General features: G+C 43.8%; 1 protein-coding gene across 2 annotated transcripts; it reads left to right on the plus strand.

The window, feature by feature from the left end:
- Positions 1-22,682: 22,682 nt before the first annotated feature.
- Positions 22,683-48,244, plus strand: Rgs8 (regulator of G protein signaling 8). Of its 2 annotated transcripts, none has more exons than XM_048357328.1 (5): positions 22,683-22,717; positions 27,721-27,822; positions 28,608-28,672; positions 46,558-46,724; positions 48,062-48,244. In XM_048357328.1, the coding sequence occupies exons 1-5, from the start codon at positions 22,698-22,700 to the stop codon at positions 48,242-48,244; spliced, it is 537 nt and encodes a 178-aa protein (XP_048213285.1). In that variant the 5' UTR covers positions 22,683-22,697. The 2 variants fall into 2 exon arrangements, with proteins under 2 accessions (XP_048213285.1, XP_048213284.1); XM_048357327.1 differs by lacking the exon at positions 22,683-22,717 and adding an exon at positions 24,657-24,682.
- The last annotated feature ends 15,194 nt before the right edge of the window (positions 48,245-63,438 follow it).

Consider the following 63,438-nt stretch of genomic DNA (forward strand, 5'->3'; position numbering starts at 1 on the left):
TGGTTGTGGGACTTGAACTCAGGGTTTGGATAGTGTCCCTGAGCTCTTTTGGTCAAGGCTAGTGATCTAGCACATTGAGCCACAGCTTTACTTCCACTTTTCTGATGGAGATAAGAATTGGAGATAAGAATCTTATAGACTTTCTTGCCTGGGCCTGCTTTAATCTGCAAACTCCAGATCTCATCCTCCTGAGTAGCTAGAATTAGAGGCATGAGCCACCAGAGTCTGGCTAAGAAGATACAGTATTTTAAAGTCTGCCTGTTCATAAGTTTCAAGCTTGTCAGGGAGGTATTTTGTAAAGGCTCTTCTTATGTGGTCTGGCCTCTCTGGGTATCAGAATTTTGATTACAGTTGTCAGCTGGAGTTCAGCCTGGTTCAGATATCTATTTTTAATAATAGCTGAAGGGGTTCTCTTTTCATTTTTTCAAAATGAGTAAAAGATTACTTAGTATGGGAACAGGCTCATGGATGGTGGTCTAAATTCTCTTCTTGAAAGGATCTGCTGCCCTTAGAGGATGATGACCAAGAAAAGATTCTTTGCTGATGGGAAGAATCAGAGAACAGAGCTCTGCTGGACACCAGCAGGGAAATCTGAAGAGATTCAAACTCTAGAATAAATTTAAGTATCAAAATGATGACAAATTCATTCTAAAAATAATCTCAACCCTCCACCTTTCCCCATATCCATGTCATTGTAATGTGACTTTGTGGCCTTTCTTCATCAGATGTGGAGTTGGTTCCCCTACTTTCTGAACTTGGTTTTCTTGGCTTTTATGGCTTGATTTGGACAGAAAAATATAGCAGAGTGAGGTGAGTGCCAGTTCCAAACCTGTTTTTCAAGAGGTACCTGCACTTCTGCTATTTTTATTGAGAATCCATCTCTGCAATGACAAATAATATAGAACTAATAATACAGAAAATAATAAAATAATATAGAAATAATTCCCTATTGCCACAGCCAATAGCCTTCTAAATGACAAGCATGGGAGTGAGACCATTCTAGAGCAGCCAGCCTCAGATAGTCTGCCCACTAACTTCTGGTTTATGAACCAGAGATACTTGATCAGTAGCGAACAAGTCTTATTTTTACTAAACTGGTAAGTTTTTGAGTGGTATATTACATGGCAATAGCTAACTAAAACCAAGAAGGGATTGGAATCAGGGGTACTGGACCAAAAGGTTTAGAATCAGACAGAGACTAGGTTTGGAAAAACAGTAGTTCAGAAACAACAAGCAGCTAAGAAGGCTATTGTTGATAATGGCCTTGGGATGTGGATGAATTGAGTAGTCAGTGGAGTTCTGTTAGGTGGGTTCTGACAAAGGGACAGAGGCAGAGTAGGAAGAGTGAGAATTAGAGAAAACCCATAGCTAGATGTGGTGGTGCATGCCTGTAATCACAGAGCTCAGGATCACAGATGGAGGCCGCCCCTAACATATACATGACAGCCCTTCTCAACCAATAGATGAACATATTGGAATATGTCTGTCATCCCAACTATGTGGAAAGCTGAGATGCCAGCAAGGGCAGGAAAATCAGAGAGACTTTATCTCAACAGAAGAAATGGGAAGTGTTGGCACACACTTGTCATGCTGGCTACTATGGGAAACCTACAAGATGCAGATCTCATTCCAAGTATGGGCCTATGCAAAAAGGGATATCATATCTCAAAATAACCCGCTTAAAAAAGGACTGGAGGTATGGCTTAGCAATGGAGTTCCTGCCTAGCAAGTGCTAGACTTAACCTCAATACTGCCAAAAAAAGAGAGAGAGATGCTAAATAAATATGTCGATTCAATTAATTCGTGAGTTTAATCAATTAGTTAATTCATATTTTAAATACATTTTATATTGAGCACCATATGGAGGTACAGATGCTTGTAAGAGGGTAGATGTAGGTGCAAAATTTTGTGGAAGTTTTGAAATTCCACATCTGCCAGACACAGAATGCATATAACTCAATGCCTGTGTTAAGCATGTTCATGTGTGTGGTCTGGTATTTATTTTTTGTCTCTCATGTGTAGACAAGGTGAACTGGCTGGTGTGGAGTGGGAAAAGCCTTTTCAGTTCTGGAATGAGAGCTCTTATCTATGTTTCTATGTTGTCTACAGGCCAATTTCTTTACCCCAGGCTGTTCACATTAGACATGAGTCTGGGTAGGAGGAAATACTTTCTTAAATGGCTATTTAAAATGATTGCAGGCCCAGGTAATCCTAGTTATTCAGGAGGCTGAGATCTGAGGATCCTAGTTCAAAGTCAGCCTGGGCAGGAAAGTCCATGAAACTCTTATCTCCAATTAATCACTAAAAAGCTGAAAATGGGGCAGTGGTTCTTGAGGTAGAGTGCTAGCCTGGAGCAAAAAAAGCATAGGGACAGTGCCCAAGCCCTGCATGCATGTGTGTGTGCACGCACACATTCTCTCTCTCTCTCTCTCACACACACACACACATACACACACGAGACTGCAGGCAGTTTTGCATGGAATTTAGGCTTGGTATACAAGGTCCTCCCCAACTGAGCTATGGTTTCTGCAGTTCAGGGTGCTAACAGGGAAGAAGGGCTGCTTTCCTTCACAGTTCTCTGCAGAATGCCATTATGGCTGTTTATTACAGTATGTCTATTTGGGGTAGTGCTGAAAAGGTGGCTCTTTTTTTTTTTAACCTATGGAGGTCAAACCTACTCCAATGGAGATTTTTAGCATTAGTATGAAAAAAGGAATAGTTTTTTTTTTTTAAAAGGAAACAGGGCTCATAAATGTTAAGATATTCCTTAGATGTTCTTATTAAGCACCTTTTTTCTGATTGTGGCCTTTAGTACCAGGTAATTGTTTTATGAGGTACATTAATGGTCTCCAAATAAAATCTATGTCTAGGTGTCAGTTGAATATAAAGTTATCACTAGTCAGAAAAAAAAAGAAAAACAAATCAAACCAACCAACCAAAACCCCCCCAAACACCTCAATTCAGTGTGTGTATGTGTATGTGTGTGTGTGCATTTTTGTACATGTTTCTCCATATCAGTATCCCTGTACTTATATGCTAGTGTAAGATTCTCAACTGTGCCTATTGGTGAAGAAGTATTTATTCTGAAATTATGTCTTTTATACATTTTTGGTACTGAAATTATTTTTATTTTATAAAATGATTATGATAGTGATGCCATTTTAAAATATTCTTTGTTTTGTGCCAGTACTAGGGCTTGAACTCAGAGCCTTGATACTGTCATTTCGCTTTTTTTTCTTTTTTGCTCAAGGCTGATTTTCTACCACTTGAGCTACAGGTCCGTTTATGGCTTTTTGGTGGTTAATTGGAGATAAGACTCTCACAGACTTTTTTTGCCTGGGCTGTCTGGGAACCACAGTTCTGGAATCTCAATCTTCTGAGTAGCTAGGATTAGCGATTGATCCCCTGGTGCCTGGCTCCATAAAAATGTTCTTATTTAGAAAAATAAAAGGTTGATCACCCTACGATTGCTGAGTGGGAATGTGAGAAGTGTCACTAGGCTGTGATTCACAGGTGGGCATTGTGAAGCTTCAAGATGAATGAGCAGACATTTTGGAGGAGTCCTCTCCAAAATTAGACATTTGGGCAGGCAATGAAGCTATTTCACGGAGCTGTGTTTGACAAGTGTATTATGTCAATGATAGGTGAGTATGTATTTGTATACATTTTCAAAAAAGAAATGAAGTTAACCACTTTGACGATAAGATTTTTAAACTTTCTAATACAGGCCACATCACATTTAGTTGATTGTGTCAGTTTTGCTTTTAATATTAGAAGTGAAATTGGAATGAGCAAATTAAAAATGGCTGGTCTTTTGAGACTAGAGTGTAAACTGGGGTTAATCAATGATGTATCAGTGTGCTTTTGCTGTGTAACAAAATATCCTAAAATTTTGGTGGCTTTAGACCACAACCACTTACTGGGCTATAATTATGTGAATCAGTTGGGCAACCCTTTTGGTTTGGGCTGGTTTTTGAGCTCACTCGTCTGTCAATAGTTAGCTGGCAGGTAGGGTGGTGGCTAGATTACCTAATATAACCTAACTCACATGTCTGGTAGTTGATTGGCTGTTCGCTAGAGTAAGAGTGTTGACTGGATCACATGTTTCTCTTTATCCAGACAGTCAGTGCAGGCTTCTTCATGTGGAAGAAAGAAAAGACAACAGGCCTAAATCCCTAAGTGCTTTTCAAGTCTCTAATTTATGGAGTCAGTGTGGGAGAGCATATCCAGGAGCAAGGGAGCAGAGAGTTGTGATTAGAGTAGATGGCCACCACATCAACATCATTGAAAATATCTGTCAATGGGCTGGGGATATGGCCTAGTGGCAAGAGTGCTCGCCTCATATACAGGAGGTCCTAGGTTCAATTCCCCAGCACCACATATACAGAAAATGGCCAGAAGTGGCGCTGTGGCTCAAGTGGCAGAATGCTAGCCTTGAGCAAAAACAAGCCAGGGACAGTGCTCAGGCCCTGAGTCCAAAGCCCAGGACTGGCCAAAAAAAAAAAAAAAAAAAAAAAAATCTGTCAATGGTCCACTAGCAGTGGTCTTATTAAATCACAATGTGGCTTTTGTCCAAACAGTTAGACCAGGAGGAGACATGGAGCATTGATTTATAGACTTGGAAACACATTTATAGATAATCTAGCCAAGCCCTTTCATTAAACAGGAGACAAGATGGAGACCCAAAGGAATGAAATGATGTAATCAGACAGAGCTAGGAACGAATAGTTTACACATTTGTGGCTGTACTCCAGGAATTGAGTAATTTAGAAAAGGCATGTAACTCTATTTCATCATTGATATTTTGAACATCCAGGTTAAGATAAGGAAAGCAGAAAGAAATAAGAGATTTGGTCCCTGCCTTATGGAACTGATCTACTAGAGGGATGCAGTGGAGAAAGCAGGGGATGAAAACACGGTGTAATATATTAGGACAAGCATGGGATCTTATAGGATGTCCAGGGAATCATGAAGGACAGAGGCGACATTACATATGCACTCATTAATTCCCACAACCCCTTGAGGCAGGTATAATGAGTATCCTTGTGTTATGTTAAGTGGTATACTCAAGGTCACACATAACTGGTAAGTAGTTGAACCTGGTAAGAGTCAAGGTCCATGTTTCTGGACAGTTCCATCTGCTGCCGGTGCAAACAGGTCAGGGAGAAGTGGGAGTTGAAGGCTGAAAACAGAATTCCTGGATAGATACTTTGAATTCTATTCCTTAGAAATAACCTTGAGATTCCTACAAGACCTAAACTCTGTAAGCAATGTGAACACATCTGTACATGTGTGCTCACACACACGCACACACCTAGATTTGTGTCCGTAGGGGCCCAAGTATAAGTAGAGTTAAAGGTTCATGGGTTTCTGTATAAATTATTCTATATGGTAGAGTTCAGCAACTTTCTTTGTTTGACCATGAAATATATCTATCCATGTATTGAGCGATCCATCCATCCTATTTACTTTCTACCATTTATTTGCTGTCATTCCTCTAGTGGGCAGGCTCTACTTTCTCACTTCCAAAGGTGCTCTTCTCTTGTGATAAGAGGTGGCCTCCTTTTTCTTTTTCTCCTCTTAAACCATAAGCATCAATTATGTTTTCTGTGACAGACAATACTAGTAGGAAAGCAAAGAGAGCCATTGTTAGCAGAAGCTAGTCAATCAGAGGTATAGTTACTTTTTGCTGGAAGGAAGATGTGTTTAGAAAGGGATTCTAGCAAATTAAGACTGAATGCTTGCACAGTCGTGAGTGTGTGTGTGTGTGTGTATTACTTTTAGGGAGATATTTAGACCTTATATTTCACTGAAAGACAGAGATCATGTGAGTTCTGATTTTAGTTCTCTTTTGTACCTCTACATTGTTAATATTCATTATATTTTGGTAATAGAAATGTAAATAGAGAAATGTATAACTATAGAAATGCTCTTACTACGACCAAGAATAGCCCTAGTATATTCATTTCCTATTGCTGCCATAACAAATTACCGTACATATAGTGACTCAACCCAGATTTATGACCTTAGAGTTCTGTAGCTTGGAAGTCTCACAGGACTAAAATTACAGTGTTGACTGGGTTGTGTTCCTTTCTGAAGGCTCTTGGAAAAATGTGTTTCTCTGTTCTTTTAGGTTCTCAAGCTGCATTCAGGTCCTTAGGATTGCTGGATGGATGTTCTTGCTAGGCTATCACTTGAGCCATGCTGCCTGACTGACTATCCATTACTAAGGACATGATATTGGAATGGACCCAACAGGAAGTCTAGAACAATGTTTCTTTTTCAAGATCTTTGATCTTAATTAGATCTTCAGAGCCCCCCCCCTTTTTTTTTTTTGCTGGCTAAAGTACCACATTCACAGGTTACAGGGTTAGGCTGCCATTGGGGGAGGTTGTTCTGCCTACCATACCTTTTACTGCTTGCCTACTCCTCCTTTCTTCTCGCCTTCCTTCCTTCCTTCCATCCATTTCCTTTCTCTTCCATATTTTTATTTCCTCATGAAAAAAAAGATATTTCATTTGTAGGGACAGCATCTATATGACAGGAACTACAATAAGTCCTGGCAAAAAATGGATGCCCTCAAGTAGCTTACAACTGAATGGGAGAGTTTATTCTATTTGAAACAAAAAAACCAAACAAGGTATTAATATACATTTCTCATACCTTAAAACTCTTTAATTTCTTCTCCCTCTTCATAATTGAATCTTTCCCCATAAAACCAATAAATGTTCTGAATGAAAATTTCCCAAGCCCTTCATATATAGACAGTCATATATGTGCAGTTTAGAAATTGCTTAGTGATAGTTTTGTGTAATCACACCACAGATCATAGTGTGGCCTCCTATTTTATCCACTCCTTTTCACGATACAGCTTGAATTTCTTGGTCAGGGATAGGTAGAGATTTAGTTTCTGCCTTATCAAACCTGGTTTCCTTTCTTCCTTGTTTCTGTGGCTCCCCTGCCCCCCAGTTTATTTGGTTCTGTAGTTTCTGTAGGCTGAAATTTCTCCTTTCTCACTCTCCCAAACCAACTTCTCCTTGATAGCACTTTTTTCTAAGCTAAACTTGTTGTTGGTCATGGGGCTTGAACTCAGGACCTTGGTGCTGTTCCCAAGCTCTTTTTATTCAAGGATAGTGTTATACTACTTGAGCCACAGTGCCACTTATGGTTTTCTGATGGTTAGTTACAGATAAGTGTCTTATGCATGGCCTTTTCTGCCTGAGCTGGCTTTGAATCATGATCCTCAGACTTCAGTCTCCTGAGTAGCTAGGATTAGAAGCATAAACCACACTAGCTATGCTTTTTAAGTTTAAGGGTCACTACTTTATGTCAGGTTCTCAGTGGTCTCCAAAGCCTGAATTCTAGTTCCACTATTTTCCCTCCGGCTGTCTCTCTCATTGGCTTGTCTGGAGTATTTGAGTCTTCTCTGAGCTCATCTCTCCTGATTTCTGCGCCACTTTGACCTGCAGAGTCTCTTCCTTTTCCTCTATCTGATGATGTTTATTCTGTGTCCTTGCTTATCTCCTCTTTCTCTACTTCTTTCAGGGCTCTGCTCTTGGTCCTTCTTTCCTTTCCATTTTTGAGTGAGTTCATCTCCTGTTTTGAAATGGAGAACTTCCACCCAGCACTGCCTTCCTACCTGTCTCTTCTTCATCTTCTACCCTGGGATAGCAACAGAGCTCAACCAAATACCAAGCTGCATGCATTACTGTGCCGGTTTTCTTTGGCCAGCCCAAAGTTTCTCTTCTTTCTAGGATTCATAGTCTTTAAAATTAGTCTCAAATGACAGATTAGAGTAGTTCTCAACTCCTCTCATTCTGCACTCACATGGAGCCCTCCTATCACACCAAGTCCAGCTGACTCAGCCTTCCCAAATCACTGTCCTTTGTCCTCTTCTCTCAAATCCATTGTGTTAGTTTGGCTGCCATTCTTTTTCACATTTAAATTTATTGGCTTCACTTTCTTCCAATTCTATCCCCCCAGTATTATGTTCTCAGGACTTAGATCAAAGGATAAAAATGGATTTGCTCAACAATTAATCTTTCACTTATCCAGCTGGGCTTACCAAAATTACATGGAACTATCAGTGTGCAAGTCAGGTGGTGCTTCCTCCTAGAGGGCCTCTTTTTTTTTTTTTAAGGTTGGTTTCAGTCTCTCTTCCTCTTCCCACTAACCCCAACATTTCCATGATAGCTTACTGATGAATGCATTTGAGTTAGTCATGTGAATCTTTTTCCCCTTGACAGAATCCCCTGCCACCATAAGAATGTCTTCATCACCTCCATTCCACTGACTAGGCTCCCCAAAGGGGTTTTCTGCATAGATTTGACTGTGGAGTTGCTTCTGTGTTTCAGGCAGTGGTAGGGTGGTGATGTGAACATCTGTAGAACCCAGGAGTCATCTTTTGGGTCAGCTGCTGTGTAGGACCTTGGTCTGACTCAGGAGAACCAGCTTGTAGCCAAGGAAGGACCATTCCCTAGAAATGTGCAGTCACTGGGATGTTTGCTCTCTATTTCCTCCAGAAAAGGGCCTTGTTGAAGTCTTTTCCCCTTCATTAGCTGCGCTTCTGGGAATTGCCAGCTGCAGCTTCCTTTGCTTTTCTCTGGCTTCAACTGTTTGTTTATTTATTTCCCCGTCAGCCTCTTTCTCTGGCTGTGCTTGTAAATAGAGCTGGTGACTGTCTGCGCGGGGCCTGTGCTGTGAACCTGCTGCCCGTACATTCTGGAACGTACACAGAGGGTGATTCTTGTGTTCAAAAGTGGCTCTGGGCACTGGCCCAAGCAATCCAGAAGGTTTTGCTCCTGATCATCCAAGTGGAACCTTACAGACGGGGACCATCACGTGACATGCTCCCTCTAGCCCCTTTGACCCTCTCTCTCATTCTTGTGCTTACCACTATTCCCCCCGCCCCCCAATGTTGGGCATGGGGAAGAGGGGGCATTAGACTTAGCCCAGGGTGACAAAGAATATCGAACATTTCCTAATATTTACCTGTGTCTATTTTTTCCCCCTCTTCTTTGAAGAAGTTGGAGCTGTACTTGACATAAATTTCTTAGCCAAAATTTAAGCCAAAGTGACTTTATTGCTTATAAGAGGTAAGAGGACAACCTGGTAGCCAAGCCAGGAATACAAATTTCTGTGATTTTTCTTTCTCTATTTTATAAAGCTTCTGCCCTGGCCTGATTTGGAGCAAAAGCAGTTCATCTTTTCTCCCCCATGCCAGTTACCCTGCTCAATCTCCTTGTGCTCAGGTAGTCTCCCTCCTCCACTTCCTGCCACCCCCTTTGTGCTTCTCCATCTCCTGAATTCCAGAGAGCCACTGGCCCCTAGGAGCCAGTTGCTGGTGAACGAGCTGTCAGCAGGAGAGTCAGGCAGGCAGTGCCATCCTGCTGGAGCCTGTGGTCCTCCCCCGACTGCGTGGCAGAGCGCATCATCTGTCAGAGTGCCCCTCTCCCCTCCCTCTGCCTCCCTCCCCTCTTCCCCCTCCCTGCACTTTGCTGTTTGCTCTTTCCCTTTTCATGAGATGCAAAGCCTGGCAAAGAGCAGAGCCGGGCCAGGGCCGAGCAGCATGTCATAGCAGCTATTCTAGGGAGCCGTGGTGAGGGGGCCACTCTCCACCACCCTCTCCATGTACCAGGAGGTAGCTGCCACTCAGGGCCTCACCGAGCCATGCCCAGCTGGGGCCCACACCAGCCACATCTTCCCAGCTGCGCTGTCCACCTCCAGACAGGTAAGAGAGAGCAGCTGCTTCCAGCAGGGCCTGGTGGAATGGCTGGCAGAGCCATGAGTTTTGCTGGAAGGTGTAGGACACTTAGGGGAGGGGCAGAATTCCATTTTATCCTCTCACCGGGCTTCTCAGAGCAGGCAAACCTGCTACCCTTGCCCAGAGCAAGCAGGCAGGAATAGTTTGTTCTTCCTAGTTAGTAGGTGCTGGGTTGCAAAATGCTCTTTTGTTTTGTTTCTCTTTCTCAACTCCGATGGCTCAGGTCCCTTGAAAGCAGCTTTCTGGTTAGAAGGGAATCTAGCTTGGCGCTGGGTTGCATTGTATCTGGGTGAAGGCACAGCCTCCTTATTTTTAGTTCCATTCACATTTTTGTTTGCCTGTTATTTGGAAGGTGTCACCTGCACAGCAGTCTGGCTGAACACGGCATCTGTCAGTGTGCGGATCTCCAGTGTTGCCAGTGACTAACACTGGTGACACATTCCAATGCAGGAGGCCTCACCATTGCAATGGATTGGAGGGAGATTAAAATGTATCAGTAAAATGCTACTCATGTCTAAACAGCAAGGTGAGGGTACAGATACCACCTACAGGAGGTAATAAGGGCTGGCTGGCTTGTCTGGTTAGTGACTTTTATAGGAGCATGGGGGAGGAGGGTGGTTCTTTCTCTGTTAGAGCCACTCACTATCAACACCTTGTTGGTTGGTATACAGAAAATCTGGTTTTATGATCCTTATAGGTTCTGATTTGGGGATGTTTGCATTCTCCTGAAATAACAGAGGAAAGCTTAACCCATTCCACTATCTGGGTGAATGTTGGATCACTTGTTCTTACATATTTGGAAAACTTTAGTGTTTTCTTGGAGGATAGAGGAGTTTCAGTGAAGTGGGAGCTGTGTTGTATTCATGAAATTGTATTAGTGCTGGGGAAAAGTTATATGTTCTAAACAAGCAAGCTGGTGTTAGGCTGATTATTGGTATTACTGAGGGCCCCACAAGCAAGCAATCCAGTAACCTAGCTTTTATTAAGTATTTGCTCTGCTCATCCTTAGTGTAGAGTTCCTAGAAGTGTCTGCTCAGGTGGGGAAGCTGGTAGAACCAGGTTCAGTCAAGCTGGGTATCAGGTCCTTTCTGCTTAAAAACATTTTTTTACAGAGTGCCTCACATACAAAGGAACATGAAAATACTCATATACTGTGTTCAGTTGAATTAACCCTTCTAGTGGGGGGTTAATTTCTTAATTTCAAGGTCTTTCTCCCAGGGGTGAGTGAACTCTGACCTGGAGAACATGGATTTTTCGCCACAATAGTCAAGCTATTAATGCTAGGTACTCTCAGGAGACTGAGCAAGAGTGTGTTTGGATGGTTGAGCAAAACCCATTATACTTTGCCTTAAGAGTCCCTGCCCCCAATTCTCCACCCCATGTGGATCTCAGTGGCAAGGGCAGCAGCATGTCTGAACATGCAGAGATGCTGGTGGGGTGCAAAAAGCACTGCAAGGCTCTAGATTTGTGACTTCCTTGGGCCATTAGCCAAATTACTTCAGGCCCTCTTGCTCAAGGTCTCTGAGCAGCTCTGCTTTGATGATCTGGAAAAAGGGAGCAATAACAAAGTGCCCCCTTTACTTTCAAAGGTTTCTGAGATTCAATGAAAAGGAATAAGATGGCCTCCCATGGTTAAGATGTACTGAGCAATTTTGCTAGGCACATTCCCTATGTTATGCTGTTTCATCCTCTAGCTTTCCAGGCAAACCATAGACTCAAGCAAGTTCAAAGGTCAAGTTCTATGTTGCGATGTGGCCACTTAAATGTAAAAGTTTGTTCTCTAAAATGGCTTTATGGTTTGGAACTTCTTTCCTGTCAGTTTATCCTAGACTCTCTGATTTGCACAGGCTCACTTCCTCTTTGTACAAACATGGACATCTCTAGAGATACTAGAAGTACCCCCCTGCTTTCCTTCTGTTACTTGTGGCTTCTGATATTTTCACTGTTTCAAAATTCACTGTCTAGGTTTTCATCAGGATCGTTGTAACACTCTCTGTAGGTAAAAGCCTTTTGAATTCTTTAGTGAAAGATCCTAGGAAGAGGGTCTCAGAAGGGCTGAGTGGGTTAAGGTAGATTCCTCCCAGGGCCTCATCTGTCAAGATAACATATCAGGGAGAATTTGCTCAGCATCTCTGTGTATCAGAGCACACCCACACAGACCTGTCCCTCCTCCCACCCCCAGTGCACCCGGCACATGCAAAGCAGCTCACTGTGAGCTCTCATTTCCCAGAGGATTCTGAACTGAAGAGCAGATTCCAGTGGGAAAACTGTCCCCCCAGGCCCTGTCTGCAGGGTAGTGTTTCCTCTTGCTGTGGCTGCAACTAAATCTCATTCCTGGCTTTGATGGCTGTGGATTTTTCCCTTCTGCTCCAATGAGGTAGCTGGTCAGATTGGAGCTAAAAGGGAGGACAGTAAAGCCATTGCACAAAGTCATTAAAAATGGAGGATTAGAAAGAGCTTATTTTATATTCAGAGGAGGGGGAGAATGCTGAAGCTGCTTTCTGCCTACAGCTGTGGACCCTGACAACAAATGGTAAAGCTTTTGTTACTGTCTAGGAAGGGAAAGAGATTGATAACCTAGCACTGAGAGATAGGAGGAGACAGCACATTTCAATTGTGGCAGGGCCTCCTGCTTACATTGTAGCCCCAAGGCTTTGCGAGCCAGGTCTTCCTTTCTCCCCATCTCCCACCATACTGACTTTCCTGTGGTAGCCCCCTTTGCCTTGTTTGACTGATGCTCTCAACATGACTTTACATTTTCATAGGATAAATCATTTAGAATCTGTTTGCTTACTTGTTTCAGTAAAGTCTTATGTAGCGACATAGGAAGTTGGTCTTGTTTTACTAATGCTCACTTCAAAGATGAGAAAGCAAGGTCCTAAGTTAAGGTGAACCCAGCTTGAAGGGGAAGAGTTAGAGCTTGAACTCTTCCCATCTTCCTTGGAACCTATGCCATCTCTATGACTCTATGCTGCCCCTGTGGGCCACCATACTGCTCCAAACCCAAACATGATCTCATTTATCCTATTATTGGCTGGTTCAGGTCAATTCAACAAAAATGTATTGAACATCCTCTCAGTGTTGGACACTGAAAAGTTGTGTCAATGTAGATGATAAATATATCCTTTACCTTTGTAATATACATAGGAAATGCAATGCATCCATGCCTGGCACATTGCTTGGCACACAAGGATTCTTTTTTTTTTTTTTTTTGGACATTAGTACTCAAAGTCAATTTATTGAAACTAATCAGATGGCACAAAGTTAACCAGAAAGAGCACTGGTTCTTCTGATGATGGACGCTCTGCAGATTTCAACCATTTAATTTTTTTTTTCAAATTTTTATTATCAAACTGATGTACAGAGAGGTTACAGTTTCATAAGTTAGGCAATGGATACATTTCTTGTACTGTTTGTTACCCTGTCCCTCATACCCCCCTCCCTCCTCCCCCTTTCCCTTCCCCCCCCCCCCCGGAGGTGTTCAGTTCACTTACACCAAACAGTTTTGCAAGTATTGCTTTTGTAGTTGTTTGTCTTTTTTTACCCTGTGTCTCTCAAATTTGGTATTCCCTTTCAATTTCCTACTTCCAATACCAGTATACATGGTTTCCAATATACTCAGATAACATTACAGAGATAGTGTAGGTACAACCACAGGAAGGTGATACAAGAACATCATCAATAATAGAAGCTACAGATACACATAGGACGTTGAAAGTAGTTACAACTGTGATATAACAATCATTTCCATAACATGGAGTTCATTTCACTTAGCATCATCTTATGTGTTCATAAGGGTATAGCTATTGGGCCTTGTGATGCTCTGCTATGAGTTGCCTAAACCTGTACTAACTATTCCCAATAAGGGAGACCATAGAGTCCATGTTTCTTTGGGTCTGGCTCACTTCACTTAGTATAAATTTTTCCAAGTCCTTCCATTTCCTTACAAATGGGACAATGTCATTCTTTCTGATAGAGGCATAAAATTCCATTGTGTATATGTACCACATTTTCCTGATCCATTCGTCTACTGAGGGGCATCTGGGTTGGTTCCAGATTCTCGCTATGACAAATTGTGCTGCGATGAACATTGTTGTGCTGGTGGCATTACTGTGATTTTGTTTGTGGTCTTTTGGATAGATACCCAAAAGTGGGGCTGCTGGGTCATAGGGGAGTTCTATATTTAGCCTTCTGAGGAATCTCCATACTGCTTGCCAGAGTGGCTGAACCAGTTTACATTCCCACCAACAATGAAGTAGGGTTCCCTTTTGGCCACATCCCCTCCAACAATTGTTATTGTTAGTTTTCTTGATATATGACATTCTTACTGGGGTGAGATGGAATCTCAATGTTGTTTTGATTTGCATTTCTTTTATGGCCAGTGATGTAGAGCATTTTTTCATATGTCTCTTGGCCATTCTCATTTCCTCATCAGAGAAGTCTCTTTGTAAGTCTTTAGGGGGCTATTGGTTCTTTGTGGTTTTGTTTTGGAAGAAGGTAATTTTTTTAGTTCTGCATATATTTTAGAGATGAGGCCTTTGTCTGTTGAATGTCCGGTAAAGATCTTCTCCCAGTCCACACAAGGATTCTTAAGACATAGATGAATGAATGAATGTACTTCCTATGACCTTGATAAATGAGTCTGGTAGGCAAACAGAGATGAGAATATCTCCTATGCTAGAAGTTGAGATAGAGAAGTATGCATAGAGCTAAAGAGGTACAGAGAACACTTACACACTTGAATATGCAGAGGAGTCTTCTTGGAGGAAGCAGTCTTGAAATTCAGCTTGAAGGTTGAGTAGAACTTAGATAGGTCAAGGTCACTCTTAGAAGATGGCATAGAATAAAAAAGGCTGATGAGAGCCATGGAACCTTGTGGTATGGGCTCAAGAAGAATATTGAGTTGTTGGAACCTGAATCTCATGCCAGGACAATGGTAGGCAACTCTTAAGGGAGGCAGGACTCATATTGTAGGGGTTTACTGTGCCAGGATCTCTATTAAACTCAAAGTAGGGGAGTTTATAGGGTATGAGAAGGGAGCACAGAAACATTTGCAATTCAAACAGGTGACCATGATTGCAGAATGGAGTTGAAGTCAAGGATATAGGCTAGATCAGAGACCAGATAATGTGATCGTATCAGCCAGAGACCATGCATGAATCAGGACCATGAGGACAGGAACTGGGACAAGCATAGTAGGAATATAAGGAAAGAAATACAGTTGAAATCCGTGGAAGAGGATTTGAGAATTGCTTGAGGGTAGGAGAGGAGAGAAAAAGAATTGCCTTTAGTTTTGTTAGTCCTTCTGGCTCGAGTTATTTATCCAGTGCAGGGGTGGTCTCAGAGATCGATAACCAGCAATTTCAGAAGAATCTAGGGTCTATATGTACGTGTTGAGTAGTGGTAGAGAGGGGGGAAGAGACTAGGTGGGTAGAGTGGGGATGTCAGATAAAATGGTTCAGGAAACAGGAGATGTGATGTGTTTGGTGAGGTGTATATTTCCATTGGTTGTATCAGTGTGTCTAGCAATCCAGAGGCCATAGCGATCTATATAACTGGGAGAGGGGCTGAATTTGGTCCATGTGCCCAGTATATGTAGGAGTACAGGCAAGCATGCCAGGAATCATGCAAAGAAGGAAGGCAGGAAGCTGAGGTTAGAAGGAAGGGAAAAGCCTCTGTTTATGGGGTAGGCAGAGGTGATGGAGCCCACAAAAGAGCTAGGGGGAAGGGCCATCGACAATTATTGCATATCCAATGATTATTAAAGTATCCAATCAGTGCTCAAAATTTCTCAATTATTTATTTATTTATTTATTTATTTATTTTGGAGGCAGAGTTTTGCTATATAGACCAGGCTGTCTTTGACTGGCCATCTCCCTACCTGGTGTTCTGAATTCTGGTATGGTTACAGACATGTACTACCATGCCAAGAATTTTTTTTTATAACTTTTTATTTGAATCAAGAACTAGCATAAGCTCCATATATTTCATTTGGTTGATGGTTATTTCAGTGAGGTTTGTTTTCTAAGCACCAACAACGTTGTCTGAGAGACAGTATTGTACCATCTTGTTTCCTGAGTTGATGTCATTTTCCTCAGTGTTACTATACCAGTTAGTTATATCATTGCTCTCAATGGCAATTGCAGGTCTAGTAACTAAGTCCCTTAAGCTTAACTTTGAGGTGCTTTCTAAAGCCATCTAGAGGGAGAAGATAAAAACATATGAATATAGGAAAAATGACAGGAAGAAAAAATGCTTATAGAGACAGAGTAGTAAGGAGGTTAAGGAAGGCCAAGAGGAAGAAAAGAAACCAGAGTGGTGACAGACTTAAAACATAAGCACCTCCAATGAGACTAGGCACTCTAAAATGCTTACAAATGTGTTATACTTAATTGTGCCATCTCGGGGAGCAGAGGTTATTTGAAAATGGAGAGAGGTGAGCCCATGCAACAGCAATACTTGCAAGACAATATGCTATAAACCAACTGTACAACTTGGAGGGAGGGGAGAAAGCTGGGGAGGAGGGAAGGTAGGAGAAAAATGGGGGAGGGGGTAACAAGTTTGATAAGAAATGTATGTACTGCCTTACATATGAAACTGTAACCACTTTGTACATTATTTTGACAATAAATAAATAAATGAATATGTAAACAATTACATTCTACTTTTATAGCTCCTGCTCCCAAACAGCTTATTTAGTGTCAGAATAGACATTATACAAGAAATCCCTCTGTCAACAGAGAAACCACAGGAATTTTCTTCCCATTTTACAGATGGCAAGACAAGTTGAAAAGGTCAGTAATAAAATAAAGATGGCTCCCTTTATTAAGAATTCTTTGTACTGGGCACTGGTGGCTCATACCTGTAATCCTTCCTACTCAGGAGGCTGACATTTGAGAAGCTTAGTTCAAAGCCAACCCAGGAAGGAAAGTCTGTGATACTCTTCTCTCCACCTAACTACCAAAAAGGTAGAAGTGGAGCTGTGGCTCAAGTGGTAGAGCACTAGAGAGTGCCCATGCGCACGCGCTTATTCACATGAGTCATTTGCCACTTGTCAATTACTGTGGTGAATAACCTATTTTTTTTTTATCCCTCTTAATCTTTTTAACGAGCCTAGGACATTGGTACCATTACTATCTTCACTTGAGTCATGATGGAAACAATCCTCACAGTAAATAACATTCACAGCTGCAGATCGGTACAATTAGAGAGCTAGGATTAAAATTTAAGGTACTCAAATTCACTGGGCTTCCCTTCTAATTCGGTCTACTCTGCATCAAAAATCATCTCTCTCTCTCTTTCTCTCTCTCTCTCTCATTTTTTTTTTTTTTGGCCAGTCCTGGGGCTTGGACTCAGGGCCTGAGCACTGTCCCTGGCTTCTTTTTGCTCAAGGCTAGCACTCTGCCACTTGAGCCATAGTGCCACTTCTGGCCATTTTCTGTATATGTGGTGCTGGGGAATCGAACCCAGGGCCTCATGTATATGAGGCAGGCACTCTTGCCACTAGGCCATATCCCCAGCCCCTCTCTCATTTATTTGTTCACTGGTAAAATTCCATTGAAATTTTAGGAAGTGAAGATCATCTCCAAATATTATTATAATAGGGGACAGTGTACTGGAATTTACAAAACATTCTTACAGAACGTCACATTTCTTTCTTGTATCTACCTTGGAAATTAGACAGGGCAAGTGTATTAATTTGCTCTTGGTCTTGTGAGCTGGTGACCACAGAGCAGGTAAGGGTAGGTAGTGTCACATAGCTAGTGAACGACAAAGTTGGAATGGAAGACCTTTGCTTCGAATTCCAAATCCTGAGCTTCTCTGGTTTTCTTTCAAACCTCATGGGTCTTCTGCTTTAGCTCCTGACCTTTCTTCCTGCCCCTCTCATGTTCCTTAGGAGCATTCCAGGAGGGTTATTATAAATTAAATATCTGAATGCTTGAACTGATGAACAGGAAATGAGGCTGCTAATGCTCAGAGGAATGACAGTGAGATGCATTTTTTTAAAGTAGAATTTTGGGCCAAGTGGCCTCTTTCTGTCCTGCCCTTCCCTGTGTCCTTCCAGTCTCCATGGAAACCCCAAATCAATGCAGCGTATGTTGATTCATGTTTCTACTGTTACTAGGAAGCTACAAAGTGGAAATTGCTTTTAAAAGATTTGTGGAAGAGCTCGAACATGCTGCCCAGAATTCTGAGCTAATATCCAAAATGACTGTTTTATTAAAAGCTTTTTAATGGGGTGCTATCCTAGGTGATATGTTGATGATGTAAATACACAAGAGGTATTTGGCAATAAACCACCTCTTCTACTAGCATGGCTTTTAAAAGTATTATATTACAGATTTTAATTCCCTTTATCTTCAATTTAATTATGTTTTCATGACCTGTGTAGTGATGCCAGGTGCTTCTTTTGCTCCTGATTATTTCCCTTCTATCCTGGTTGGGCTATTGTGATAGTTTCTAGAATCCCTCTGTACCTGTGTGGCTCTCCAGGAAAGCCCTTAGCATTTTGTCCACTTCCATCCTGACTAGGAGACTGTGGATGTCTAATGAGTTTTTCTGCTATATGGAGTTTCGGCTATATGCTTGGCATCTTTGTTTTCATGAACTCAAAATTAAATTCACTCCACATATTAAACACCTGCTCCATATGAGGCAAGGAGAATCGATAGTAAGGGGATACATGATGGGGCCTATCTTTTAGGATGGATAATCAGTTGGGAGAATCAGAAACCCTAAATCAGAAGGATTAACTAAGACTGAGATGTTGGCTGTCAGAACCATACAGCAAAGTGGTGATATTGGGAAGGATCCTTTGGATTGAAATCTAAGGCATTCTGATAAAGCCTGGGAAGGAGAATTTTTAGCTGGGAAGTAGTGGGTTTGGTAACGGAGCTGGTAGACTCAGGATGGGGTCATTCCGAGTAGAGGGAATCAGGTATGTGTATGTGAGAGAAAGGTGGAAGGGAGGCAGAAAGAGGAGAGAGTGAGAGAGGAAGGGAGCAGATGGGAGGGGAAGAATGAATGTTGGACTATGAAATTCTATACATAAATAGGACCAGCTGATAGTCAGACAATGCAAGGAGCTGCAACAGAGCCCATCCAGGATTATTACACAGACGATCCACTTTATGATGTCTATTCCGTGGGTGGCTGACATTGGAGTCGTGTTTTGCAGGCAGGTGGGGGGTGGGGTGGAGGAATGAAGCTAGGGATCCATCACTGAAGGGGGTGGACAAGCACTGTGCTGCATGATGAATAACCATTGACAGGCAATGCCCATGGATGAAGTTAAAGAGTATTGCAGAAATAGAATGCTGAGATTCAAAAGTCAAGAGGAATGAAGAAAAATAAGCCAGAAATATCTGTACTTGTTACCCCGAGTGACTAGGATAAAGTGACATCATGAACTAATGAGGGACCCTGCAGGAATGGGAGAGGAAAGATGTTGATTTAGGATGCCCTGGAGCTGCGAGCCTGCGGCTCATGGAGCTGTCCAGCAGCGCTCTGGACAAGCAGCCTGAAATACTAAGAAGCCTGGCCGAAGCCTGGTTTTCAGCAGGCAGTGGTTGGCACCTGGTAAAGGCAGGTGTTTGAGCATGGCTTGTCATCAGAATTTTCCTGAGAAAGACCAGGAACCATGGCCAGTCAGTGGAAATAGCCTGAACCTAGTTTTTCAGCCAGCAAGTCAAGAGCTTGGCCAGAAAAGAACACAGAGCTGGTGTTTTCTGGCTAGTGCTCAGCCTGGAGATACAGAGTCCAGGCAGGTGAATTCTGCTATCCCTTCCCACCCTTCAGGGCTCCAAACCCACTTATTTTCCTTTTTCTAACTCTTTCCTTCAGCAGAAGAGACCAAGCTAGAATGCTTTACTTGAGTTCAGCTTCATCTCCCTCCTGGAGGTTTTCTCCCTTTGAAAGATTACATTAGAATCCTTCAGTAGATGGGACTGGTATTGGGTCCCTGCTTCTCACACAGGGGGCTTTGGAGGCACTTCTTGTTGAGAAGTGTTTGGGAAAACATGTTTGGAGTCGTTTGAATTTTCCCTTTATCCTCATGTGAGATCTACACATGGCACACACTAGCATCCTTGCGTTCTTTCTTGTCTCATTCCTTCCTTTAACATTTTATTAATTATTGTGCCTTTTCTTAAGCATTTGATGTATTGACTTCCTGTGACTCTATTATTTCTCTGAAGGCTAATTGGGGATTCTGATGCCTGGTTAGTATCGATCAGCTCCCACTTGAGACTTGGGCTCATCTGTAGCCCTGTTGTCTCCTCTGGCCTCTAAGCCTTTCTACCCTGGATGGCAGACTTGGCAGCATGAGACTTGGGGGGAGGAGGTACCCCACCACTTTAGCCCTGGTTGAAGAGTGCCATGAAGTCACTACTTCTGTGTTAGAGGGAGGGCCACAGTAGCTCTGAGTCTGGTATCAGATATCAGCTCTGTCACTTTGAGACAATGGCTTGTTTTGTCTTTGCTTTTGTTTTCTCACCTCTAAAAGGGCCCGATAAAGGCGTTGATCTTGTCAGTTTGTAGTGAGAATTAAATAAGATAACTCAAGTGCAATGTTGAACATGTTGTCTAGCACATACTAAATGCTCATTAAACATTAGCCATATGTATATAGTTATTGTATAACATAAATCCATCATGGAAAAGGGAGATGTTTGTCAATGAACTTTCCTCTCTCACCTCCATTAAGGTATAGTGTATCAGGAAAAGATCCAGAAGTAAAAGATTCTCTTTTGGCTTAGGCTCTAAATTAATTTGGATTAGCAGTAGGGTTTAAGACATGAGTTACAATGAGTGGAAAACTTTCCTTTTGTATCCAATTTTGTGTGCATTGCCTGATGTAAGGGCGCTGTGGACATTATCGGGTGAGACAATGAGTCACTGTGGAGGGATCACCAGCATTTTTATTTTGTCCAAGCATCAGGCAATGGATAGTTGCAGCAAAATGGTTTCATGGTGAGAATATAGGTTATGCTCTATTATCTACTCAGAAAGATCTGAATGATATGCTAGAGAAAGCTCTTTTGTTAGACAGAAATTCTGGTCCTTGTGCTGCCCCTTGTGTTCTGTGCTACTTTGAAAAAAAAATCCTTTATCATGTCTAGCCTCACTTTTCTTGTCTGTAATTTGGGAATCTCTGACTGTGGCATAGGATAGCTGAATGAAAATATGTACAAATGCTTTATACAAGATTATTTGCTCTTGAGACAGAGTTTTTCTATACAGCCCAGGCTGGCCTGGAAATTGTGATCCTCTAGCCTCAGCCTTCTGAGTGCTGGACATGGGCCATCACATCTGGCTTTGCTTTATACATTTTAAAAGGCTAACAAAGGGAATCTCTTACTTTAATCATAAAGCCACTGCTTTCTGTGGAAATGTCTGCTAGGTTGCAGACATGGGTTTTAGAAACACTTTGCAACCAAGGTGAAGTGTTTTTAGAGCTAATTGCTGAGTAGAAATGGAGATTCAGCCTTAGAGACTCTGGTGTCTAGTGACAGTGAACAGAAGACAAGCTTTATCCCAGAGCAGGTTGCAAACTTCAGTAGGCATTAGAATATCCCAGAAACTGGGTTCCATCCTGAGTTTCTGATGCTGCTGGTCTGGGTGGGGCCTGAGGATTGATTGGCATGTCCAATACATTCTAGGGTGGTACTGAGGATGTATTATCACTCTTGAAGACTCACTGTATTAGGGAAACCATGAGGAGAGTCTTCTTTCTGGCCCAGAAAAAAAGACAGCATGGAAACCCACGTGGGTAAAGAGATTTGGGAGCAAAACTGGAATAGAGACAGAAAATAGGGATGATCGGGAGAACAAAGGGAAAAGTCTCACTCCATCACAGATACAAGTAGGGGGAAGTTGCTAGGTGATGGATGAGAAAGAGAGGTGAGTTTCTGCTGGAGGAAAAACCAGGTGAGAGGCAGGAACACAGGGTTAGAAATCTGCACATTTGGGGAGTCGGAGGAGGTGGAAATTTCTCATTAAGAAGTGGGGAGCAGTGTGGTTGGCACTGGTGGGGGATTGAGTTGGAAATAGGCTGTCCCCCTCTGTAGAGTAAGGGACAACTGAGAAGTAGCAGAGTGGGGGGGGGTGTAATTTCAGGGCTCTGTGGTTTGGTTTGGTAGTGCAGCACAATAGAAATTGGGAGAAAGGGGGTGGAATTTAGATGTGTGACCTGCCCCATAGCTTTCTCGCACTCTGCATTTATCACATCACATCACACCCAGCAAGTCAGCCCCCCTCCTCCTGGCTCATTAGGAGATTTGATTCGCCTTGGATCCTGCTGTCAGCAGCTGTCTGGGGCAAGATCTTTATGCTCCCTGCTCCCTGTGCGGCCATCAGCCTACAGCCGGCACAGATCTCATTAGAAGAGGGCACCCTGGACACTTGGTTTTCAGCTCATTGGTGGTCTGAAAGAGTTAATACCTACTCTGTGCTGGGTGTGGAGAGGCAGCTGTGGGCTGTGGGGACTTCTCTCTGAGCTGGAGCCAAAGGAGCTTCAGGTTAGCGAGGCTGAGGAGGAAGGTGCAGGAAGCATGCCAGGTCAGCTTTGCTCAGGGGCACCTCCTGTGTCCTGCCAATGAGGATGGGCGGGCAGACGGTGCCCGGGAGCTGAGGTACCGCCCGCTGGGTGTAGGCTGCTTTAGTATTTACTGGATGTGACAAGCAGAGAGAAGAGCTTTCGGCGGGGCTGCTCGCTGCCTGGTGCAAGTGGTGGGAGGTGTGTTGTGCATGCATGTTTATGTGTATATGCATGTGTGTGTGTGTGTGTGTGTGTGTGTGTGTGTGCCAGTGTGCCCATGCAAACATGCTCTTCACACACCAAGGATTTCACTGCTAAAAGAAAGATCTACTCTTTCCTCAGAGCTCCTTAACCCGCAGCCTTTCTGACCATCCACTTGGCAAAGACCTGCAGGCCATGAGGACTGGCCAACGACAGTGAGTATAGCTTTTGCTTTTCTCCTTTCTCTCTGGGGCGTCTGTGTGCACCGATTTGCATTATCCATATTTAATTAACCTGCCTCTTCATGCATATTGATTGCTTTCTCCCCACTGAGGTGCTTAGCTTTTCTCCTTCTCTTTATAAATCTTTGCCTTTTGCTGTTTTAACCTTTGTTTTTTTTTATTCTTCTTGAAATATCATTTTTCCCTCTATGATGTCCCTGTGTCATCTGTGAGTTGATGCTCACTTACAAGGGTACGTGCCCCATACTTTTGAACTTTCTGGGATGAGGGAAACCCCATGCTCCATTCCCCCATAAGTCTAGGGTCAAATGGGATAAGAGTAATGAGAAGCTGGCATGAACTAGTGGTCAGGGCACAGTGTCCCACTGGTTTTCCTTTAGTGGAGTCCAAGCCTGAACACATTAAATGGAGTGCCAGTGGTGGGATCTGAGGGACAGTTTGATCAGCGCTACATGGAAGGAGAGGGAGTGGGGGCAGGCAGGCACCTGGTGGCACAGGCAAGCCAAAGAGGGATGGCAGCAGAACTGGAAAGAATGAGAGGGTGGGGATCGAGTGGAGTGGTCCCCTGCCCTGAATGACCTTGCCTGTTCTATATGTGGCATACTTGCTTCTGGTTCTCTAGGATAAGGAATACCCCTGGCAGGGGCTTCCCCCTCTCTTGGCAGGGGATTTTCCCTCCCCCAGGGCTATATCCCACAGAGAAGGGAAATAAGGCTTAGTTATGGCTGTAAAGAGCTTTGATTTCCCAACTCCTGGGCAAGCAGGTATGAACCCAGCTAAGACAAGGAGTGAGGAAACGACCTTTTGATCAAGAAACATAATTTATGGGAGCAAATCTTTCCATAAAATTATTTTTCCTCTCTAGTTTTAATAAAAGCATATCTTTTTCTTTTATTTGATTTATTAGAATATTTTTAAGGAAGCATTTTTAATGTTTCTGAAATATTCAGGGTAATACCAAAATAATTCCAATGGCATGCCTCACATAGGAGCCCTCGCTATCTAAATTAGGTTTCTCTCCAAATGGATTCTATGTTTGGCGTCAGATTTCCCCCAGGGAAACCCTTTATGGTTAGGCTGCTCTCTTCAACTGTTTCTTCTTCTCAGTTCTCTACTGTGAGAACAATGGGACATTCAAGAGAGAGACACCATTTAAGTCAATCAGCCTTCAACCTCAGTATCCCTTCCTCCCCACCCCCATGTCCTCCTGGCTTCAGGTCAAGAATAGGCCATTCCCCCAGGCTCAGGAAGGTCACACAAGCTCCATATGTTCAAGAAAGTGACTTGCATATTCATTTTGCCAGCCTGTGCCTGTGATCCCTAAAATGGAGAAAGCCCGAGGGGTGAGAGTGTCTCACAGCCAACCTTCCTCCCACTCCCAACCCCCTAATTCTACATGCAGTACCACTTGGGACAAGTGCCCTTGGAGGGAGACAAGAACCAGACCAGCATCCAATCAAGTGATTTGGAGCAAGCCCTCCTCCCTCAGCCCTCCCTGACTGGTCACTTGGGTCCCACTCTAGTAAGAGAAAGGGAACAGTAATTTGTGGATTGTCAGGCCCATGCTTCCCCAGGGACCCATGTCCTAATTTTTCTAGATGGCCAGTGGTTGGGCATCAGCCACCCAACAGTTCCTTCTTGTCCATTCTTGGTTGGTTGTCCTTGTGAAGGACAAGTGAATGTTTGTGGGGGCTGGGGTGTCCATGTGTGGGGAGGTGCCCCATGGGTGCAGAGCCATTTGCAGGATAGCCGGATCAGGCATCAGATGAGAGAGGGTGGCCCCTCTTACAGCAGATTCTTTGATTTTAGGTGAGAGGACGTGAAAGGGTAAATCCCTGATCCCCGCAGTATTATTTCCTGCCCTGACGTCCCTGCAAACCAGCCCAAGGGGTAACTGTAAGCGGATGCCTGTATGGCTGCCTTACTGATGCCACGCAGGTAATGGACTGATGACCTATCTCCTTGTCCCGGCCCCTCTCTCCCCTTCTCCCTTTCCCACCACCCTTGCTGTTTGAGCCTGGCCCAAGCCTTTTTGCCCCTAGGTGGTCCCCTTGCATCTACCCGCCTAGGCCTTCTATGGACTGCGCTGTTCTTGCCTGTGTGCTTCTTGCAAAGCTGTGGCCTTGCAAGCAGGACCTGCCTTAGCCCCATGATCTCCCTGAAACTTGGTAGACCTCTTGATGGTGACTTCTGGGTTGGATGAAGGATCATGCATGAACTTGTACGAGCCATTTAGGACCTCTATGTGTTACTGGGAAGGTTTTGTGGAGAAAGGGCTAGTGAGGAAAAGCCTGCTTTCCTCCCTCCCTCCCTCCTTCCTTCCTTCCTTCCTTCCTTCCTTCCTTCCTTCCTTCCTTCCTTCCTTCCTTCCTATTTTCTTCTCTTCCTTTCTCCCTCCTTCTTTTCCTCTCTTCTTTCCTTCCTTGTGTAAACTTAATCTTTGACTTATTATTTTAGACCTCAGACAATTATATTCTAGCCTCAGCTGGAAAGATGAAAAATATAAACCATTTTGTCCCACAACAGGATTTCATTGAAGATAAAAACAGTTTTGCAACTCGTTAGGGAGAATCACAGTTGTCTTGGTAGCAAGTGGACCGCTGTGCACTGCCCCCTGCTCAGCTGTGTTAAATGGCTTATATAGATTTGCTACTTTTGGAGAGTCCTCTTAATTGTTCTTTCTGGGCAGTGGCCTGGTTGTTTTTATGATTGATGATGCTAAGGCACAGGGGAATAAACCAGCTCTCTGGAAGTTGGATTTTGGCCTGGGGGGGCTGCCTGAGCAGGACCTTTGCTTGAATCCAGGGATGTGAAGACTCAAGTGCCGTTTAATCAGTTGCTCAATTGGCTTTGTGTTGGGAACCCTGTGATTTGTAAGAGTGAGTAGATACAGAGGGGGCTTGCTGCTTCGGGAGAGAGAATAGCTGTAGCAAATGTTTTGAAACACAATAAAATAGCTGGCTTCACAGTGCAGTCTGGCTGAGAGGAGCTGTGGGAGCAGGACCTGTGGGCCAATTTTCTGCAGAAACAGGATTATTTCTGGTAGCTTGGATATTCCAATCTTGAGAGGCTCTTTAAAGATGTGCTGTGGGAATATAAGTTTTGTCCATTTCTGTCAGATATATCCCCCTACTAGTTGTTTGTTGGATAATATTTCTGTGAACAAAGACAATTTGTAGGGTTACTGGTGGGAAGTCATTTGAAGTACAGGAAGTGATTGCATTGAATGACCTCTCAGGTCTCTGCCTAGCCCCGGGATTTATGAGAAAGAAGAAGTAAAAAACAAGGTGGTAAGGACTTGCTTTCAACAAGGAGAATGACATCTTCAAGAACCATTTCCATGGGAGGTTGTTACCACCAGGCATGTGGCAGCTCTTTTCATAAGTCAGTCTGATTAACTAAGCCTTTCCTACTTACCTTTGCCTTCAACTTGAGGCGTTTCCATGATTAAAGATCAGAGGTCAGCAAATGTATTCTGTCAAGAGCTGGAGGGTAAATGTTTTCAGCTTTTCAGGCCGTACAGTCTGTGTTGCAACAACCTAACTTTGCCTTTGTAGTGGAAAGCAACTTTAGATAATGTACGAACAAATGGTGCTGTGATGTTCCAACAAAAGTTTCTGTATACAAACAGTTGCCTTGTAGGGCTGTAGTTTGCCACCCGTTGGTAAACTGAGAGGCTGAGGTTGGGAGTCAGAAAGGGATAGTAGTATGATTTTTTAAAAAATTGGGTCCTGTCATTATGTATGCCTTTGGGAAAATTAAAAAAATAGGAGAAATTTAAACAGATATGATTAAAATTTAAATATACTGAAATAACCTCAAATGTGATGGGGTATACAAGAGCATAGTGAAGAAAGCCTAAGAACTGACAAGGGGTTATTGGTTTGTGTTTTGTTTTTGTTTTGTGCTGGTACTGGGGCTTAAACTCAGGGCCTCTCACTTTCCCTCAGGTTTTTTTTTTTTTTTCTTTCCTCAAGGCTGGCATACTATCACTTGAGCCAGGCCTCCAGCCTAACTTTTTGCTAATTATTTTGGTGTTAGAGTCTCACAGGTTTTTCTGCCCAGGCTGACTTTGAACCATGATCCTCAGTGCCTTTGGAGCACTAGCATTACAGGAGTGAGCCATGGGCACCTTTGGTTCTTAATTGTGAGTTCTGTCCACGGCTCTTCTCCTCACTTGTAGGCATTAACACCTGCTAGTCTGTAGTCATCTGTGTGTGTAACTTGATTGGAAGGATGAATGGGACTTGACTGCCCTGAGGGCCTGCACTTGTCTGCGGTCTGCTTCTCCTGAATTCATCTCTGCAAGCATCCCTCACTGTGGGTACCACTTCCGGGCCTTTGCAATTAGGAGCTGCTGCTGCTGCTACTTTGCCCTCTTGATAGGAAAGCAAAATATGGATTGTTATTTTTTGTCACCACTGTATTTCATTCCCCCATAGAGAATCCTAATTTAGAAATTCTTCATAGATAATAATCTTAATTGACTTACCACAAGCTTCTTACAAGAGCAGGGTAGGGTACTTACTTTTCCAGTACTCATCAGAAGGAGTGAGCCTATCCCTTGCCTAGGTATTTTCGTGTTTTGGTGGTACCACAGTTTGAACTCAAGGCTTCTTGATTGCTCGGCTTGCTTGCTTGACTAGTGCTCTACCACTTGAGCCATGCCTGCAGCCTAGCCTTTTGCTGGTTATGTTGGAGTTAGAGCCTCATAGACTTTTCTGTCTGGCCTGGCTTTGAACCTCAATCCTCTGGATCACAGCTTTCGGAGTAGCTAGGATTACAGGTGGGAATCACTGCACCTGACTTTAGATAATTCTCTACTTGCTTTTTATATTTATTTATTTTTATTTTTAGGGGCCATGCGGGGGAGGGGAGCAGTACTGACTCTCACAGCAGCAGTTCTGGGGACCCTTCATCAGCCAGGCAGTTGTGATGGTGACAGTCTTGTCTTTCTGCCCCCATGCTTGTTACAGGAACAAAGGGATGAGGACTCGACTGGGATGCCTGTCTCACAAGTCAGATTCGTGTAGTGATTTCACGGCGATTCTTCCTGACAAACCCAACCGTGCTCTCAAGTGAGTAGTCTGGCCATGCAGTATTCCTGGGGTGCCCACTCTGGGGTGCTTATGGGACATGCTTCTCTAGTGGTCGCTGGCCAGATAAGCCTCAGGATAACAAATTCCCACTTCTGGGCAGATGAATGTGGGTGCAGGGCAGGTATACATAGCTCAGTGGTGATGTCAGAGTGGGAACCCTCTTTCTCCTAAGAAAGCCTATCTATCACCCATCACTCACTGAGCTGTGGGTGGGGAAGGGCACTTCTTGGTTCTACTCACTTGTCAATCGGAGCTCTCAATTTGGCAATAAACACTCAAGCTTACTCTAAAAATATGCTCAGAATCAGAGAATCTGGGTTCTGCACCTATTCTGTGCAGGCACTGAATTCAATGATGTCACAGATGTGACCTGGTGTCACCCTCACATAGCTTGGTAAGGGATACAGTTAGCTCTGCTTTAGAGATGGAAAAAAAAATCAAGTGGCAGTAAGGGATGGAGTCATGAGCTGAGCCTCACTTTTTGGACTCCTGAACCACTTCGTTTCTGCTGTTATTTTGACATCTTGAAATCATGCAATTCCTTAGCTTTGCTGTTAGACTGAAAGCCAATAGACTGAATTCCCACCTGGAAGTTTTCCCAACCGTAACTTGAGAATGTACTGAATTACAGTGACAGAATGGCAGGAATCTGGGTATGGTCTGTATATGTCCCTCCTTGCCATTGTTCTCCTGGGAGAATCTCTGTAGCAGTTGAGAGAAGATCATTTCAGAAATTCTCAAGGGAGATGTTTCATCTTTCCTAGGAGATTATCCACAGAAGAAGCTACGAGGTGGGCCGATTCCTTTGATGTGCTTCTCTCTCATAAGTGTAAGTAGAATTCAGGTCACATCTTGTTATAGCAGATTGTTCATTTAGTAAAAAAAAAAAACCAAAACACAACAACAAAAAAACCTGCCTCTGAGGCTCTGGGTTGGGTGTCCCAGACCTCTGAGGAGTCCTAACAGCACACAGAGCCCTGCCTGGAGGAAAAGATAGAGAAGAAAATGGATTATTTAAATTCAGTAAGCCATCTTTTCTGTTTTCTAGGTTCAAAGTAATATAGTCTCAAGTAGCTTTCAGGTTCATAGTAATTTCAGCTACAGAGATTTTAGCTTTGGAATTGGGAGTGATGGGGTAGACAGGAATAATAGTTTAGCTTCCAGACCAAAGCCTGTTTATAAAACTATATCATCTTCCCTCAGGTTTGGGAGAGTCTTGGGCTGGATATTAGGTCAAATGTATATTCTGCACACTTTATTATTATTATTTTTAAAACTTTATTTTTTTATTTTTATGTTTTTTTGGCCAGTCCTGGGCCTTGGACTCAGGGCCTGAGCACCATCCCTGGCTTCTTCCCGCTCAAGGCTAGCACTCTGCCACCTGAGCCACAGCGCCTCTTCTGGCCGTTTTCCATATATGTGGTGCTGGGGAATTGAACTGAGAGCTTCATGTGTAGGAGGCAAGCACTCTTGCCACTAGGCCACATTCCCAGCCCTATTATTTTCTTGAGTGGATAGCATTTTGGATTATCTTGTGATGTTTTATATTTATTTATTTATTTATTTTTAATTTTTTTATTTTTGTGCCAGTCCTGGGCCTTGGACGCCTGAGCACTGTCCCTAGCTTCTTTTTGCTCAAGGTTAGAACTCTACCAATTGAGCCACAGTGCCACTTCTGGCCATTTTCTATATATGTGGTGCTGGGGAATTGAACCCAGGGCTTCATGTATATGAGGCAAGCACTTTTGCCACTGGGCCTGATGTTTTATTTTGAGAAGTGACTATCTTAGCTGCTTGTATCCCCCAGTTCCTGCCTAGAACACCACTTCTGTACCCCCCCTCCATTTCCTCCCTTGTCAGCTGTTGTGTCTTTTGTTTCCTACAAAGGCAGAAGGAATTGGACGTATTGCAAACTGGGGAGGGTAATTTGTCATCAAACTTTGCAGGAGTTTGCTTTCTGTTTTTATTTTTTTCGGTACATGACATGTCCAAATTTATTGGGCATTGACATTCCAGTGGCATCAAGATAATGGGAGTAGCAGAGGAGGGGACTAAAGAGGGTGAAGGAAGAAGGGCAAAGCTATTCTGAAGAAACAGGAAGGTTCGGCCATTTGCTCTCCCTCTTAACTGTGTCCCTCCATTATTAAAGTGTTATGTACCTGGGAAGGAGAGGGCTGCTGGGGGTTCAAAGTGTTAGTCCCACTTGATTGGGGGAGGGGGTTTGGTAAATTAAGTTAAAGGCCTTGGATGCACGCCAGACTTGTGGTCTCAATGAATAACAATGCAAAAAATTAAGAACACGTGTGTACTAGAATGTGTAATTTCGTGAGGCAAATAGGCATGTTAGTATTTCATGCAGGAAAATGAAGCAGAGCTGAGATTCAGCTACATAACATATGGCTATACCATAAGCAGCAAGCTTACATGAGGAATTTGCCAAAGCAATGGTGTATGTAGAGTAATATTTAAGATTTGACAGTATTTTTTTTTTGTGAGGCCATTCAGACTATTTTTCTGGAGCTATGTTGGGTTAACTAAGTGTCACTGGCAATTTATGCTTTATTTTCTGGCTAGATTTGAGTCAAGGTCATCTTGGAGTTTGATTTCTATTTCCGTTTCACAACTGATTTACTTAGTTCAAGTCTCTGAGGGTCTTTTCTCATTCTAGAATGGGGTTAGAAATGCCTGCTTGCTCCCTGGCATCTGTCTATGGGAAATTTAGTAAGCAGACACCAATAGAGAAGTCTGGGCATTGTACTCGAAGGTATATTGTAAAGGTATGGTCGTACATTTAAAAATGATCATTTTATTTATTCAATGCAAAATAAATATACTCTGCAAATGAGGCTTCAGGTTTCAAAGCCAGTGATATATGGCAGACCACTATAGACATTTATGGAGGTGACATAGACACTTGAATGAGGGGACCGGACTCCAGAAGAGAATACAGAGGTTTTATCTTATTCTCTTGATGATCTGAAGACATTGGATCCTGCCTCTGTCAGGGAATCTTCTTGATTCCAGGAACGTGGTAACACTTTTCTGAGTTGGGAATTCTGCTACAGGGTGATGAGCTGGCAAGCCAGTTTCCTTCTTTGTAGACCACAGAAACAAGCTTTATAAACCTTGGAGTTCTATAATCAATCCTGCTTGATATTTGAGGCTCTGTTTTTATTTCTGCCCAGTAGAGAAATAAAAAGCCAATGGAGTAAATGTTCTTAAGAAGAAAAGGGTCTTTTCTTTATTCTGGCATTGCTGGTGGAATTTCAGGCTTTTAGAACATGCATGCTTACTCCCCTGCAAAAGCTACAGAGGAGCTGGAACCCAAGTCACCTTAAAGAGGTGTTGACAACTTTCTAAAAGTCTAGTTAATTGGGGTTGGTATTGTAACTCAATTAGGGCTGATTAAGCTTTTCCAAAGGGATTGCACCTGTGCCAGTATCACCAATGAGAGGTGTGAGGAACTTCTAATTAAGTCTACAAAGTGACCTAAGAAGTGAAGAGTAGAGTCCCTGAATGATTGGGTTCCAGAAAAATGTGCATTAGTCTAGAACTTTCTCTCTGGATATTCTCCATATTTGGGCAGCTATTCCCCCTACTTTTCTGTTTCACAAAATCCAGGCAATTATGTTTCCCCATTCTCAGTCTGTAGCACATCTTTGCTATCTTTGCTTTGCCTGGTATTTTGTACACTCATTTTTAAAATGATGCATGTAGTGTCCATTATGGATGAAAGCTATGTTGTGCTGGGAGAAAACACCAAGTAGTATGCATCACAACTGTGGTGGAGAACACAGCCCTCTGAGAAGACAGACAAGCATACAAAAAACACGCCACAATTCTTCATGCCTTAAGATTCCAGGAAGAATCTTGACAGTCAGCTTTACTTTAAAATTCCAATTCCATCTTGTCAATCAATCCTACCCCTCTAGGAGCAGGAGTGATTTCTTCATTGGGGAGCATGTTATTGGATAATTAAGTGAAGAATGTTGGCTGGTAGTCTGAATTGTATTTTCATTTTTAACCCCCTATCTGCTACTAGATAGCTGGGCTTTTTTTTTTTTTTTTTTGGTGCCAGTACTGGGGCTTGAATTTAGGACCTGGTGCTGTCCCTTAGCTTTTCCACTCAAGTTTGGCACTCTATCACTTGAGCCATTGCTCCTCTGCTGGCTTTTTGGTGGTTAATTGGACCTAAGTGTCTCATGGATTTTCTAGCCCTGGTTGGTTTTGAACCACAACCCTCAGATCTCAACCTCCTGAGGAGCTAGGGTTACAGGCGTGAGCCATGGGTGCATAGTGCTGGGTGGTCTTGATGGAATCCCTCAGCCTCTTGGGAGTTTGGTTTCCTCAGCTATGCAAGGAAGGAGCTGGAATAGGATGTGTTAGAGGCCACCGCATTTCTGTGCTCCGTGTTCTTGATAGCACTGAGGCTGGGTGATAACCAGTCAGCCGCAGCAGGTGGTTTGACTCAGCATTGCCAGCACGGTTATGTAAAACTGCTTCAAAGTGGAAATGGCTCCAGCAACCAGAAGAGGGACCAAGACACCGTGTTCCAAGTCTTCTCCAGGTGTCAGCAAGGAGCCCCTGGGCGCGCTGCACGGGCTCAGTCCTGGGAGGAACAAAGAAAGAAAGCCACTTTCACATTTTTTGTGAATCTTAAAATAAAGAATTTGCAAGGCAAATATTTAGAGCAGTTTCATTTCCAATCATATTTGTTTACAAACATCGCATGAAGAGGGAGAGCACATACAGAGGTCTGAGAGGCAACCACTTTCTAAGTGCTCTTTTTACCTTCTATTTTTTAAGTCAGTGTACTTTTTTTTTTTAAGCTAACAAATGAAAGTAAAATTGAAATTGCTGATGGCTCCATTAACTAGAAGGATTTCTAATGTGTGTTAATTTGACATCTTTTTCCTGTCCATCCATTAACAATTAGACTTGATGTCTGGGAATTGTGCATGTAATCTGCCCTGGGGGCAGGGGAGAGGAGAGAGAAAGAGTATGTGTGCATGTATGCCGTTACTAGTGTGTGTGTGTGTGTGTGTGTGTGTGTGTGTGTGTGTGTGTGTGTACGTGCATCCTCATGTACATACAAAAACCTTTCTGCTCTGCAGCTCATACCCAGGAGAATGAAGGCTCCTGCCTAGTTTGTGAGAGATCTTTTCTGACAGGTCGCTGGAGGACAGGAACAAAATTGAGTCTTCTGCTTTTTGTGCCACATGAGATTCAAGCATATGCTTGTCATTTGTCCAGCTTTAGAGGGACATTCAGTCCAGAACACTGAATAAATTTTCTCTCTTCTGTTTTCCCTCCCCTATTCCCTGTCTTCACCCCTTCCTCTCTCCCTCTACCCAGTTCTCCTTTCCTCTATTTCTTCCTTCCCTCCTTCTTTCCTTCCTTTTAGTGTTCCTCCTTGTTCCTTTCCCTCCCTCCCTCCCTCCCTTTCTCCCTTCCTCCCTCCCTCCCTCCCTCATCCACTCCTCCTATCTTAGTTATTCTGGACATGAGGTTGGACTCATTTCAGCAATAAGGTGCAGTTGTCAGTTGCATTTCTGCTCCTTGCTTTCACTCCTTCCACCTGCCTCTATGCCTGTGTGGTCCAGGCCTCACTCTGGGCCATCCTAGTCCCCACTCCCCCATTCTATGAAATGAGGCTTGGCAGATGGCTTTGTTTTGTGGTTTGTACAGGGGATGGAGGTTCTGTCGCTGCCAGGCCCAGGGATTGCTAGATTGGGGGACTAGAACATATGAAAGCATATCTGCAAAGTTATTTATCAAGAAAGGAGCTTTTAGTTGTTTCCTTCTCTCTTAAGTCATCCTCTTTGAGGGCCAAGTGTGGTAGTGCACACTTGAAATTCTAGGTTCTTGAGAGGTGGGTATTTGGAGGCCTGAGGTTCAAGGCCAGTGCAGGGAATTACCAGCAAGACCCCCATCATAGGAACCAAGCCAGGTGTGGTGGTGTGTCCCTGCAATTGCAGCTACACAGGAGGCACAAGTAGGAGGACTGTGGTCCAGAGTTAGCCCTAGGCAAAAATTTGATGTCTTACCTGAAAAATAATTAAAATAAAAAGGGCTAGAGTGTATGCTTCAAATAGTAGAGCTACCATTGTAAAAAGGGGAAGGCCTTGAGTTCAAAACTCTGCACTGTAAATTAGTCACCTTAGAGATATAAAATGTAATAATTTAGGTGAGCATCAGTGGCTCATACCTGTAATCCCAGCCTTGGGAGGGTGAGATCCAGAGGATCATGGTTCAAGGTCAGCCTAGGAAGAAAGGCTTTTTATTTTATTTTTTGCCAGGCCTGCCTGGAGCTTGAACATGAGAGTTTGGGTGCTATCCCTTAGTTTCTTTTCTTTTTTTCTTTTTTTTGCCAGTCCTGGGGCTTGGACTCAGGGCCTGAGCACTGTCCCTGGCTTCTTTTTGCTCAAGGCTAGTAGCACTCTGCCACTTGAGCCACAGCACCACTTCTGGCTGTTTTCTATATATGTGGTGCTGGGGAATCGAACCCAGGGCTTTGTGTATACAAGGCAAGCACTCTTGCCACTAGGCCATATTCCCAGCCCCATCCCTTAGTTTCTTTTGCTCAAGGCTAGTGCTCTATTGCTTGAGCCACAGTGCAACTTCTGGCTTTTTTTTTTTTTTTTTTTTTTTTAGTAGTTTATTGGAGGTAAGAGTCTCACAGAGTTTCCTGTCGCAGTTAAGATTACAGGTGTGAACCATTGGTGCCCGGTTTCAGAAAGGCTTTTAAGACTGCTTCTTAACCCATAGCTGTGACCCAGTGGTCTAGCAAGTGCCAGTGCAACAAAAAAAGCAACAAACCAACCAGTGATCTGCAGAAGGCAGCAAAGCACCAGCCCGCACTTGCCAGGAACTTGCAAGAAACAAACTGTTTGGGGTCTAGCCTCAGCCCTGTGGAATTCTTATTCCTGTGATAAGCCTCAGGTCTGTTTTTGTACCAGCCCTCTGGGATATGTAATCACAGTGAACCAAGAGAAACAATGCCTTCCAACTCAAGCAAATACAACAAGAGCCTGCACTATCCTGGAGGGGCAAGTGACCCCGATTTTTCAAGACACACATAAAGACTGTGTTTTGTATTCCTCTTTCTGACGTCCTCAGGCATCAGGGCCCTTTCATGAGATACTGGGTGTCACAGATTCCACATATGTAGGGCGGGGTGGTGGTGGTGGTGGTGGTGGTGGTGGTGGTGGTGGTGGTGGTGGTGGTGGTTGGTTCTATTGTACGTCAGCAACTACAGCAGAGGCACTTTCTGGAGAAATAGAGGCTGAGGGTTAGAAATACACGTATGAAGTGGGGAGGTGGTTGGACTTGCTCTCCACATTACGGTGTTACTTGCATCCAGGAATGGGGAGTACTGCCCTTTCTAGGAGTTTATCGATATACTGGACCAGGGAGCTGTGAAAAGCTTATTGAAAGGGCTGGAAGTGTAGACGACTGGGCCAGTTTCCAACCCTCCGGTCTGTCCCTTACACAGATTACTTAACCTCTGTAAACCTCACTTTCCTCATCTGTAAAAGGGGGCTGGTAAGTCCTACCTTATGCCTTGTGAGAACTCAACATTTTTTGCTGTTCTGAACTGCTAAATGTGAAAAGGTTCAATGGAGGACAGATACTTCTATTACTTTTGCCCTAACAGCACTAAATTCATTCAGAACCCATGCTTTTAAGTATTCTGTTTGCCTAAGATTAGTATCAGTTTCCCTATCCTCTAGACAGCTTGAGGTAGCAGATTGGGGTAGAATTAGAAACACTAATAGGACTTATTTAAGTTCCATGTTACTCATCCCTTTGCCTCCTGAGATTGTGGGCTCCCTGCCTCATATCTCCCTACTCCCCACCACATGCACATCAGAGAAAATACTGCTGGGGGTGCAGTTCAAGCTTTTTTTTCCTTCTTGGTATTGCTCTCTCTCTCTCTCTCTCTCTCTCTCTCTCTCTCTCTCTCTCTCTCTCTCTCTCTCTCTCTCTCTCTCTGTCTTTTAGTACTAAGGATTGAGGATTGAACCCATGGCCTTATGCTATACCACTTAAGCTAAGCCTTCCATAGCTTAGCTCTTTCCTTCTTTCCTTCCTTTTGTTTTTTCTTTCTTTTGTTCTTTCTATCTTTTGTGCCAGTGGGGGGGGGGGGTCTGGGTTCTGGGTGTGGTCCTTGAGTTTTTGTGCTCAAGGCTAGCACTGTACCACCTGAGTCACAGCTCTACTTCCAGCTGTTTTGGTGCTCAATTGGAGATAAAAGTCTTACAGATTTTTTTCTACTTTGGCTGGCTTCAAACCTTGAGCCTTGGGTGCCAGCCTCCTGAGTAGTTAGAATTACAGGCATGAGACATTGGTGGCCTGGTTTGTTTTTGTTTTTTGGTACTAAGGTTTGAAAGTTGAACCAAGGGCCTCATGCTTACTAGGCAAGTGCTCTACTACTTGAATTATGCTTCTCCCCCAACTTAACTCTTGTTCTTATTTAATTATTTTTGTGCCAGTCCTAGCACTCAGGGCCTGGGTGTTGTCCCTGAGCTTTTGTGTTCAAGGCTAGTGCTCTACAACTTGAGCCATAGCTCCACTTCCAGCTTTGTGGAGGTCAATCGAAGATAGTCTCATGGACTTTCCTGCCTAGGCTGACTTTCAACTGTGATCTTCAGATCAGATCTCAGCCTCCTGAATAGCTAGAATTACAGGCATGAGTAGCTAGAATTATAGGCATGAGCCAGCAGCTCCTGGCTTTTGTTTTCAAGACAGACTCTTAACTACTATCTTTCTCTGTGTTGGCCTTGAAGTCAAGACACCTTGCCTCCATCTCATGATAGCTGAGATTATGGGTATGCACCACCACAACTGGCAACTTTCTAAAAGTCCAGTAAGTGATATGTTCCCTCTTTGTGAGTTCCTATCAAACCAACTTGAGATACATTCCTGAACACTTCTTTTTGTAGTTTTCAGGTTGTGGGTTGGTATGCATAAAAGTATAATACTACTACTTCTTTTTTTTTTTTTACTGAAGGAGTAATTTATAATGGTAAACTTTTACTCTATTAGAAGCATATCTTATTTATCTCTTCCTAAGAAAAATTCCTTGCCAATTCTCTCTCTCTCTCTCTCTCTCTCTCTCTCTTCCTCCTCCTTCTTCTCCTTCCTAATACTGAGACTTGAACTTAGCGTCTGGGCACTATCCTTTGGCTTTATATTGTGATGATGATGATGATGATGATAATATGATGATGATGATGGTGTAGCTGTACAATGAAGTTAAAGTTCCCTAAGTTATATGGACAGTGCCTCTTGGTCAGTGTCACTACTTCCATCATTCTCTCCTAGTCCTAGGGCTTAAACTCAGATCCTAGGTGTTTTCCCTGAGCTTTAGTGATCAAGGATGGTATTATATTATTTAAGCCACCATTCCACTTCTGGCTTTTTGGTGATTAGTTGGAGATAAGGTTCTTATGGACTTTCCTGCCTAGGCTGGCTTTGAACTGCGGTCTCTAAATCTCAGTCTCCTGAGTAGCTAGGATTATTGACATGAAACCCCTTAGCCTTTTCATTCAAGGATGGCATGCCTTATCACTTGAACTACAGCTCCACTTTCCTTTTAGTGCTTAATTGGAGAAAAATGTCTTATGGACTGCCCTTTGGGCTGGCTTGAAATCTTGATCCTCAGACCTCAGCCTTCTGAGTAGCTAAACTTACAGGTGTGAGTTATCAGTGCTCTGCTTGCCCATTTCTTATAGTAGTTGCAGAGATAAATTCTAATGTGTTATTGCTTTGTTGTTGTTTGTTTCTGATTGTTTGGCTCCTTGCCTGCTTGTTGGGATAGAAAAGCACACTGGAAGGGGAAGTGTAAGGTCTAGGATCTCTGTCCCCTTCTGCTCTCACATCTGAGGGGTGCCAAGCCAGGAAACCTTGGATCGTCACTGCTGCTCTGAGTCCAATGTGGGGCGTGATCAGAGGATCTCTTAAGTCCCTTCCAGCACCGACCCGCACAGCCTTCCAGTCCTACTACAAACACCATACGTCATTTTGCTAAATATACACTGACAAAAGTAGAGCTCATTGAGGAAATCACACTAATCACCACACTGATGTATAATTAGCATACCAACTGCTTGCCAATGCATATCAGAACTGGCAATAGAGTATTCTCTAAGTAATATCCCTACTCAAATCTTGACTAGTTATTTCTCTAACAACCTTTATTTCATGGATAATACAAAAGAAAGGCTCCATTCCCAATACTATTTGCATCACAAATTTCAAATCTGTGGCTTTCTTCCAAACCAAAGAAGAATTGACTTCACCACTGAAAAGCATTTTAAAATGCATTCTTTCCCCTTTCCTATCCTCTGGAACTAGGAGCCCATTCACTAGGTTATTTTCTCCTGTTGATCAGGAACACAGAAGCTCTGATCTTTGGGAGGGCACTTGGTAAATGCAGAGCTTGAAAAAAATGTATTATTATTTTTTTCTTGTGATCTTGTATTTTTTCAAACCTGGAAATGAAGCTAGGTTCTAGCCCATCCCTGATAGCAGTGAAATGAAGGCTGCTGGACCTTGAACTGTTACCTAAGCCACTCTCCCTGCTGTACCAGCTGCACCACTCATTCACAATGACCCAGTTCCTTCCCTTATGTAAGTACCTTGAATCAAAGAATCAGAGGGAAAGAGCCAGCAGTCAGCAAGCATGTGCAGCTATGGTGCTGTTCTCGGAGATTCTGGGCATGTTCAAGTGGGAGCCAATATCCTGCCCACTGCTCCAGGAATCCTGGGCACAAGTCTTTCTCTTCCTGCTACTGGATAGGCACCCATCTCAAAAAAGTGTTGAGTCTCAGAGTCTTCAATCTGTAGCGGGTATTTTTTTTTTCCTGCCAAAAGCCACTGGGATATTTATAACATTATTCATGAACCATAAAAAATGATCAATATAGGCAGATGGATGTGGGCAGCCAGAAGGAGCGTACATGTCTTTCCCATCACGTGACAAATGGTTTCATGGGTCTTACACAGCCTGAGGATGAGATGTTCCCCACCACTGCTAGAGGATCATACAGAGAAAACCCACATGACATGGAAAGGAAGCAACTAGAAGGCAGGTCCCCTTGTTTCTCATTCCACTCTCCTGGACTGCTCACCACCCACCGCCTTCAAGTCACTGAATTTGGTGTTTGGTATATTGTGTTTGGAGGAATAAGTCATTAACATAGCTGGAACACTCCTTATGTTTGTGGTAAGCTCTTCATATTGTGTACATGTATGAACCCACATGTCCCCACAGTCCTGTGCAGGAAGTTCTCCATGCACAATGCTAATATCTGCAGGCTATTTTTGTGTGTGTGTGTGTGTGTGTGTGTGTGTGTGTGTGTGTGCACGCGCTTACATGTGCAGGACAATCCAAGAGCTTGAATTCAGGGCTTGGGCACTGCTCCTTAGCATTTTTGCTCAAGGCTTGCACGCTACCACTGAAGCCACAGCTCCACTTCTGGCTTTTTGGTGGTTAACTGGAGAGAGGAGTCTCACAGAATTTCCTGCCCAGGCTAGCTTTGAACTTTGATCCTCAGATTTCAGCCTCCTGAGTAGCTAGGATTACCAGCATGAGCCACTGGTGCCTGGCAATATCTGCAATTTAAAGCTGAGGGAATGGAGACACCCAGAGGCTACACTTCCTTACCCCTGAGCTCATTCTAGCTAGTGTGCATCAGAGCCAGAGAGAAATCTGTGTGAGCTCCGGCACAGGGCTCCTGTCCTTTGTGTCTAGCATGCAGGGTGATGACCTGGGCCCTGAGAGAGGAAGTATGGTGAATATTAACATTGCTACTGCTGGGGACGTCAGGAGATACTGATGAGCCTTTTAGTGACAAACCAACATGCCCCATGTGGACCCAACTGAGGTTTCTAGACAAGAGGAAGGCCAGGAGAAGGTCCTATTGAAGGAGGAGGGGAACAAATGGTAGAAATGTGAGAGAGGCAAATGGCGAAGGATGGAAGAAAAGAAAGAAGGTCAGGGAAAGCTGCTGAGGAGCCGATGCAAAGCTTCCTGGGAGGAAGTAGAGGTGATGGGAAAGGAGAAAGGATGTGAGTGGGAATGAGAAAAGTCCCACCAGCATCCTTTGCTAGGTCCCATGAATGGAGAGGTGGGCCAGGTTGGTGGCAAATGATTTGTACTCAGAAGCCAGCTGCTGCCAGCTGCTCTGGAAAGAGCCGGTCTTTTTCAGCCATGGCCACTCCTACCCTTTCTCACTTCCATTATTATTGGGCAAAGCTTCTCCCTGCCCAGTGACCCTCTGTGGCCTGGCTTGCTCAGTGCTGTCCTGGGAATAGGAAAAGGGTTTGGGGAGGGGGCAGGTGGTGACAGGGAAAGAAGGCTGGGAGCAGATGCAGGCTGCACAGGCCCTTTTCATCTTTGTCTTCCCGCCCAATCTGTTCTCTACTATTTCTCTGATCCCGACCCTGGGAGGGGCCTATCCCAGCAGGACAATTCTTTTCTCCTTGCTTTTCTCTCCTAAGCCTCCCCTTGAAATGTCTGACAACTTCCAAGTGTCATCTTTTGTTCAAGTTTCCCTCTCTCATTATCTGTGAACCTACTCTAGAAATGCAGGCTTGGGGAAATATCTTTGCAGGGATACCTACAATTTCTGAGCCATGGTGGGGAAAGATGGGTGTGTGCCTTGCAAATTGCCCACCAGTGTGTTGGGAAGAAAGATGAAAGATCAGAGATAAGCGTGCTGTGAGCACTGCAGGAGAGGAGAGAAGGGAGATCTGGGTGGCACCTAATAGTCTTAGTTCTCACTACAGAGAAATCGATGGCAGGTGTCCTCCTGCTGGACAACCCCCAGGTATGTGAACCAAATGGTGATTCTCACGGCCAAGGCATACATATGTTCAGTGGGTTTGTCTGGCTGTGGTTACTGTCTAGCCTTCCTTTGGAGCAAGTGATTAGAGACCCCACAACCATCAGCAGAGGAGAGGCTGGTGGAATGGGTGAGACTGGGTGAAGTCACCCAGATGTGTGCACAAATTCACTCACCCCTCGTTCTGGCTAAGGGCCCACAGACAATTCACTTTCTGTGTTTTTTAAAATTGTTTTTATAAAGGTGATGTACAGGGAGGTTACAGTTACATAAGTCAGGTAATGAGTACATTTCTTTTTGAACAATGTCATTTCTTCCTCATTTTCTCCAAGTTTTTCCCTCCCAACCCTTCCCTACAAGTTGTATAGTTCATTTTCAACATAGTGTCTAGAGAGTATCACCGCTGAATTAGTTTACCTTTTGTTCCACTATTTTTGTGCTTCCCCTTCTCAAATCAGATAAAATTATATTCAAGACAAAAGGTAGAGGAAACAAAAACAATGACAAAGGAGAAATAAACAAACAAAAACCCAAAAGCAAAATAACAAAAACCTCTTGTTTCCATTCCTTGGAGTTCATTTCTATAAACATCATTTTATATGATCATATGCACATAGCTATTGTCTCACCTCAGTTAGAATGGCCATTATCCAGAAAGCTAACAATTCACCTTCATGTCTGTAAAATCATCTTCTTTAAGAGCTAACATTTATTGACTGCTCATAATGAGTAGTAAGCAATGTTGTTGAAACTGCCTCATTTAATCTCAGTAATGATTCAGAAATAAGTTCTGTTTATAGATGAGAAGACACAGGCTTTAAGATGCTACAGCATTTTTCCAAAGCAAGGCAGCATTTGAACCCAGGTTATCTGGATCTACAGCTCGTTCCTTCTTACTGGGGTGATGTTAAGATGAAGTGGGTCAACATAGGTAAACTGGACAGCACAGCACAACTGGGCCTGAAGTATGTTCCCTGTGTCTCACAGTGATGATGTAATAAAGGGGGGGATGGAATTAGGGAGCCAGAGAAGTGATTCAAGAAGAGCCGTGTCTGATTGTGAATTGGAATGAGGCACAAAACAGAGAGCAATGGCTTTACTTGGGAGAAGTCCATCAGTTCCATCCCTCTTCTTCTGCAGATGAAGATGCTGAGACGCTGTGAAGCAGAATGTGTGGATCAGAGTCCTACTCAGATCAGAAATGGTGCTCCCAGATGAGGTCTGTGTGGCTTTTGGCTTGTCTGAAGCTGCCAGGCACTGCTTGGTTCTGAGTTCACCACACATTGCTTCATATCCTCATCCCAGGGAGTCAGCCTTAGTTGCCTGCAGTGCCTATGCCCAGCTTTGTTTCCATGCTGTTCTTTGACATGCAGATGCCTCTTCTTCACCCTCCCGAGGGACTTGTCATTTTCTCTCCACTTTGCCTATAGTTACCCTTCACTAAAAGGTCCAGCTTGTCTTGCTGGATTGGGCCACATTCCCTCTACTTCAGTGATCATTAGTTCAGTTAGCTCTTGGGTCTGGCTGTCGCAAAGATCTGGAGACTGGACAACTCTTTCTCTCTCTCTCTCTCTCTCTCTCTCTCTCTCTCTCTCACACACACACACACACACACACACACACACACACACACACACACACTCACTTATAGTTTCCAGCCTGGCCTTCTTGACTCTCACTAACCTTGGGGAGGTTAGTTTACTTCTGTAAGCTTGCTTTTCCTCTCTTTTCTGTTTTCCTTGCTGATGAAAACATTGGTAGCTATTCTCTGGATTTTCCAGGAGAAGCCTAAACTAAGTGTTCAAGAAATACTTGCTGTGGTTGTTTCTAAAATGCCTTATCTGTCAACTAAAACAAAAAAGCACACAAATACCAGTCAAGTACTCTTGCCACTAGGCCATATTCCTAGCCCCAAAGCACACAAATAAACAACAATCCTCCAGCTATCCTTCACTCTCCTCTGTTCTACAACCTTCTTGTTTCTAAATCTTCCCTGCTTTCTGGATTTGAGGTTCATTCACCAGCCTGAGTTGGATGCAAGATGTACCCTAAAATAAAACATTCTTGCTCCCTTCTTAGTAAGTGATAATTCTCTCCAGGGACCAAACTCAAGGACTTCACAATTGTTTATCATGTCTGATCACACATATATTTATGTCTCCACAGTAGCTGTTCTGAATCCTCCCAACTCTCTTGAGCTGCTCCATTGTGGTACGCACTGCACTTGTAATTAATTCATTATTTTAAATTAGTCCTTACTGTTTGTTATACTAGGTTGAAAGTTCTGTGAGGTGGTGCCTTTATATAAATGTTCATGCCTTATCGAAAACTAGAATGTGGGATTAGCTGCCTTTCCAGCAATCTAATTTGTGTCCCTTCCCTGACCATTTCTCTTTCTCTTCACCCACCACACTTTTTTTCTATTTTTATCCTTAAGGTAGACACATTCTTCTATTTCTTTTTTGGCCCCTCTCTAAAAATTTGCCTTCCAAATATTGTTGTTTTGCATTTTTACCTTTCTTATTCCTTGTTCTTTCCCTTATGCTTGCAAACTCATCTGGAAAGATCTTACTTTGGTGTCATGGAGATGTTTGGAATCCTGACTTCACTTTTACTAGCCATGAGGTTTGGCAATTTATTCAACTCCTCTAAGCTGTAGTTTCTGCCCATGGAAAATGAGAGTAACCCCACAAAAGAAAAAGAGCGGAGAAGGAAGAAGAGGAGGAAAGGAAAAGGGGAAAAAAGCAGAAAAGAAAATGAGAGTAATACTATCTGTAGATGAGTACTGTTGCAAAAATAGAGCTTGGATTTTGTAAATTCTGAGCAAAAACATTAAAATCCCCAGACACAACTCTATATAAACAAAACAAAGTAAAAACATGCCTTCCATTGGCTCTACCACCTTCCACAGCTAGGATTAGACAGAAATTCTTTCAATTTCTTTTCTAAGACTAGAAACTTCCTGGCATTCACATAGCCTTTTCTCTTTCTCTCATAAAATTTTGTGCTCAGGCCTATTTCTCTTGCCTTTTTGAGGGCAATTATTATTATTGTTGTTATTATTTCACTTCCTTGGGGACCGGTTATTATTATTTTCTTTAATTAACATCTTTTTTTCCTTTAACTTCAGTTCCTCTTGTTCTACAAGTCTTCTTGGTCAGATCAATGCTTAAATATACCCAAAGCTATCTCAAAAAAGAAATAGACAACAAAACTCCTTTGGACCATATGTTTCCTCTCACCTTTGCTGTCTAAGCTCTATTCTACTCCTTTCTCAACAAATCTTGTGCAGTATTATCTCCTAATCCTTACAAAGATCCACCAAAGCTGGAACCTAGCTTAATAAAGGTGACTGTACCTTATCTAGCTCAGGGCCAGACAGTTTCAATAGCAGGGCTGTCTTTATAAATACTATAAAGGAAGGTAGAAATTTAGTATTCTTTCCTTATCTGTAACTACGTTTAACTTGCTCTAAGCATCTATTTTTGTTCAACAAAAAGCAAAACAAAATCTGATAGGATTGAGAAGCTTGGAGCTCTCCTAAGAATTTAGTTTCTTCTGATTTAAAAACAACAACGAGCTATTCTGAGTCATTTCCCAGTTTGTCCTCTAAATAAATGGTGTGGTGGAAGGTCCCCTTGCCTCCCTTTCCTTTCCACTCCCTGATTGCAGGGGAAATGAGAGGAGAGGGCAAGTGCTATGTGATCTCACTATGTGATGTCTGAAATTGCTGATCTCATAAGATTGAGAATATGATGGTGGCAATCAGACTCTGAGAGAGTAGGGAAGAGGGGATCAAGAAAGGTTGGTTAAGGAGTACTGAATTTGAACTCAAGACTTTGCACTTGTGATTTTTAGCTTTAAAGAGAATTAAATCTCTGTGATGTAAAGCTTAGCTCTGAGAGCTCCCTGAAATCTCTTCCTCTTCTGTCATGTCTCTGTGGATTTTATAACTATTCTTCTAGTGTGAACATTAAAATATCTGGTTTGAGTCAAGCATAGGGGATCACACCTGTAATTCCTGCCCTCAGGAGGTTGAGACAGGATGATAACAAGCTCAAAGTCTGCCTGGGATATGTAGAGAGTCGCTGTCTCAAAAGTTTCAAAATACAAAGATGTATAATGACTGTGTGTGTGTATGTGTGTGTGCATTTGTGAACTCAGGGCCTGGGTGCTATGCCTAAACTTTTTTTTCCTCAAGGCTAATACTCTATCACTTGAGCCACAGCTTCAGTTCCAACTGTGTGTGTGTGTGTATTTGCGTGCATGTGTGTGTGTGTGTGTGTGTGTGTGTGTGTGTGTGTGTGTGTGTGTGCTTAGTTGTCCTAAGAGTCTCATGGACCTTACTGCCCTGACTTATTTCACTGTGATCCTCAGGTCTCAGCCTTCTGAGTAGATAGGGCTATAAGTGCGAGCCACTGGCCCTCAGCTACAATGACTTTTTAAAAATGGCTTTTTATTTGTTTTGTTTTGTTTTTGCTAGTGCTGGGGTTTGGGACTCAGGGCCTGAGCACTGTCCCTAGCTTCTTTTTGCTCAAGGCTAGCACTCTACCACTTGAGCCACAGCGCCCCTTCTGGCTTTTTCTATATATGTGGTACTGAGGAATTGAACCAAGGCTTCATGTATATGAGGAAAGCACTCTACCACTAGGCCATATTACCAGCCCCCAAATGGCTTTTTAATTAAGTGAAATAAGTGATTCAGAAAAAGCATAAGCAAGCATTTAAATGTACAGACAGGAGGGCACAAATAATCTGTTGGATGACCCTGGCAGGTACACTGGCCTGGTACATATTGGTGGATATCCAAGTCATCCATCTATCACCTAGAACTAAGTATTGTCGACTTTGTGCCCTCCTGGTAAATTTTAGAACAGTCATGAAAATGGCCACTGGAGTCATTTCTTAACCATGCAGAACTTCTCTGTTGTATGGGGTATCTGGACTTCTTCTCTAGAAAAGCTTTTTTTCTAGAGAGCTACAGCTGTCATTTGATTAGAGAAGAAGTGCTTTAAGGGTTAAATAATTTATTTTTTAAAGCTTAAGGTAAAAATATTAACTGGAAGCATGGTCTATAAATAGGTATCATTTCCCTCCTGACTTGCTGTTTATCTTGTACTGGCAAGAAGCTTCGCTTGGCAATGCATCTGACATCGATTTCCTAAGAATGAAAGGTGTTTATCATTAAATTATTTGGTCAAAAATTATAATCAGCCTCAATTAAAACTTATAATCTGAGAGGTCAATCTTAAAGTAAAGAATGCATGGAACAAAACATCAAAATACAGGGCCTCTAGGGGCCTCTAAACGAGGCAGGGAATGCTGTCCCTGGGCCCAGCATCGTTGCTGGCTGACTTCCCCTGTGGTGGGGGCTTCCCGGTGGCTTGCTGATGGTCATGAAGGCTTGGCTGGGAGGCATTCACATTCCTCTCTAGTTTGTCTTACTCCAGATTGTGTTTCTCAAGGTATGTACTAGGATTAAGTGAAGGAGTAGACTGCATGTTTTACCTTGGCCTAAATGGACAACATAGGCTCACCAGACCCCTGGGGGAAAACAACTCTGCTTTAGTGGACAGATGATAATCACCAAAGACTTCTTAGAAGTTGAGATGAAATACAACCTACTCATATTTGCCATTGTTATGATTTTATAAACACTGATATTACTATGGTCCTTGGACAGTGCCACGTGTCATTGATGGGGTATGGAGGAGCAGTGGGCTTGGACAGTGTGTTGTATATGTGTGTGTGTTGTGTGTGGGGGGGGAGGGTGCTCACATTATCACTACCTTTTACCTCTATGGCTTCTGAATGTTAGCATCTTCCTATATCTCTTCTCTTCCACCTCCTCCCACATCCACAGATGGAGTGGCTGCCTTCCGTGCTTTCTTGAAGACAGAGTTCAGTGAGGAGAATCTGGAGTTCTGGCTGGCCTGTGAAGAGTTCAAGAAGACCAGATCAACTGCAAAACTGGTCTCCAAGGCCCATAGGATCTTTGAGGAGTTTGTGGACGTGCAGGCTCCGCGAGAGGTGTGTTGTCTCTGGAGACCTCTGTCTAGGGCTCTTGGCTTGCATCTGATTCCTCAGAGGGTTTCTGAGCTGCATTTTCTTCTACTACACTGAGCCTCACTGCTCTGTGGCTCTTGATGTAAAAGGGATTGTTTTTTGGTGCTGGTCCTGGGGCTTGCATGGTCTGAGTACTATCTCTGAGCTTTTTTGTTCAAGGCTCAGCTTTTTGGAGATGAGAGTCTCATGGACTTTCTTGCTTAGTCTGGCTTTGAACCTTAATCATCAGATCTCAGCCCCTTGAGTAGCTAGGATTATAGGCATGAGCCACTTATACCATTCTGAAAAAGAGATTATTTTTAAGGATCAGAAGCTCAAGGTTTCTATCAAAGGGAGACTTTTGGCATTGATGTTGGCAGGAACTATGTTGGTAGAGGGATTTTGCAAGTGTAGATGTCACTGAGTCTTTGTTTGTTTTTCTATTAAAAGACAGCATAGCTTAATGGAATAAATATTTGTTTTGGGATTTTGTTCCACTAACTAGCTAACTGTGTGATTTTGGTTAAATTAGTCAAACTTTCTGTGTCTCTTTCCCCCCCAGTGTAAAAGGTACTATTACTGCCTTTCAAGATCACTATGAATATTTAGAGATGAAGCACCTATTCAGTATTTGCCAGTATTTATTAATGATCATTTAGTTATGATAATTATGTATAATAAGATGAACTTCTATGAACTGATGTGTGATAGAAAATTTCCCTTGGAAGTGTTTAACTGAAGAGAGGCATTTGCTGTGTCTGAGTTCAGGCATACTGCTCACCTAGAGCTCTTCACTTCTGCATTGACTGGTTATGTACAAGGTCTTTACCAGCTAATCAGGATGCCATGATGTCCCCTGTGATGTTAGTTGGACTAGAGATGTACATTTTAACTAGGGTCTGTCTCTTTAGGGCATTTGTTTCCTTAGTAGTTAAGAAGGGAAGAGAGGACCAGTTTATGGGAATGGGCATTACCATCTGGCTTGAGTCTAATCCCATTCTGATGTGAAGATGACCCTAGGATTGAGTGGACTGATGGAGAGGTTTTTAAACATTTTTTTTTATCTTGGCTCTTGTCACTTAGACAAGTTTTTAAATGTCTTTTCTTCAGTGTCTTAGTTAAAAATCAAAATTCAGAATGTCTGGTCTTTAGGCCATACAGGGCTTTTGCTCTCATCCCAAGAGGTGAGTCTCATGATCCAGTTTGAAAAGCACAAATAATCTTAAAGACATAGATGTTGTCATTAATGCTATTATATAGCTGGGTGCTAGGTGCTGTGGTCCGTGAGGGCCTGTGACCTTGTTTTCTGTTTGTGTCTCCAGGTAAACATTGACTTCCAGACCAGAGAAGCCACGAGGAAGAATATGCAGGAGCCGTCCCTGACTTGTTTTGACCAAGCCCAGGGAAAAGTACACAGCCTGATGGAGAAAGACTCTTATCCCAGGTTTCTGAGGTCCAAAATGTACTTAGATTTGCTGTCCCAAAGCCAGAGGAGGCTCAGTTAGACCTCAGATGGAGACTCTTGGAAATCATTGGCTTTCCCCTCCCCTTCCTGCCAAGACCATATTCCAATGTAAAGTGTCATAGGTGTCCAAAGGTGGTGACATTTGGGATGGGAGACGAGGACTGAGGAGGAGATGAGGAGCCATTCCAAAGTATGACCCAGCTGCCAGAGCTTGGACTCTCATCCATTTACTCACATTTGTGTTTTGGTTAGTGGTAGCACCACTCGCAATCACCCTTCTCTGGGTGGGTCAGCAGCCTGCTCTTCCTAATGCCTTGGGTCATCTCCACTGAGAAGGCAGATTTGCTGTGCTGGACTAATCTGTAAATAATGCAAATGCAATTTTCACCACCTCCACATCCTCGTCAGTTAAGATTCCTGACTCTTCACATGTCCTTTCCCCCTGAGAGGAGTAGCAGAAAGACTCAGGCTTTCACTTAGGACTCCTTGTCACCATGGAATGACCACCCCCTGGTGCTGGGGCCCTCTAGCCTGGGAGAATTGTCTCTTCAAAAATCTCTGAGAGAGGGTGTAGACTCCCTAGACTCAGATTGTCTTCCATTTCCACTGGACCAGTGTGACAACCTAGGATCACTACCATCTTAGCCTAGGAAACGCATAGAACTTTCTTATCCTTGTTATTTTCAGGAAGGGTCTTGAGAGATTGCCTTCCTGACTTCTAAGTGGAACTGTCATTAGAAAGATATAACTTACAAATCTTCCTCAATTCTACCAAGAACTTTTCCAGAAGTTGAGTGACCAGGGAATGTAGCACCATAGATCTGTGCAATGGGGTTTCATATAATCTGTCTGTTGCTTAGTATGTTCTCTGCCCTCATCTCCCAGTGGCATCACACATCATGCTTCTCTTAGGATGAAAGGCAGTGTGACAAAAGGGGGCAAATTCCCACAGCATGACAGCACTGTGAGTGCCTAATGCTTCCCCTGGTCTCCACCTCTCCTGTCCACACAGGCCATGTAATTATGATTGGGGGGGAAATGTGAACTTAGGCTGAAACTCTTTCCAGTTTGCTTCCCAGGAGCATAGTTCTTTAGGAAGGTCCTTCTCTTGGCTATTGAAACACAGCTACCTTCTTGGTCTCTGGACTTCAGGATTGGACATGAAATAGGAAGATCACTGTGAACATCTGGCTGTGAAGATCTTCCTACAATGCTTTCATGCTACCCTGATCTTGGAAATGTGTCTGGAGACTCTTCCTAGGAGAATACATGAAACAACACAGAATCTTCTCTTTGCTACCCAAGAAAAAGTTCACTTTGCTGCAGAGCTGAACCAAGGAAATGAATCCTCAGCATAGAAACCAGAAGATATAAGAAGATATTGAAAAATGCTAGTCTCTGGGTGAACTGAGTCATGGAGAACGTGCTGGAGGTACTCCTGAGATAATTCACAACCAATGGACTTGGATTCATTGCATAGCTACAAACCTTGCGGTGTGATTGAATGGAACAGTACATGGCTCTGTTGCTCTGGAGTGCAGGTGGTAGAGAACTGGGCTGATCCATGCTCCTTTCATGGTGTGTGGGCCTTTTCAGAGTATGCTGGTATTCCAGGGTTTGTATTCCTCTCTAGCAACTTGAAGAATTGCTTTCCTTTCTGGCTACAGCAAGACAAAGGCAAGTAGGCCCTTGATGCATTACGTTAAACCTCCACCGCCATGTCATGGCACATGACCATCTGTGAGTGAGAATTGGTGTGTCTGTGTGAACCTCAAGGAGAGAAAAAAAAAATAACACCTGTTTCTTAGGCCTCCTACTGAAGCTAACTGTGTAAGTTTCCATTTAAGGACTCTGAAGCCTAGTCAGATCAGTAGCATCTTCCCAGCCTGGTAAAAACAAAACAAAACATTCTTAATGAAAGCTGCCGGAATTAATGTAACAATTAAATTCTCCAACAGGATATTTTAAAACATTGTTTACATATGAATTGTGTATCTTCTGCCAACTTTCTTCTGTCAAATATGAGGTGCATATCAATTATGAAAATGTCAATCAGTTATGAAAAGAGAAGGGCCTTTGCAGAATCCTGAAGAGAAAGGTCTAACTGAGATCTTTATGTTGCCTTCATCCAGGGCCTAGAGTTCTTGCCACGGATTGTGGAATGCAGGCTGCAGATGGTGATGCCAGGGTGCCCTAGCACCTCCCTCCCACAGTGGGAGGTGTGAAGGACCAAGCTTGAGTATCCTGAAGTTTGCAGCTAGACGAGGACATATCATGTGGGTATATGTCTATGTGTAGAGGAACATAGTAGTTCTATTTATGGCAGTCCTGTAGAGCATCGTGTGTGTGTGTGTGTGTGTGTGTGTGTGTATGTGTGTGTGTGTGTGTGTGTGTGTGTGTGTGTGTGTTGTGAGAACTGGACTAGTAACTGCAGATATGATCTTCCAAAGGAGTGGCTTTCCTCACAGCTTGTACTCCCTGCTTCTTACAAAAGGCACAGAGCTCTCTGCTCTGATGCCTACTTTTAGGCACTTTGGTCATGCCAATCCAGATTTTGTTCTGTTATTAAAACAAAGAAAAATGTTTACAGCATCTAGAGCAATAGCCAAGCATACCTCATCCCTGACCTTCCATGTTTCCCAGCCCTGCCCTTTCTCCCATTTCCTCCTCCATAAGCCTCATCTGCCTCACTAGGTTGGCATCTCAGATGCCGGTTCCATCTGCCGTCTTCCTTTGCTCCTCACGCTGAGCATGTGCTGATGACCACCTTCTGGACTCAAAGCAAACCTAGGCAGCAAGATCACTGAGCTGTGCTTTTCAGATGTGCTCTCCATCTCTCAGTCTCACTGGAGCATGGGCCCATTTAGTGGCTGGCATTAGATTTGCAGTTGCCCTTGGTGAAAAGCACAACGTAATCATTGACAACCACTTGCAGCCTAGACACATCTGAGGTGAATAAAGATGATCTTTTAAGGCAGTAGTTCGTATAAAACTTGAGTGTCAGGGCAGCGACTGTGGCTTAGTGATAGAGTGCTTGCCTAGCATGCATGAAGCCCTGGGTTCAATTCCTCAGCACCACACAAACAGAAAAAGCTAGAAGTGGTGCTGTGGCCCTGGTGGTAGAGTGCTAGCCTTGAGCAAAAGGAAGCCAGGGATAGTGCTCAGGCCCTGAGTTTAAGCCCCAGGATTGGCAAAAAATCCCAAAACAAACCCACCCACCCCAACAAACTTGAGAGTACACAGGGATGCCCCAAACAAAAACAAAAAACACCTCCCCCCCAAAAAAACCCACACCCTATCATAAATGCTAATTCCCAGGTTCTGCTCCCAAACATGCTGAGCCTATAGACTTAGAGTGGAAATCTTCATTGTGCCACAAGCCTCCTGGGCACACAAGTAGTGTTCTGTGGACTTCGAACAAAGAAGGTCTAAGACAGAGGCTCTCAATCTTGGCTGCTCCTTAGACTTACCTGGGAGCATTCACAACTCAATTTTCAAGAAAGGTGTTGGTGGCTCATGCTTGTAATCCTAGTTACTTAGAAGGCTGAGGTCTGAGGATCATGGTTCAATGCCAGCCAAGCTGGAAGTCTGTGAGACTCTTATCTCCCATTAACCACCATAAAAAGCTAGAAGTGGAGCTATGGCTGAGGAAGTAGAGGATCAGTCTTGAGTGAAAAAGCTAAAGGACAGTACTCAGCCCCCAAATTTGAGTTCAAGTCCAAGTACTGGCATAAAAACAAAGAAAAAAGACCCCCCCCCCCCAACAAAAACCCTGGTTGTACAGGTTCCATCCCAGAACAGTGTTAGCAGGGTGCCAGGGGCAGCAGTCTCCACTGGGGCTTCCCTGTGCAGCTAGGCTAGAAAGCACTGGCCTAAGGAGAGGAGGAGCAGAGCCCACAGCAGCACATGGCCATGGGTCTAAGGGCACTACAGCCTAACCAGATGCAAAAAAGCACAATAACCAGGACTCCCGCCTAGTCTGGAGTTGGATTCCTGGCATAACAGCCTCTGTGCCCACTCAGGCTGATTTGCTTCTTTGAGACCAATGCTTGGACCCAAGCCACATGCCCTGGTTGGCAGAAGTGGGCTAAAAGTGGCAAGTGCACGGGGCACTTAACTGAGAGATGCTTTGCTGTGCTTTCCCCGTCTTGCTCTCAGTACTTCCCCGAGTCTTGCCTCATTGGCGGTGTCTCCCATTGTTGTGTTTTTCTGTACTCTTGTATTTGGTAGTGTCAGGCTGTGCCTCTGTACCCAAGGCCATGCAACAGGTAATTCAGGTAGTGAATGCAGAGTGTTGTGGTAGTAATAATAGTAGGTATACAACAACTTCCAAGTTTTTTGGTGGAGGGCATCACATCCTGGGGAGTGTGAATTCAAGACCACATGATTCCCTCTTCAGTCCCCATCGGACAGGCAGCTGGGAAGCTGCTAGCTGGCTTTACTCTCTGGTGCTCTCCCCAGAACTTGCTGCTCTGATAAACCAAAGCTGTGAAAAGGGGTTTTGCCCAGGCTGCAGGGCCAGCCATTTTGTGGGGCAGGGCCTGTGTATCCAGTAGGATCCTGGTGTGCCCTGGTTCCTTAGGCTCTGGACAACAAAGAAGGGAAGGCACGAGCCTCTTGTGCTGCTGACAGCTGGGGGAGACTTGGCATGGGAAAAATGAAAGAGAAAGGAACGGGGAAGGAAGGACAAGCTGCTGGCACGGTGGTATCCAATCTTCCATGTCCCACAGGGACAAGTGATATGGGGCACATCAAGAGGAGTACCCAGAATGCTGCCTATCCTGTCCATAACTACTTCCAAGCCAGACAGAGGAACTGGTGGTTTCCCATCCTTGGCCTTCAATCTGCCACATGTCAGTCCTCCTTCAATCAGAATCCCTCTGCATTAAAATAAGACAGGTGGCAATGTGACTCCTGGCATAGAGAGCTTGTGCCACTGTGCCACTTGGAATGAGACTGCGGAGAAGCAGCCAAGAGCTGAGATGTCTTCCTGTCCCTGTGGCCTCTCAGGACTCTATGAGATGCTGTGGGCCATGATGGGAGACTTTAGAATTAGGGCCACTGGCCTACCTGGGTGTGAGATCTGTTCCCTCTCAACAAAACTGTCCCTTTCTCGATTCTCACCTCTCCAGTCCTTCTGCTCCCTTTTCTATGCCAGATGTGGAAAGGTGGCTGAGCTCCGTGTGCACACCAGCCACAGTAGTTTTATCTGAGTCTCTAGCAAGCACAACAGATCTGTAGCAGCTCATCTGCCATATAAACTGCTTGGCTGACGGAGTCTTCATTGAGTTGTTTCATTACCATGTAAAGTGGAACAATGTCATTCACCTTTACTATAAACAAGGCTGTGAGAACATAATAAACAGAATCTGAACAAGCTGCCCTTTGCTCTCTGTCCACATTTCTGGCCGGCTGACTCTTTATGAGGGAACTTTATAGAACACGTGGACTCCTGAAGGGAGCATGCAGCCTTAGCCTGCAGAGGCTGGCACGGGGCTGGCCACCAGGCAGAACAGGAGTGTGGGTGGAAATGGGATGTGGATGGTCTGGGGCTGAGCGAGGGGTGGAGGGTGGTTCTGGGTTATGAGAGTGGCTTTGAAACTGCAAAGTGCTATACAAATGCCAGGTGGTATTTTTATTTGTACCACCTACTGCTTGAAAACGCAGTGAGAGAAAAGGCTGGGGATGGTTTGCCTATTTATTCAGCTGGAGCAATCTGAAAACGGTACCTCACTTTACGCAACCAATGTGGATTAGTCATCAAAGCTTTGACTGTCCCTCATGCTCAGGTCCCATGGAGGGGGTAGAAAGAGTGTAAGACACAGATTATCTATCTATCTGTCTGTCTGTCATTAATAACCCAAATAACTTAAAATGCACCAGAGAAGGTCTATTGCTAAAGGAAAGCTGATTGTTTTTCTTCCAAGGAAAAACATATTTTTTATACATATGATCTCCCAGTTGTGGAACTGGAAGCCCAAGAGCAAGGCACTGGCAGGGCTGGTTTCTCTGAGGCGTGAACATGACTACTTCACATGGTCTTTCCCTGTAACCCTCAGCTCTTGCTGTCTCTTCCCTGCTATAAGCACAACAAATGTATTGGATTAAAGCTTTGCCCTTGTTTAAATCACCTCTTTAAAAGTTCTAGCCCAGGGGCTGGGGATATGGCCTAGTGGCAAGAGTGCTTACCTTGTATACATGAGCCCCTGGGTTCGATTCCCCAGCTCCACATATACAGAAAACAGCCAGAAAGAAAACAGCCAGAAGTGGCGCTGTGGCTCAAGTGGCAGAGTGCTAGCCTTGAGCAAGAAGAAGCCAGGGACAGTGCTCAGGCCCTGAGTCCGAGGCCCAGGACTGGCCAAAAAAAAAAAAAAAAAAAAAAAAAAAAGTTCTAGCCCACCAGTGGCTCACTCCTGTAATCCTAGCTTCTTAGGAGGCTGAGATCTGAAGATTAAAGTTCATAGTCAGCTTGGGGAGGAAAATCTGTGAGACTCTTATCTCCAGTTAATCATAGAAAAAGCCAGGAATGGCACTGTGGTTCAAGTGGCAGAATACTAGCCTTGAGCAAAAGAAGCCCAGGGACAGTGCCCAGGTCCAGAGTTCAAGCCCCAGGACTGGCAAAAAAAAAAAAAAAAAAAAAGTACTAGTCCCCAAATCTGAGATATACTTGGGATCAGGCTTCAACATATGAATTTGGGGAGAAAGCAACAGGTAGATACTATCCAAAGAAGAAACAGAACACAGAGGGATTAAATGGTGTAGCTGCTAGCATCAAGCCTTAGAACCCTGGTGCTGAAACCCAGAGCCTCAAGTCAGCTGTCTGGGGATTAGAAGGTCACACAGGATGGAGTGGGGTGGAGTGGTGCTGGTGATGGAGGTGCTAGTGGAGGAATTTGGGATCCTGGAGCTAAGCTGCTCACGGAATGGGAGGGAGGAGTGTACACCAGGGCTGGCCAACTAGGGGCGAGGAGGAGAGCAGAGATGGGACCAACTTTCTGTCTTTTGCTCACTCTAAAGTCTGGCCCCTTGGAGAAGTGGGTGGAAAATGATAGTGGTTGAAAGACATGCTCTGAAGCCCACTTGAATCTGGATTTCCCAATTAAGGGCTGAGCTGTTTCCTGGCAGTGTGTGTGGCCACAGGCACAGGGTTTGACTTATGTCTGTCCTGCCCTGTGTACCATCTCCATTAGAACGAGCAGTCTTGCTTCCGGGCACATCCTTGGGTACATCATTCTTCTCAAGGAGGCTGAGTCATAGCCTTGCCCACAACCTAGGGACAAGTGCTGGCTCTACCTCCTGTGTCTACACATCTGTGGAGTATAGGCTGAAGAAAGGAAAAGGAGCCCATCCTCCCAGGTACTGACATTAGCCTGCAAGCACCCATGGGGGCTGGGGCTCTCCCTAGAGTAACTTGCTAGGAAGGTACAGGGAATTTGGGTGAAGACAGACCAGAGGTTGAGTCTTGACTGTTGTTTACTGTGTGTGAGACCCTGGGGGAAAGTATTTAGCCTTGCCTGCCCTCAATTTTCTTATTGGCGAGTGAGGCTAATTAATACCCACATTTCTGGGCATGGTGGCAGAGCTTCTAGGGCAGGACATGGCATTGTGGGGGTACTGAGCAATCATAGAGGTAAGTATTGTAAGAGCTGCTTGGTTCAGGTGTGCAGACATCTCAACAGCAGGTCCCTTGGTTTTGTTTTGGGCCTATTGGCAATAGAAGTAACATGGCTGGAACTTCTGTCAGCTAGACCCAAAGAAGGGCTTTGTTATTCAGAGAAGTGTTCTTTCCTGGCCAGGGTATTAGCATGGTCCCTTTGTGCCTTCTAAGCTAAATATAACATGATCATTCATTTGTCACACAGTTCTTTGATGAAACACCCAAGACAAAAACATTAACTGGATGTTTGAGTTGGCAGAGTTAAAAAACAAAATCCTTGAGCCAAATCAACTGATCAGGCATTTCCAGCATGTTCTTTCTTTTTTGTTGTTGTTTTGAAATAGGGTCTGAAGCGAGGCATTGGTGCCGCGCTTCTATAATCTTAGCTACTCAGGAGGCTGAGGATCCAGGTTCAAAGCCAGCCTGGACAGAAACGTCTTTGAGAATCTTATCTCCCATTAACCACCAAAAAGCCAAAAGTGGAGCTGTGGGCCAAGTGATAGAGTGCAAGCCTTGAGTGACAAAGCTAAAAGACAGTGCCCAGATCCTGAATTCAAGCCCCAGTACTGGCATAAACAAACCCAACAGGGAGGGTCTGGCTATGCAGCCCAGGCTGGCCTTGAACTTTCAATCCTCCTGCCTTAGCCTCCCAAGTGTTGCATACTTGTGGGTATGAACTTCTTTGCCTGGCAGAATGATCCTATTTATCACAGCATGAACAAGTTACATTTTTTGTTTTACTTATAGACATTAGAGAAACACAGGCATTTTACACCAAAGGTACAGAGCATGTAAGGCCTTCCAGGATGTAGTGAAAAGGGGCCATTTCCATGGCAGAACAGCTGGATGTGGTTTGCAGGGATGTTAAAGGAAATGATTTTAATCATGTGTTCTTCAAATGAATTGCCGGAATTTCCCAGTAAGGGCTCTGTTGGGTCACTTGTAATAAGCAAACATGGATGATTTAAAGCAGGAACTCCTCTGGGCTGAATTGGCAGTATCTCCCAGGAAATGTTGAGGAAGAGGTGAGGAGCTGGAAAGTGGGATTCTCAAGTGCAGCTTCTGGGAACTTGTGTGTCATAATAATATTCAAATTGCAGTGGCTGAGGGGACAGTGGCATATTGCACCAGGGAAAACTCTCCTTGCAATGTGAGGAAGGAGTTTAGTTCTGGGGAGATGAATACAGACAATTCCTTGTGAGTCATCCATCTTGTCATGGCTGGGGTGAAGTGAGTGCAGGCCCAATGAGGACGGAACCCTGTGTAGACTTGTATACCTGACTTAGGAGGCCGGCTGCTAAGATAAAACAAGCTACAAAACAAGAGGAGTATCTGGGAGCTGGTGGCTCATACCTGTAATCCTAGCTACTTAGAGGGCTGAGATCTGATGATACCAGTTCGAAGTCAGCCCAGACAGGAAAGTCTGTGAGAATCTTACCTTCAATGAATCAGCAAAAAGTTGGGTGAGAAGCTGTGGCTTTTATGTTGAGTCTTGAGGAGATGAAAAGTTTCAGCCTTGAGCAAAGAAGCACAGGGACAGTGTCCAGGCCCTGAGTTTAGGTGCGCGCGTGTGTGCGTGCGCACACAGTGCACGTGGGTAGAGCTTTGAGACTCATTCCTCTCAATGAAGGACTTGTCTCTGCCTAGAGGAAACATTGTCACACAGAGGAGCTGCACCTGCCTGCTTTGCAGCCACAGAGACAAGCTTGTTGTGGAGGGAGCAGCTGCTGGCCACCTGCTCACCAGTCTGGGCTAAACCCTTTTTTGAGCAAGAATGAGAAGCGTGACTCCTAGAAGAAAGGGCTGAGGGGTAGACAGTAGGTACATGCCATGGAGTGTTCAGTGCCTCCTGCCTGGGTTATTAACTTTTCCAGGTGAGCTCTACACAGTAGCCCAGGCATCACTCATGTGCCCCCTTTTCATCTCCCCTAAGGTCCCCACACAGGCCCCTTTAGCATGGCAGCCACCTAGCAGGCCTTTTTGTCTGACTGTTGCCTACCCCTGTTCCTGTCCCTGCTATATCTGTCTCAGGCCAGGCCAGCCAATATCAGGCTTTGACATCAGGCCAGAGCTGCCTGGCCTTTGGGGAGGGAGGGGAAGGTTTGGGGAGTGGGAGAGGGTTCCAGGGCTTCCCTTTACTGCCTTTCCCCCTCATTTAGGACATGTGCAACCTGTCTTTGAGGTCACTGAGCAAAGCCAACCAATTTTGGGGTGTCTGTGTATGGAGGAGGTTGTTATGAGTAAAGGAGGAGGCAAATGTCCTGTGTGCACATTTACCACCACTGAAAGTAGGAAAGGAAGTCCAGAGGCAAAGGCATAACAAACCCTTGAACTTGAACAGGGAATGTGATGGGAGTGAGGGGAGGGAAGCTATCAGTTCCTGACATAGGAATCCCTGTTCTTTATGTAGCACTGATTGTGTGCCTGTGGTCTACTAATACCTGTTTAACCATCCCTGCCCCCCTCACCCTCCACCATGGTGCAGGTCTAATGAAAAAGGTCATTGAGGCTCTGAAGGGGTCATCTGCTTCTCCAAGTGAGTGCAGATAAGACTGTACACTTGAGGCTCTAAGTTCTGTCACCCACCTTTGTGTCTGTGCTTTGCCTTCTTAAAGAAAAGATCTTGGGCCTCTACACCTCCTCTGTGAGAGAGCTAAGCCACTTTTCTGTTTTCAGTGTGAGTTCAATCTTTCTTCACTCTGATACTTCTGAAGTCTGATACTTCTCACTGGCAGCTCTGCTGCTCTGGGTCACAGCAGGACACACATGTCACACCCCAATGCTCCTAGTGATCAAGGTGACACGGGGCAGTCCTTCCTCCATCCAGATGAGATCCTTGATTCTCTCTGCCAGGCTGCAACAATAGATGTGATTCCAATTGGGGTCTACCATTGCCTTCTCCGATCTCCCTTGAACCATTAGCAAATTCCACTGGAAGACAAACCCTGGTAGCACAGGTCTCTTTCCTTGAGAAAGAGTTAGGCTCCAGCCCCTGAACCTGAGGGAGCCTTTGAGGAAGGATTTTTATAGGCCCCACAGAGACTTAGACATACCCAGATCTGAGAAGCCTGTCAGCCGGAGGGTGGTGACAGCTGGTCTGCCCGGGGCATATTTGTCTGGTAATTCTAATTTTTATTTGAATGCCCATCTGCCCATTACTGACATCACCACGCAGCTGCAGGCCTTGTTGTCCCTTCCTGTTGCATGTGCCTCCAGCATGGCCTTGTGCTCAGGGGTGATTAAATGACTCTGTGGGTGGCCTCTCCCTGGAGTGTGCCTGGCACTGGCAGGTGGGGATAATGGGCAGAGCAGGGACAACAAGGGAGGCTCTGGCTTGGGGTCAATGTACTGTGGGGAAGAGGCACTGCCAGAACATTCAGCGAGTTCTTCATTTGGTTTCAGGGTGGAGTCAGGGTAGGAGGACAAGGGACATGGTGGGGAGATGAGGGGCCAGGGAGAGGAGAAGTAGAGAAATGGTTTCAGGGAGCTGGCTGCTCCTGAAGCTCAGAATGGTTTGGCATTTTGTAACAAAGCAGTCAGCCCTGGGAATGAGAGGATTAAACAAATCTTCATTCAGAACTAAGGCCTGAGGTTGGCTCAACTTTCAGAGCTTCTAGCCCTGAGCAGAAGGTAAGGCACACAAAACAGGTTCATAAAGCATTTGGCACCTCCAAATCAGAAGTTCTAATCTCAGGATAAGAATGTAAAGTATAAAGACTCTGCCCGTCCTCATCCTCCCAATTGCTTCCTAGATCCCTTGTCTCCTACTTGTCTCTCATCTGTGTTCTTCACAGCAGTCTTGGATTCAAATCCTGATTCCAGTTAATTAGTTGCTGGATAATCTCAGAGAATTACATTAATCTCCCTGAGCCTCCATTTCCTCATCTGTTCAAATAGGTCCAGCATTTCCATTCTTATATCCATGAATCTCAGAAATATGCTTATATAGGTATATTGCAAAACAATAACAACTAAAGCCTGGATACTATACAAAAAGCCCTCATATACAAATAGTAAATTATGATGCATCTGCAGGAATATCATATAACTATGAAAATGAATGGAGCACACTGACACTGTAATGGCCTCAAGGTAAGCCTTAGAAGAATAATGTATGAAAGAAATACCTTATGACATGGAAGATAATGATAGAAGGGATGATCAAGTTTTATGTATGCATAAGCTTACATGTTGAATTGAAACACCTATGTACAACTACTTAAAGATAATAGAAATAACATCTTTTATTGAAATTTAAATACAAAAAAATTAGCAATATATGTTAAGGTTTCCATATGTGTCAATAATAGTAACAGAAAACAAGGGAAAGATAAGGAAGGGTTGGCTTTGGTAGCAGGAGTAGGGTAAGGCTAAGGAAGGAGCAGGTGGAAGAGGCCTTTAGTGTCTTAATTCTTGGGTTGGATATAGGCTCAAGCCTGTTCATTGAATTGCTAAAAACAAATGGCTTACAGAAAGAATAAATAAATAACAAACACTCAAACATGGTCTGGTAAGGACAGTATAAAATTAACCAAGGATCATAAAGATTAATTTTGTGCACAGAGATCTATTTAATGCAATTGTAGAATTGCATTAAATGAGATAATATATAACACAACCTACTAAGGCACTATTTCCCAATAGGTATTCAGGAAATAAACTCATCTCCTCACTCTCCCATTCAAGCAGGGACTTGATCTTGGGTCCCATGAAACCTGGGCTTTTTAGGTCTTTGATTTGTCAGGGCTGAATCCTAAACCCCTCACCAACTTTCTTCCATGTCCTCCATCTCTCCTTTCTCTTTCCTCCCAAGAGCAAATAAAGTACACCTTTCCTGTTTTACAGAGTTATAGAGGTAGTGTAACAGTATACAGAAGTTTTGAGAATATTAAGTGCTCTAGGTTTACTGTTGTCTTTTATGTATCCTGTACTTCCAACCCCATGACAAATGTCATCTGTCCATCTCAACGATTTATCAGAGCTGAAACTAAAATGATACTTTTAGGGTGGGGAAGCAAAAGAAAACAAGACACCACTCATAACTGAAATACCACCTGGCCAATGGCGCTGCTGGTATTTGAAAGGCGAGAGAGGCAGATGCGATACAATCATAAGAGGAGGCTGGGGGAGGTGGTCTGAGGCTGCATCTGGATAATGGAAAGAACCTTGGACTTGAAATTGTAAAACTCAAGATAGAATCTTAATTTTTCCAATTCATTCACTGGTTGGAGCTGGGCAGAGTGGCCTTGATGAGGTCTGCTTTGGCATCTGTGTAATGGAACTTGGAAATAGAAAGTGTATCACACACACACACACACACAGACATACATGCTTGCCATGAAAAGCAATACAGTGCATAACACAGTAGACACTGGAAAAAGGCTTGCTGAATTCCACTTCTCCAGACCTCTGTTTTCCTTTCAAATGGCTGACATATTTCAGCTAGAGAAATATGGTTTAGTCCAAATTTGGCAAACAAAATGCAACACCCCTCCCCAAAGATTCCCCCAAGCACTCAAACTCCAAACCAAACCCCCTCAAAATGATACATTTCATCCCAGATACATTAATGGGATAGATAAGGTGACATTTATTTTTGGATTGGAGGAGATCCCTGATTTCCAGCCATGCTTCCAGAACTCCATACACATTGGGCAAGATAGGACACGTCACAGCCTTTATGTTAGATGGACACATGGGAAGGAGACAAGCGAAACAGGCCTGCCTGAGATGGAACACAAGTCAGGGAAAGAAGTTCTGGAAATCTTGAATAGTGATTGAAGTTGGAGGGGGGAAGGCCTAAGAGTGCGTTTACATACCAAAAGCCTGTTAAAAATGGTTAGGCTCACCTGGGAGAAATCTCTTTTTCTTAAAAAGCTAGGCCTGGCCCAACAGCACCATTCAGAGTAGGCCTGATTGACAGGAAGCCTAAAGTGATTTCTGATAGTTATTTTCAGAAAAGAGACAAAAGGAACCCATTATGAGCTAGGCATGGTGCTAAATTTCTATATACTTAGGAAAAAAAAAAACCCTGTAGTTTCTAACCATTGAGTGTCTCCAAATATTCATTTTCCAAGTAAGTAACAGACTTATGACTACTTCTTAGGTCAGATGGGTTACTTATGAGATAAACAGTGAATGTGTGGGTGCAGAAGTAAAGAGTAGGGGAAGTGACTGAAAGGAGTGGGTGCTGCCCACTGTCACAGACAGGAAGCGTGGGTAACTTGTGTCTGGGTGCATACTTTGGGTCTAATTGTACCAGTGGTGTGTGGAGATTTTGACCAGACAGCCGTTATGAGACTTGAGAAGGTGAGCCTTGGAGGCCCCCAGCTTCCTCTCTGGAAATACCTCTGCCATTACCAAACTAGCACCCTATGAGTTTCTGTCACAGTGAATGATGAATACAGAAGTCTTAATATCTGCTCATGGCTCGGCTACATTCCTACATACCTGGGATGAAAGCCTCCTGGTCCTGAAATGATGAAACTCAGTGAGATTTCAAGGATTTGTTGAAAGCTGGGTGAAGGGGAATTACAAAGAGTCTTGCATGCCCTGGTTATCCCTCCAGAGGGAAGAATTCTGTCCTAGTTGAAAATGTGGCCTGCCACCCTCCGCCTCCACTTACCCTGTACTTCCAAAAGTTGCTTGTCCTTGTGAGGTAGAAAAGAACTCTTACCTATAGGTTTTTTTAAAGACAAGATATTTGAAAGTGTTTTATAAATAGCAAGGGTTGCGTAAGTGTAAGGTGATGCTTTTATTACTACTTCCCGTTGAGTGGCTGCAGGTGAAGGCCTCTGATCTCATTCCCACAGGGATTCTATTTCCCTTCACAGAGTCTGATCCAGATCCCATGCCCAGAAAGAGGTCTTCTGGAAGATTTGGTAAAGCCCTCTTCCCAGTCCCTATTTGATTTGATTTATTTCAATTAATTTTTTTAACTAACTGTTGACTATGTACACAAGTCACTGTGCAAAACTGGGACATTGAAGGAGAATAATATGTGTTGTTGTTGTTGTAACAACAGTACTGGGGCTTGAGCTCAGGGCCTGGGCACAATTCCTGAGTTTTTAAAAAATTTTTATTCTTCTTATTTATTGTCAAAGTGATGTACAGAGAGGTTACAGTTACATACAATTCCTGAGGTGCTGGTTTTTTTTTTGCCAAGTTTGGTGCTCTATCACTTGATCCATAGCTCAAATTGGACTATGCAAAATATTTGGAAGTTCTGCTCAATAAGTGGCAGTCTTAAATAGGGAAAACAGACTGGGAAAAGATTCATAATATATATCTAACAATAGACTTATATTCAGAGTTTCTACAAATCAGTAGAAAACAAAAAGTGATTTAAGAATTGGAGGCATGGTAGAGAGTTATCCCTGAGTGAAAGAAAAAAAAAGAGCAAAAGTGCGAGATCTTGAGTTCAAAACTGAGTACCAACACTCTCCCCCAAAAGTGATTTAAAATATTAACCAAAAGATTTGAACAGTTGCTTCATAATACAACACATGTAAATAGCCAACTAGGAAAAATTTTTATTTAGCCAATAATCAATCATTAGGAAAATACAAAACAAAAAA

The sequence above is a fragment of the Perognathus longimembris genome, chromosome 11, assembly GCF_023159225.1.
Source record: "Perognathus longimembris pacificus isolate PPM17 chromosome 11, ASM2315922v1, whole genome shotgun sequence".
Taxonomy (NCBI): domain Eukaryota; kingdom Metazoa; phylum Chordata; class Mammalia; order Rodentia; family Heteromyidae; genus Perognathus; species Perognathus longimembris.

Coding starts and splice junctions, on each gene's coding strand:
- Rgs8 (XM_048357327.1), top strand. CDS start 24,657: ATGGCTGCCTTACTGATGCCACGCAG. Junction 27,823..28,607: donor AAACCCAACCGTGCTCTCAA/GTGAGTAGTCTG, acceptor CATCTTTCCTAG/GAGATTATCCACAGAAGAAG. Junction 46,725..48,061: donor ACGTGCAGGCTCCGCGAGAG/GTGTGTTGTCTC, acceptor TTGTGTCTCCAG/GTAAACATTGACTTCCAGAC.